The sequence below is a fragment of the Mizuhopecten yessoensis genome, unplaced genomic scaffold (assembly GCF_002113885.1).
Source record: "Mizuhopecten yessoensis strain PY_sf001 unplaced genomic scaffold, ASM211388v2 scaffold523, whole genome shotgun sequence".
In the NCBI taxonomy this organism is placed as follows: domain Eukaryota; kingdom Metazoa; phylum Mollusca; class Bivalvia; order Pectinida; family Pectinidae; genus Mizuhopecten; species Mizuhopecten yessoensis.
This window is the reverse complement of record NW_018403589.1, coordinates 96030-168118: the sequence shown is the minus strand read 5'-3', so window position 1 is coordinate 168118 and position 72089 is coordinate 96030. Positions and strand designations below refer to the sequence as shown.

General features: G+C 35.4%; 2 protein-coding genes and 1 long non-coding RNA gene across 6 annotated transcripts; 1 reads left to right on the top strand and 2 right to left on the bottom strand.

Moving 5' to 3' along the window:
* The first annotated feature begins 12455 nt into the window (after positions 1-12455).
* LOC110449996 (glycine-rich cell wall structural protein 1-like) lies at positions 12456-28398 on the top strand. Its single transcript, XM_021497196.1, has 3 exons — positions 12456-12747; positions 27382-27763; positions 28127-28398. The coding sequence occupies exons 1-2, from the start codon at positions 12522-12524 to the stop codon at positions 27738-27740; spliced, it is 585 nt and encodes a 194-aa protein (XP_021352871.1). The 5' UTR covers positions 12456-12521; the 3' UTR covers positions 27741-27763; positions 28127-28398.
* A 6568-nt stretch (positions 28399-34966) lies between these two features.
* On the bottom strand, positions 34967-70194 carry LOC110450166 (aromatic-L-amino-acid decarboxylase-like). Of its 4 annotated transcripts, none has more exons than XM_021497479.1 (15): positions 70062-70194; positions 51290-51503; positions 48958-49071; positions 48149-48200; positions 47066-47130; positions 44829-44963; positions 40902-41012; positions 40017-40049; positions 39661-39822; positions 39212-39279; positions 38828-38898; positions 36951-36970; positions 36505-36603; positions 35962-36063; positions 34967-35681 (listed from the first exon to the last, which is right to left on the bottom strand). In XM_021497479.1, exons 2-15 carry the CDS (start codon positions 51488-51490, stop codon positions 35172-35174), a joined length of 1743 nt encoding a protein of 580 aa, XP_021353154.1. In that variant the 5' UTR covers positions 51491-51503; positions 70062-70194; the 3' UTR covers positions 34967-35171. The 4 variants fall into 4 exon arrangements, with proteins under 4 accessions (XP_021353154.1, XP_021353144.1, XP_021353126.1 ...); XM_021497469.1 differs by lacking the exon at positions 70062-70194 and adding an exon at positions 65581-65793; XM_021497451.1 differs by lacking the exon at positions 70062-70194 and adding an exon at positions 57617-57692.
* On the bottom strand, positions 41645-44803 carry LOC110450181. The gene is made up of 3 exons (XR_002462942.1): positions 44129-44803; positions 42554-44091; positions 41645-42465 (listed from the first exon to the last, which is right to left on the bottom strand). It is a non-coding gene; the product is annotated as an uncharacterized LOC110450181 (long non-coding RNA).
* Positions 70195-72089: the final 1895 nt, after the last annotated feature.

The window sequence follows — 72089 nt, the reverse complement described above, 5'->3', positions numbered from 1 at the left end:
TACACAATTACGACCTTTACCATTTTTATGTATTTATTGTGCTTTAATTTTATCTCAGCGTTCCTCTTGGTATACTAGTACTCATTTTGTTAATTTGTCCACGATGTTGCGGCCCTATATGGAGGCAAGGTAGTCTGGTGGTAGGACGCCAAGCTTTGACTGAATGGTTGCGGTTTCGAGTCACGGCACTGTGTTGTTTCTTTGAGCAAGATACTTTACTCTGCTTGTTCCAGCCTACTCAGTTGTAAATGAGTACGTGGCTGGGCAGTTCTAGAATTGTAAAATGCTAGCTGTGAGCGCCAACATGGCAGCACCGTGCGGGTGTATGCTCCCCAGGGAGTTGAGAACGACATTGGCTGGTTGCGAAGTCCCTATCACCACGGATAATATTTTGTGAACCGCTTTGAGAGACCTACGAACTGGGTTGTGATAAAGCGGTATATGAGAACCTCGAATTATTATTATCATTATCACCCCTGTAGGTGGGGGATAGGGAAAAGAATACACCTGCTGTTACCCGCTGTATGTATCGTAGGAGGCGACTAATGAGTTAACCCCGTGCAGAATTGGGGATATGTTTTGGTGTTCTCTATTTGGGGACACAAAATTGTAGTTGTATATCCGTGTTTAACATTCAGCATTTAGGGTAATGGCAAAAACTGGTTCACCCGTTGTCAGTATAATGTGACCGGACGGAATGCTGTGCTGAGTGTCTTCGGCTTGGTATTTCAGTGAGATAGCACTATAAAGTCGGCATCAGATCCGCGCTATCACACAAGGAAGCAGGCACACCAACATACCATGTATCCTGCATACACACAGGCAAGCACGCATACACTTCACACATGGATACACGTCATTAAATGACATTAGCTGTTAATAGGACGTTAAACAAAATTAAACCAAACCAAACTAAATTATTATCAGTATATGATCATGTTATCCTATTACCAATATTTAGTACTCTCAGATAAAGAGTGTCAGGCATATGATTAGAAAATGATTGCTGTTTGATTTCATTTGTTAGCCAATGTGTAGATTTAACAGCATTTTATGTGTATGTGTGTTTGTCTTTCATTAAAATTGGTATAATAACCACTTGAAAGGTAATGATGTCAAAAACTTATGACATTTTTAAAGTTGCTACCGCATTTCATCGAATATTTTCGAGAAGAATATGACTTATGTATGACTTTGTTACGCAAGCAGTTCTGGAACGAAAGGGTTGACTTATTTGAGATATGTTTTTATACTATTTTGTATATGTAAAAAGTGTTCCGAAGTATATGTAGGAATGAACAACATGTAAAAAGTGTTCCGAAGTATATGTAGGAATGAACAGCATGTAAAAAGTGTCCCGGAGTATATTTAGGAATGAACAACATGTAAAAAATGTTCCGAAGTATATATAGGAATGAACAGCATGTAAAAAGTGTACCGGAGTATATGTAGGAATGAACAGCATGTAAAAAGTGTTCCGAAGTATATGTAGGAATGCCGCAAAAGGGAAGTATTCCTATAAAACCCAATATTTGTTCAAATCTACAGCATTGGTCTTATTCATTCTGAAACTAGCGTTTCATGAAACCATTGTCAGAATAAGTTCAAAGTACAAGGTAATGTCCGATCTCTGGGACTGATAGATCACCAGTACATTCCAACACCTGCTGTATAAGATCTATTTACAAAATTGAAGAAAGAGCAGATAGCTGTATAAGATCTATTTACAAAATTGAAGAAAGAGCAGATAGCTGTATAAGATCTATTTACAAAATTAAAGAAAGAACAGATGCGTGTATCTAAATTCATGACATGATATAAAGGGATATGAAAATGTTTTTATATTGATGTATCCCTAACGGTTCTACCTATAATAATATCACAACCGAGGTAAAAATAAGAAAACAGATACAAGTGATTATTGAAGCCTTTTTATTAAACCAGTTTTTGTTGATGAGACTCTCGATATACATCCGCATATCCGTAACATTTACTATTTAACATATTACACATTTCAGGCAATGCGTGAGTACTTTACAAAACATTTTTGATCAGTTGCCATTTTTTTACACAAGAACAGTGATATTTTAAACAAAAGTTATCCCTAATTCATAGTTAACGTTGTCGTTGATACATACTTACCAATCTGCTTCCATTTGTGATTATTTAGGGAAAATTTAGAGTCAACAAAACATCTGAGGAAATAGACATGTTTAGCAAACAAAACAAATATAGGAAATAGATGTTGCGCAAAAAAACCACCAACAAACCCACCAAACAAAATCTGAGGAAATAGAAAATGTTAAGCCAACAAAAGATCTGTGGAAGTACATTTAAACATATTTATGAAAAAATAAAGTTATAATATGAATTATAAATATTATAATAACATTAATCGCATGTATATAGGAATACATGCGATTAATGTTAATGGCTTTAATTCCGATTAGGATACAGTTATGCCTGTGATATAGACTTCACATCCCATAACGGTTTATCTAAACACATACTTGTATGCTATAAATAACCCACCTGTCACGCATTGTCCGTGGATGTCAACTATGTCCTCAAAGACTGCTTATAATGGATATCTTGACCGTAAACAAATACTGGACTGACACACCAGTTAACTATCCAGCGCGAAGACCATTGGCTGACAACTATACAAATGGCAAGCGTCACCTTTGAAGTCCACCTGAGGTCCGACATGCAGCTCTGGGTGTGTAACGGGCATGTTTACTTAGCATGCTTACAATGCTATTGCTAATGGAAATTTACTACAAAAGTTAATGTCGGTGAATTCTTTGTTGGTGATAAATGTTGACAGGAGAAAGTACATCAGCATGTATTCTATACATTTTGTACTTATTTTCTCTTCTCTTGATTTTATATACACATACAATGTAGCTTCCTGACAAAGTCAGTTTATTCTTTGGTATTAAGATCGCTTCTTACAGAATTTTTCTGTATTATTTTAGCACAGTGTCATGCACCATTGCGGATTTTTAAAGCACCACTCTAAACCTTATTTTTCTGGCACTATCTTTTTCACTAGTCCTCGTCCTATTACAAATTGGTGCCGTTGACTCTCCCCGTTCAAGGTAGAAGACCCTTGGCGGGGAGTCAAAGAACCTGTTTTGGTGTTTGAAAAAAAAGGGAGAATAGTGTAAAAGATGTGGATTAATTAGGTTGCCTTACAAGCGTCAGATGTAGGGAATTTCTCTTTAGCTCAGCGGTAGATCATCGGTCTCGAGAGTCAAGGGGTCGTGGGTTCGAGCCCGAGCGACGGCACTATCTTTATCACTATGCCTCGTCCTGTTACACGAGTTTTGAAATTCGTAAGATCAGGGTATTTTACGTACCTACGCTTCCGTATCATCAGTAGTTTAGGTCAAGTTAAAATTACATAGTCTTGGCCCTTAGTATCAGCGATGAGTCCTAGAAGAATAGACACAGATGACTACACCTTTAAAATATGGTAATAGATACAGTTTGCCAACAACGAATGACACTGCATCATACAGCTGGTACGTCCTTTTGGGACTCATCGGTGATGCTGGGGCTAAAAAAGATGGAAGTCCCAATTGATTAAACTACTTTTGAAACAGAAGGGCGTGTGCATATAACACTTTCAATATATGAATTTCAAACTTTTGTAAATATTGATTAATTTCAAATCAAATAATCTGTAAAGTGTTATTTCATGACCTGTGCCTCAACTCAAAAGATATAACATGTGGTCAGCAAGGTGAACAGCAAACCCCGGGGACTACAAATCACCAGCAGGGTCTACAACCTTGTATATTGAAAGACGAACGTAAACCACACACATGTGGCTGTACCTTTAAACATTGGTAATAGGTACGGGACGAACGACGAAACAGCTGTATGATACAGTGTAGTTACGTTTTGGCATACTGTACCTATAACTGATTTGTATAAGTGAATCATACGTTTTTGTCTTACGTTCAAACTTCAAAGGAATTCGGGGCTGACATGATACTAACGGATATGAGCAGTCAAGGAAATTAAAAGATATACAGAACGTGTTATTTCTGCAGAAATTCTAATACCATAATTGACAGAAATCGTGTTTTAAACAATGGTAGGTAATAGGAGCAGAACGATACCTCAGTTAAACAATGGTAGGTAATAGGACAGGGACGATACCTCAGTTAAACAATGGTAGGTAATAGGACAGGGACGATACCTCAGTTAAACAATGGTAGTTAATAGGACAGGGACGATACCTCAGTTAAACTAATGCTCTAAAGGGCCTGCAGTTGAATACTACTTGTACTATCGTTCCGAACTCTGTTACTATTTAAATATTTTAAAGTTCTATCAATAATGTTACAGAATTTAGAACAATATACTATTGTACATACTACTCGACACTACAGTAGCTGTAGTAGAGTCTTTAATCCACATTGTGCCTTACAATATTGATTAAAATTGATAACATAAATACGAAGTAATGATTCGTATATATAAATTATTAGTACGTCGATGCAGAGATCCTAAACTACTATTGAAACAGAGGGCAGGTGTTTAAAACCTTTTAATTTATGAATTTAACATTTTGACGAGTACTGATTTGTGAACAAAGTGACCATTCTTACTTCACAATACTGTTAAATTTGTCCATTAATATACTTAAGATTAAATCCGTGAGTAATGTTTTCCAAAACAAGCTGTGGGAAAACAGCAGTTTGAGGTGTACTTGAATTGTTCAGGAGGAAGAACAAGTTTAAAGTGTGTCAAATATTGATGAACATACATGTTCATCTTAGGGAACTTCTCGTGCAAGTTGTCACTGAAGTACCTGTCGATGCTAAACGTTTGTACGTAGCAGTAGGATAGAAACATTAGGGATGTCGTCATACAACGCTTTAACAAATAGTCAGCTCTGGTATGGTGCTGATGTAGAAAATAAAGATTTGAGAATGTTGGATTTGAAGTGTGGTAAAGAATTCGTAAGTTTGCATTACCACAAATAAAACTTCATCGTAGTATAAGTAGATTTGCTTTATTGTACATAATACAGACAAGATTCACAGTTAAACAATGACATTGAACCATGAAATATACCATGAAGAAGAAAAGAGTCACTGTGATAAGCCGTGAAATGTGTTGTCAAAAAAAAAATGAAATAAAATTTCAACCGTTGCATGATATATTTGTGCAATGTAATGCTTGTTATGATTTCAAACATTTCAAAATTAGACCTCTCCGTAATAACAATTACGAAAATAACAAAATCCATTTATTGTTAATGACCATGACAAAGCATGGCGACGTTGACAAATGTAATAATGCAAGATATATGTCTGGTCATGCCTTTATTTGTGGACTATACAAAAACAACAACAAACATGGAAAAATAGAAACTTTAATAATAATAAATCATTATACACAACATTTGATATAGCGCCCTATCTAGCTAGAATAAGCCTCTCTCAAACGCTTTACAGTACATAGATATTCAATTTATACAATCAATAACATAAGCATATAAATTAATCAATACAATTTTGATGAAGTCAAACTATACAGAACACAACACAGTAATATGATACAAAATAAAGTAATACAATGCAAACACAGTAATACAATAAAATTATAGTAATTTAATGCATAATAATAATGAATTACAATACTATGTACACCACCAAATAATTACAACACAGTAATTACATACCTTCGTAAACAATGCGGAAGGCAAAAAGTAGGAACCATGGATACACCAAAACAAGGAAATGACGCAACGACCTTCAACTAAAACCCGGAAGCAAACCCTGGCGCACACTCTGTGGAATCCATCATGGTGTCCCCTGTCAAACCCCAGACAGTGTGTCAATTACTCACACTACGAGACACGGCTTACATGTATTACATGACATAGGTAGGAATCAGGTCATGATGTCTGCCGTGGAGTGGCTGAATTATAGGCCAAAGGTGTTCCGCAGGAAAGCACGTTCAAAGTAGTATATTGGCTAGCAGGACCCATCTATCAAGGACATTCCTGATACAAGTCTAGAAAAATCCATCAGATACAAAGAGTCAATGAAACCGTGTTTGAATTCGAAATCAGTAAAACTAGGGCAACATATGAACAAAGAAAGGATGTGCACGGTGACCTTGAAATTCGACCGAGGTTGCGCAATGGAGGATAACTCATTAGATAACAAACTTAAGAGATATGATTTTTAATGACAGCCCGCAAAGACTAAAACAAGAGCTCAAACTTTCAAGTTTTTTATTGAGATCCTTGAACAATCAGGTAAATAAGACCAGATGTTCCGGAATAATAAACGTGTTCTTCTTCATCAATAACATCGACCATATACACCTATGTCAAATACATTAACGTCTTCACAGTTGCCATAGAATGCAAGTAGAAGTCTAGAATTACCTGACGAAGCGGAGGCTTGTAATTGTGTTACATATCAAACAGTTAACAGTCATTTATGTCACACCAATGTTTTAAGGCATGTTTAAGTAATGCAATCGTGAACAAAAACAAGGGAATTCCGAAGTATAATTCTAACTCGATAAAACTAGGATAATCTATGAACAAAAGGGTTTCTCGAAGACAATTCAAAATTTAAAAGGTGAAAAAGACCAAGCGTTCCGGAAGAACAAGAGTCTTTTACTTCATTGACGATACCACGTATTTAATCGATGTCGAACTTAAGTGTCATCAATTTCTCAAAGAGACAGAACTGGAGTAGAGAAGAGGCAAAAAGACAAGTGGCACACAACGCAAACAATTAAACATGTAAGTCATAGTAATTTATTTCTGAACAGGATTGGATATCGACCAATGAGGTAGATTTTAAAAAAGGAACAACAAACGACAAATATCTGGAACTGCATTAATGTGATTCATGAAAAGGTAACCCTAATGAGCTTTATATAAGGATGCATTAAATACATTTGAAATCCATAATTACATATAAATCTCCTTACGTTGATTCCAATCAAAAGGTATACTATCGTGTAAAATACAAAAGTGTTGTAGTCTATATTTTTTTCAGTCTAAATTAAGTCTAAATATCATACTGACGTTTCAAAAGCGTTGTCGAACAACATAGGTTTCAAAGTTAATGTACATTGTTTAAACAAATGCAATAATGACAACAACAAAAAATAAGAGAAATAAAATATTTAAGTTATATTGATCTGGCTTATCAGGATTTCCATACAGCAGTAGATTTAAATTATTCCCAGGAGGAACATTAAAACATTGTAATCATTCAAGAGATTGGGGCTCAGTTAAAAAGTTATAAACATATTTATATATACACCTTTCCATCATTTTACCTATGCTAGACAATAGAGAGATAGGACGGCAATTTCCGAGAACAGATGGATCATCTTTTATGTGCACGGGAGTAACATTAGCCCTCTTCGGGACGGGAACGTACAAGTAGTAAGAGAGTGGATGAATAAAGTTTGAAGTAGATAACTGAGAACTTCTGCTGCTTCTTTGATTAGACGAGGGTTTATGAGGACAGGACCAACAGTTGTTTGCAGTCAAGAGAATGTATTACGTCAAGAACATCTTGTCGAGATATGACAATGTCAGAAAGAGTATGATTATGGTATTTGTGTAGATCAGGAGATTCAACATCAGTGTCGTTAATATTAAAATGTGAGCTGAAGAAAGTGTTAAAGGCATTGGCTTTGTCGAAGTCGTCTTGTATAAAGTTACCGTTATCGGAAATAGGAGGAATATATATTTTTTTACTTGAGTTAATCATAAGACGATAAACAATCTTCCACCATTCTTTGCTACTGGTATTAGTATGGTTAAGCTTTGCATATAATTTGTTAAAATAATCACGTTAAGATTTACGAATGGCATTTATACACATGTTACGAGCTTTCCTGAAATTCGACCAGTCGTAAGCATGCTGTGACTGTTTGGCTTTGCGATGTATATACTTACGTTTACGAATCAATTTTCTAATTGCACTATTCATCCAAGCAGCATCATTCGCTCTTATAACGATATCTTTATTAGGTATGCACTCATTTGCTATTGTAAGTAAACAACGTGTAAATTGCTCTGTACTTTTGTCTGTCATTAATGTCGTAAGTGTTGTCCCAATCAACGTTAGAAAGTCTGCCACGATATTCGTCGTAGTTGCCTAGGTCATATAGCCATAACTTACGTTTACAATTGAATTTTAGGGGTTTTGAAATGTTAAGAGTGCCATACACGGGACAATGGTATCTAATAGGCTGATAGAGGATTTTTTTTTACCGACATGACACATGTTTACTAAAGAAGTATTACTTGCGCAAATTATATCTAAGAGGGAGGTAGACGATTCAGTGAAGAAAGTAGGACTGGCAGCGCTATGGGTAAGATTTAAAGTAGATAGTAAATTAAGTAGGTGTAGACAGTGATTAGTATCACTTAGTAAATTTGCATTGAAGTCTATAGTTAAAATTATATTAGATATTCCGGTGCTGAAAGCAAGATCTATAGAATGGGCAATGTGATCCTAGAACGAAACTGGTGCATCGGGGGCCTCTAGAAAGACCCTATGTGGATCTTCTAGAAACATTTAGCTGCAACCATACACACTCGACTGAGGGTAACTCTAGGTCGGGTCGACGTTTAGAGGAAATTTCATTGCTTACATATACTGACACTCCTCCTCCTTGCCTATTGGGTCTGTAGTAACAATAAGGGGATGCAAAAGCAGGAAAGTCTAAATCAGAAGTTATCTCGTCGGGACTAAGTCACGTTTTGGTAAAGGACATGATAGTTGTATGATGTAGTTCACTGAAAAGAATATCATTTTTGTTTTGTTTCAAACTTTGGACATTCAGGTGCACAAAAAAGAATAGTTGGCGTCATTGAATAAAGTTGTAAAAATTAGAAGAACATGATGAAACCGAGGAAAGATCTGATTCAGACTCACTTGGCACAGGGTTACTCTAAACATCACCAGAGAGAGCAAACATCTAATTATTGACACAGTGATACATACCGTGGTAGAGAAGGATACAACACTCTTTACTTCATTAGGTACATTCATATCAATAACATGTGTTTGCAACTTAATTGGAGTAAGTAGGAAATTTACCAATAGCGGTAATACATATATTATAAATAGCACAAATAAGATACAAATAAGATGTCTACAAGCATAGCTCCAGACATGCATGTATGGTTACAAAATATAGAATAATAACGATTGTAAAAAGGCCTATCCGGATACAATACAAATTAGAGCAGATCGGCATTTAAGTTACAGAGGATAATCTTTGGAGAAACATGAGAAACTTCATCCGGATAAGGTGCATAGTGAACCATTTCGTACTAAGACCAACAGAGTTTTGAGTAGGAGAGTATAATGCAGTGTAGTATTTGAGGAAAAGTATATTTATAATAAGGTGAAAGTTGTGAAGGGAAAGGATCATGCTAAAAATGAAAAGTAAAGTAGTCAAAAGGTTGGAGAGCATGATGAACAAAAGATGGATCAGAAGGATAGAAAATGCACTTGGCATGAGAAAATGGAGTAGTACGATAGGAAAATATATACATACATCCATACATACATGAATCTAGAATAAGGACATATATAGCAGTATAATAAAAAAGAAATGTTTACCTCAATATAATAAGGTTTAAAAATAGATAGATTCACACAAAAGTAAAGACGTGTCAAGAGAGTTAATTAATTTCTACCCCAAACGAGATCTGCGAAACAGGACATCATTTTAACCCATAAGCTAGTCAGTGTTATTGCAATTATAGAGGAGCGTTGACAGAAAATGAAGCCAAGTGACCCGAAATGGATGGATGGGCAATAGCAGTGAATGTTCAGAGCAGTGTCGCGGCAGGACATAAGTAAATTGAAAATAAAAACGAACTGTTTCTCAGATCTCCCTTGGGACATACATACATACATACATACATACACATGCATACATACATACATACATACATACATACATACATACATACATACATACATACATACATACTTACATACATACATACATACATACATAATTTTTACATACATACATACATACATAGTATACATAACGTAAATACATCAACATGGTAACGGACGAATCACTGGTGTTAAGTACTGTAGCTGTAAGTACAATGAATCAGAATAACACGTTTTTGTTTCTAATCGTATTTCATAGCTATTAAAGTCATTTCATAACTCATAGCAACACAATCACTGCATGAAGATAATATATGACTGTAGTATAAATGGAAACTGTAATGTAGCGATGTACACTGTGTACTGTGTGTACTGCAGATCAGAAGGGCCTACTCGCTACATTGATATAACATTTTTCCTGTCATAGTCATTTATACAGCCCAGTACCATGAGCAATAGTGTATCCGACTCTGACATAGACCATATTGCCAAAGATGTTCGCATTAATCAAATGTGCATATCATGGCCGAATGCAGTGAGGTCTCGTTCCGTTTTTATAAGATAGACGCGCTCATTTCGATCTTTAACCAATATTGTTCCGTTGGTAGTCCAAGTCTGTGAGGCAAGGCCATTTTTTCACAGCCTGTCGAGCGAGATAGGCGAGTTGACTGCGGAGCTGTGTAAGATGTAAGGTTTTCATTTTTTCTAAAGTTTTTGGCAGAAACCGAGCGAAGACGTATGATGATTTGTCGTGGCTTGGATTGGTTGGGACGGGGTTTCCCTACATATTTATCCCACATGCGGCAGCAGCCTGGAGCACGGTATCAGTAGTGTTTTCTCGATCATTTCCAGGGAAACCTGACAATCTTACTAATGATCGCCGGCCATATTGCTCAGCGTCGTCAATTTGGTGTCTGAGTTTTTCTTTTTCAGATTCAAGGGAGTTGACACGATCAGTCAAAGGAGCAATTTGATTTTGGACGATAACGTTTATGTCTTCCATTATCAAGCTGCGAACAGCTTTGGCAATACGGTCTATATCAGAGTCGGATATACTATTGCTCATGGTACTGGGCTGTATAAATTGCTGATGGACAACCCCCTGTGACAACAGTGCGTTCATCAGCAGTTGCTGCTGAAGCTGGTTAGGGATGGGCGTTTGGTTAGCAATGACTTGTTGACCACTAGCACAAGGTGTCGTCATAGTTGGAACAAATTACATGTTTGGAATACAAGTGACAAGGGTGATGAACTGATGTCACTATCACAAAGAAAATCGGTCGATTTTGCCCGTTTAATGTCTCGTGTTAATGATGGGGATGGGGTTAAGGTGGTCGGGATATCGGAGCGATACCGTTTACTGTATCGTTCTGGAGTGGAGGTATATGGCCCGTACATGTATACATGTACACCGATTATACGCATGGATGATCACAGGTACACAAAGGCTTTGAAGTTAACATCAAATATATGAGTGTTTATGAGAGTTATATAATAGCATCAGTGCAACGATAGTTTGAACTTATCTTTCAGTATATACTCCAATCTTTATACGTCCTCCGTCATCAATCTATACAGGGTTTTTTCACATTCTTATCAGAGCTGAGTGAAGGCCGTCCATACTCAATCAGTGGAGGCAATTCTCCTTTCGCGTGTAAATTAATTATTATTCGTGCAGTATTGTTTTCGTGCTCTTCCATATTTTTTTAGTTCAGTATTTTCTTTGGACTCATCTTTATGTTTATTCGTGCAGTATTATTTTCGTGTTCACATTGATAATTATTCATGCATTTTGTAGTGCGATCTTGTATACAATTATACGTGCAGTGTTATTATCGCGCATTTTTTTTTATATCTATTCGTGCAGTATATTTGTCGCGTTCACAAGGATACTTCTTCGTGAAATATTATTTTCGCACTACTCTGGATATTTTTCGTGCAGTATTGTTATCGCGCTCAAAGGGAGATTTAATTACTCGCGCAGCGGTATTGTCGCGTTCACGTGTATAATACACTAGTTGCGTCATATCATTATCACATATTCACGTGTAAATAATAATGGAATAAAAGATCATTACCAATTAATACATTGTATTAACACGAACAAATACAATGTTGCAAATAGAGAGTGAGATAGTTATCGGAGAAATGAATGTGCAATCTAATAATTGTACCGGTAACATGATGAATATTATCAACTTAAATATGATCACTAGAATTTAGAATATCTTTGTAGGCACGCTGTTAAAACCTGCTGTAAATTTGGCTTAATTGTTTGGTAAGTCAGCCTACTTATTTATCTTTCTTTAACAAGACACCATTACTTTGTTGATGAGACAATAATAGTAAACCTTAACAGTCCTATTCTCTGCGACCTACATTCCAGAACTGACATTTCCAGTTTGTCATATTAATTATTTTGTCTGGAATAACGTTAAAATCCCGTGCTCTTCCTCCAATGGGAAGCAGGCCAGGCGCACGGCTACCTGTAATAGGACGTGCTGCATATGTAGGTATATAAGTTGTTTGGACATTGTGTATATCGCAGACCCACAAAAAACTATAGAGAACAGGTAGACAGTGTGTTACCATAGAACTAAGATGATGTCCTCTTCTGTTGCCGCTGTGACCTGTCTCTGTTTCGCTTTTCTGTTCGGAGTCTGCCAAGGATTTTTCTTCGGGGATCTGTTCGGAATGGGCGGAGGAATGGGAGGGGGAATGGGTGGAGGAATGGGAGGGGGAATGGGAGGAGGAATGGGAGGGGGAATGGGAGGAGGAATGTTCGGTATGATGGCTATGGGAGGTGACAATTACAACACCATGATGGGTAAGTAATACTTACATATTTGTGCATTTTATTCATTTGATGCAAAAAGTGTTTTATAATTATATTCTTACTAATACGTATTGAAGACGTTGCCTTTTTTACAGTTCCGTGTATCGTGCCATTGCTCATTTTTCTTATAAAAATCCCGCTTAGATATGATATGAATAAAACGACAGACTTCGATATGTTCCACAATGTTTATCGTTTCGTTGGTTAATTAAACTTTAAGATTGGGAATGATCACCGGAAAGAATCGAAAACAAACAGCAAGGAAATCAATATAAATTGAAAATAAACAAGGGCGTCTTCAATTATAGCGTACGAAGAAAATGACGCATGGATTTTTTGGTTTCGTAGGCGTTCAAATGGAAATATTTGCATAATTGAAATTAATCGATTAGAATCCAAATTCAGCGGTATATGCTATCGGAACTATGACTTAAAAAGAGTGAAACCATGATTGATGGACTTTTTGAGTTTTATTAAGTTTTATTAAGATGTATTTTGGGATAACTTTTAATATGAGAATAATGTTGTCTACATTGTAAGCTAAGCTCACTGACTATTTACTTATGTTTTCTCTTTTTATAAATAAATTCCATCTTGTCCTTGTGAAATAAATATTCTATTTTTTCCTTTTGTTATGGCCTGTGGTATATGTTGCTATTTTAGTAAATAAAATTCAGAAAAATAGAAAAAAAATGGTTAACGTTCTTTAAAGTGAGTCTCTTACCATTACAGTGAGGTTTTGTTTACTTTACTCCAGAAAGACAGATTAATATAATGAAAATAAGAAAAGAAAAGCTAACGAACAGAAAACTGAGGTAGTCGTGTTCGTGTTCGTGATAGACATTGACAGAAATATCACCAGTGATAATTGTTAATTGGCCAATTCTTATCTCCCACTCATTTGTGTGTAGTCAAAGGTTTGGTTTGGATATAGAATCAAAAATAAATAAGAAAATGCATTAGTAAATAATTGTCTATTTTATTGTAGTAAGCACGACGTTTATAGTATAAGTATTTGTGGACTTCAGTAGGACAGGCCGATTAATTATTCATGAGGAAAGAATAGCTAACGAACGTAAAATTGAAATGTTTAAATTTGTATAGATCCTGTTATAAAGTACTTCTGTAAGTTATGTATTTGAGATAAATGCATCGCCAATAAATGAGAATGAAAATTAAAAGACTGAACAATTCTTATCACGCTTTCACAGTTTAAACAGACAAGGGATTTACTAGGTAAAGCTGGAGAGTCAGGATTATCCTTTCTTTAGAATGTATAAATCGGCCTACATTTAATGTTGCCGTATCAAGGAATTTACCATTAATCCAGTAAAAGATATGTAGCATTTTCTTAACTGCAACCATTAACCTATGTATAGCCAGTCAGCATTATATTTTATCCTCAATCAAAATAAGTTTTCATTTAAATAGAACCATCAACCTACATGTATGTATAGCCAGTCAGCATTATATTTTATCCTCAAACAAAATAAGTTTTCATTTAAATAGAACCATCAACCTACATGTATGTATAGCCAGTCAGCATTATATTTTATCCTCAAACAAAATAAGTTTTCATTTAAATAGAACCATCAACCTATGTATAGCCAGTCAGCATTATATTTTATCATCAATCAAAATTAGTCAAACAATCATCAAAATAAGTTTTCATTTAAATAGAACCATCAACCTATTTATAGCCAGTCACCATTATATTTTATCATCAATCAAAATTAGACAAACAATCATCAAAATAAGTTTTCATTTAAATAGAACCATCAACCTATTTATAGCCAGTCAGCATTATATTTTATCCTCAATCAAAATAAGTTTTCATTTAAATAGAACCATCAACCTATTAATAGCCAGTCAGCATTATATTTTATCCTCAATAGATAAGCGAAACAATTATCAAAATCAGTTTTCATTTAAATAGAACTATCAACCTATGTATAGCCAGTCATCATTATATTTTATCCTCAATAGATGAGTCAAACAATCATCAAAATAAGTTTTCATTTAAATAGAACCATCAACCTATTTATAGCCAGTCAGCATTATATTTTATCCTCAATCAAAATAAGTTTTCATTTAAATAGAACCATCAACCTATTAATAGCCAGTCAGCATTATATTTTATCCTCAATAGATAAGCGAAACAATTATCAAAATCAGTTTTCATTTAAATAGAACTATCAACCTATGTATAGCCAGTCATCATTATATTTTATCCTCAATAGATGAGTCAAACAATCATCAAAATAAGTTTTCATTTAAATAGAACCATCAACCTATTTATAGCCAGTCAGCATTATATTTTATCCTCAATCAAAATAAGTTTTCATTTAAATAGAACCATCAACCTATTTATAGCCAGTCAGCATTATATTTTATCCTCAATCAAAATAAGTTTTCATTTAAATAGAACCATCAACCTATTTATAGCCAGTCAGCATTATATTTTATCCTCAATCAAAATAAGTTTCATTTAAATAGAACCATCAACCTATTTATAGCCAGTCACCATTATATTTTATCCTCAATCAAAATTAGTTTTCATTTAAATAGAACCATCAACCTATTTATAGCCAGTCAGCATTATATTTTATCCTCAATAGATAAGCGAAACAATTATCAAAATCAGTTTTCATTTAAATAGAACCAGCAACCTATGTATAGCCAGTCATCATTATATTTTATCCTCAATCAAAATAAGTTTTCATTTAAATAGAACCATCAACCTATTTATAGCCAGTCAGCATTATATTTTATCCTCAATCAAAATAAGTTTCATTTAAATAGAACCATCAACCTATTTATAGCCAGTCACCATTATATTTTATCCTCAATTAAAATAAGTTTTCATTTAAATAGAACCATCAACCTATTTATTGCCAGTCAGCATTATATTTTATCCTCGATCAAATTAAGTTTTCATTTAAATAGAACCGTCAACCTATTTATAGCCAGTCAGCATTATATTTTATCCTCAATAGATAAGCGAAACAATCATCAAAATAAGTTTTCATTTACATAGAACCATCAACCTATGTATAGCCAGTCAGCACATATTTTATCCTCAATAGATAAGCGAAACAATCATCAAAATAAGTTTTCATTTAAATAGAACCATCAACCTACATGTATGTATAGCCAGTCAGCATTATATTTTATCCTCAATAAATAAGCCAAACAATCATCAAATTAAGTTTTCATTTAAATAGAACCATCAACCTATTTATAGCCAGTCAGCATTATATTTTATCATCAATAAATAAGCCAAACAATCATCAAAATACGTTTTCATTGATACATTAAACGTTTTGGCTGCTACTTAAATTAGTATTCACGTTAACCGTGCCCGAACACATTACAACTTAAAAGATACGGCTCACAAATTTATACCGTAGTGTTGAATACACTTCCGAAAGAAGCATTCTCACTCTATCTCTCCTCTTACACTTACTGTTACCAGTATGGCCAAGCAAACACTGGGTTACAACCGATGGTACCATTACCCTTTCAGTTTCATCAAATAAAATCATTTTTTACTTCCAAGGTATTTGTAAGCTTACAAAAAAACATTTATTCTGTCTTGTAATGCAAGGGAAATACAGCGATTTGTGCTTCTAAATGTTAAATGGAATTTTTCCATAAACATACCAGGGCTATTTTGCTCCCGGGTTGGAAATATCCTTCCCCAAACCGTCTTTTTGCGTGAAAGTGCCTTCGATACGTTACTATTGTGCTGACTGAATCATCTTAACTGTTAAATACTCAAACGACTTCCTCACTGAAATCATACAAGGTATTCCAAATCAACAATTTATACAATTTTTGCCTCTCATAATATCTCCTGTCAAAGTAAGGAAATTAGGTAGATCTAAGAGCATGGTCATTTATCATAGTATGTAGTAAAACTTCTCATTTGGAAAATTCAAGATATGACGACGACCGTAATGTTTCTTCCATGTAGAACATCCTGGTTGAGCAACTATCACCCGAAAACCAATACACAAAGATTCTCAATACTTAAAACAGGCCCTGGAAAGCAAAACAGCTGTGACACTATGTACGTAGGGGATACTATAATGTTACTACAGAGAAAAGGAAAATTAATTCACGTTAGTGAAACAAAAGTCATCGCATATGTCAAATAACTCGGTTGTAAGGGACCTTTTTCATTCATTTGGTAACTGTTAAGATATGACACTGACGCAGAGGAGTCAATGGTTTTCGTACATTTCTGAGGAGAGAGCATGTCTTTAGGGATTAAGAAGTTAAAGCAGGCTAAAACATACATACGTAAACGGCAGGTCACCGTTGAATACAAGTTTATGATAAAGGATACCAACAAGTTAAACAATGTTATTACCATTATCAATACTGAGAAATATGTCCTTTTCAAAAGAAATATTTAAAAAAAAAACATGTTGTCATTTAGTTTACAGAAATGTAGCTGTTTGACATTTGAATGATAAAAAGAAAAGAAAACTGCAGTGGTAGAACTCGAGACCTTTATATTACAGATTCTACACTTTACCAATGCTGTTATACAGGAATTATACAAGAACAGCACTGAAATTAGTGTCCTATTTATGGGTTGTAAAGCATATGAATAATTTGATAGGTAAAGGAACTCTAAACCAGAAAAACTCCCTTTGCTTCGTTTTCTATATAGAAGGGAGAATACTCCAAGTCAAATATACCCTGCGTGGAACTCTTCTTCGCGATAACTGGTGCAATGGTACCCTTTACCTTAAGGTTATATTTTATACATTTATACATTTATCATAGAAATAAACAAGTTGAAGGTAGCCAGTAGCTTAAAAATATATTTTCGTCTAAATTAATGCTGTACAATCCGTCTACTTCAAGTCCTTCCAAATAAGATAATTAACATTCTCGTGATATGACGTGTTTTGTAGACATAGACAAAGTAAGGTACTTAAAAAAGATAAGGAGTTACTTACTCATGTCTGTCGTGAAAGGGCATCATCATTATAAAGTCATATCACTTGATTTATCAAATACCTGGTATTTTTTACTATACTCATACAAGCAGGCTTCAGCCATGTAATACAAGATCCTGTATTTCAAATGTGTTTCAACATCAACAGATGATGCATTACCCCCAGCCAGGACTACCCTTTGGCTTGTTTTTATTGGTTGTTATTCACAGAGTCAATCGATGAATTGAAACAAGACCTAATTTCCTTACTTTGACAGGAGATATTATAAGAGGAGCCACATGTGGTTACTTAAAAAATACCCATCCGGAGTTTTTGGCAGTTGATTCTAAGAATCTAATCATACCCTGATTCTCCTTGTTGACAAGTAGAATTGCTAAATCTATACAGCGTTCCCGTGTGTTGACAGTGTGAACTATTTAGCCCTTGCGGTGGACGTTCTTTTATGTTTCCCACTTTTTGCTGAGGTAGTGTTATAGTCTGCCTACTTTACTGAATAGTCCTTGTTGATAATATGCATTACTCGATGTCACTTGTATACACCTAAATCTGTCGATGACCTTGTGTTATGTCATACTCTCCCAATGACGCGGTTTACAATGTTAAATTTTCCCTATAATCTTTCTATTCAACGCATATGTTATTTTAAATCTCAGCTAGTTGACAACAACGAGGGTATAAATGAAACACGTCATATATCTGCTAAAGGAACACTATAATGGAAGAATATCATTGTTAATATCATGGGTCTGCTTTCATAAATCGTTCGATCGCGTTCATTTCCTTACTAATATCAGACAATACCTTTTACTTTTCCCTGGTACTTATCCTAAACTTGTAGCCGCTCTCAATGTTCGCTTTATTACCGTCAGGCGAATGGGAAGCTTGATGTTCAGCAGGATAACGGATTTAAACACGAGGTTTACATGCCTAAATGCTGTTACTGGTCGTACTATCAGTCCCTACGTGGTGCCTGACCACGGTCAATGATAACTGAACTTTTAAAATGTAAATTTGGTCCAAGATTTGTCTGACAGGGTTATCATTCATGTCTTGTCGTATTTCACAAGAAGGTCTACCGCCTTAAACAGACGCATTCAACTTCATCAATAACGCGATATAAACAAGCCTTGAAAGATTATCTCGTTAGTTTGTGGAGATATGCATGTAAATAATTATGATTGTTGATATACGAAAACAGATCAAAGTTTTGATTTCATCCAACTTAAAGAAAAACAGAAAATAAAGTATTGAATTATTTGTATAACTACTGTTATGGAAACTCAACTGTCAACTACTCAGTCACAAAAATAGTTGACAGTTGAGTTTCCATAACAGGTAGTTCTCACTATCATTTTATTGGGAGAATATGTATTGGTGTCCTCATTAAATATTCGTATTTCTCAAGATTAATGGAATATAACACAGCTGTGTGATCCAGACAAAGAAAACTCAAACAAATGACAAAATTGTTGAAGTCTAGTGGTCGATAAGCTTCCGCGACCGTGTTTACCTTAACAGTTTTATCACGTGGGTTGAGATATCTCAGTCTAAAACACATGGGGTGCCTGATTGATTTCTCCCGTACTCTCCTATCACCAAATGTATTGAAATGGTGAACCCCACACAACGCGCCATTGTAAAGGACACATGCAATATGTGACGAACCCTGGTTAGACTGTTTAAGGTTGAGGACCCGATGGTGACATTTTTAGAATAATAGCGCGTGCTACCTGTCGTTCTCTAGGTGTTTAAGGTGACTGCACCCTTTCGCAATTAGCAAGCAGAATTCAATGAAATTTTCACATAATGGTTATGTCAATATGCAGAGATGATTTTATGAAAATCTAAGCATTCCGATAAACTGGGGATTTTTTTGTAAAAAGTACCGAAAATACGACAAGAAAAACATGTGTATTGCGAAGTGTGGGAAGTCCTTAAGAAGACGTTCTCTTTTAAAACCAAAAATGTATCTGTGAAATGAGGCAGAAATACGGTCAATGATCTGTGACACTTGTATTTATGTTTTATGTACTATCAGATTTGAGTATAATATCACATCACAATAATTGGACTTGCCATATCATTATTTTAATGTGTTTATGATGAATGTATTGAAAAATATGTTTATTTTTTGAAATAAAAAATTCAATGGAAAGCAAAATAATGGTACCATATACTGGAAGATACAAAAATAAATAACGTTACTATTACGCAAGATTAGTATGTTGTTTTCTACTAAAGCTGTCACTGTCCTCTATATAACAATATATTTTCAGTGTTAGTTATTTTATGACGCACGAATAGTGACTATCTTGATGGGTCTCGTTTGACGAAACATGTCAAGAATTACTTTAATGACAAGAATAAATGACAAAAACATATGTTTGAAGATCTGTATGTTAAGGCGAGATTTTCAATGCCTAGTTATGTTAGTTTTCTAAAACAAGCAACTATTTCGTTATGTCGAAGTGATATCTTTTTTAAAAATAAATTACGTACGCGATCCTACGGAATAACTGTAATTAGACCATTATTAATGGAAATTATTCCTGCTTTTTTTTTTTTTTTAAAGATTGTTGTAATTGAAAAAAATCCGTCATCCACTCGTTAAGCTGACAAATCTAACAAAGACTTCACACATTGTTGTATACATATTGTTGTATATGCAGTGCAGTTCTTGAAAGGCGTTTCTAATTGCACGAATACGACAGCTAATAAACTAATCCAGTACTGCGCACTGTAGGCTACTGATGATATAACCTGTCCCACTAGTATTGGTGATTAATTGTACATCTCTTCCACACCGTCCACACTGACTTGTTTATGATGGATCATCGTTTGACCGGTGTCATTCGACTGGTTTCGTGGTCAGTTGAGCTGAAACCCTATTTTCCAAACCGCCTCGACACACAGTTGTCAGATGAATAACACTGTCGACTCAAGTTTGATGTTCTTATCATGCACGAAATGCCTGAATTCTTACCTGGTGTATTAATCTGGAGGTCACTCGGAGGTAATGACAGAGGTCGAGTGTTGTGATGCAGAAATACTCTCCAACTAAACACTTCAGACAGTGGCCGTATTTTCTCTTTTACGCGGAAGTGCAAATATTGTTTGAAATCTAGTTGTTGTACAAATGTGTTTTTGAACTATTTAGTAGTTGTGCCAGACTGTAGTTCTACTATAGTTCCTATGTTTGCCTTTCTGCATCGACTAACTAGCTGTCATTTAACATGTGCTCTCGAATCTAGTGATTGTTTATCGAACCCCGGTCTGGCCGTGCATTTTTCCTCTCCTATTACATTTGGCGCCCAGCAAAATATACCCACATAAGGTGGTATAGGGTATCGTGTGTCTTCGAGGTCGAAGACATTGTTAAAGGAGGGAGGAATGTAGCGGAACTGGACTGGGTCGATCGTCGGCGACCAGATAGCTCAATTCGTAGAGCATCCGTCTAGAGTTCGTAGGGTCCCGGATTCGAACAGGAGTACCAGATTGTCTGTTTTATTTATTATCGTCAACTAATTTACTGTTATGTATAAGTCTAAGTAAAGCAAACTATATTTACATTATATGCAATAGTGTATCTATATATTAAATATTATATTACTATTCTCTACATAAATCTGCAATATGGTTTAAATGAGGATTTATTTATTCTTTCATTTATCCAACAGAATGAGATATTAAACCTATTAGGGTGGTCGGGTGATGCAGTGGATAGCACACTCGCCTTGCACCAAGGCGACCGGGGTTCGTTTCCCCGGTCGGACGTGAAAAAGTATAGGGTCACCTGCCCGACCATGTGGGTTTTCTCCGGGTACACCAGCTTCCTCCCACATTAAGACCCTACGCGCGCTTCCATCTGGGCCAACAAGAGTGATTAATATAAGTTGAAATATTTTGTTTCATAATGGTTGTAAAATAAATAATGGCTATATTATATAAGACATTGAACACAAACAGACTTTTTAATTACTCATTGTCTTTAACACATGTTTGAACAGTTTCACTTTGGATATTAATTACAATTTTGGTCAATGGAGACCCCAGTCATTTCATTGAAGTGTATGTAACGTGCTACTGCCTAGTCTCTTCTGTTCATTTCATAAACTAGAGAAATCAACCAATCCTTAAATAATGAACGTATTTGAAACTGAGTTACTTTAATGAATTTAAACAGTTTCGAAACTTAAAAGTCTTCCTTTTTTCAATTTGTTAGGAACTTGAACAGTGTAAAAACAAGACGAAAAGAGTTGACCATTCCTTCCGGCACAGGTGACCGCGCTTCTGTTTTCTAATAAATCATATGCTTTGTCAACTCTACACGACCTAATGCACTGCTGCGCTTCTAGGGAAAAGGTGTGGACCTCAAGAGGTAGTCAAGGGGCACTTGACCACACCGTTAACAAGCTGTTATCTAACTCACTTTGAAATTAAGTTATATATCACTTAAATAAAATAAATAAATATATAAAAATAAAAACATTCGTTATTTTTTGAAGATAAATAAAACATGTAAAAAAATAATAACTTAAAACACGTTATTTTTAACTTACGTGTTTACGCTAATTGTTTTTATATTTACTTTGTTGTCTTGGCCCCAAAGAACAGTCCATCAATTTAAGCGTATGCTATTGTGTCAGATTAACTAAATGATTTATAAAGATGACCACACATCGCGTGGACTATTTAAGGAGAGGCATCAGCTCGGTGGTCAGTAGACGGCGTACTTCCACTGTAACATCCAGCCTCACTGAAGCCCTGATCATGATGAATGCGTTCCGACTTATTTCTCTCTGCAGTTTGGCAGTTTTAGTATCACCATGTCTGGGATTTTTCGATATGTATGATTTTTACGATGCATTCCAAGGTAGGCGATATAAGTGTTGGTGTCGTAATACTTACATGATTTTATAATGATTTACATAGTTTTATCTGGGATTTAACATCGATTTAGCAATCGTGTTGAAATGCCAGAATGTCAACAAAATGACAAAAGAAATGTTTATCTTATCTGCAATTGTGTACTGACGAAACTTCAGAACCATAAAAATATCAATAGTATAAACTGTTGGCTCTGTATAACAGCCTTTGACGTCATTAGGCCTCTACCTTTACTGGTAATGTCTGTACTGATTTGCCTTAACTCCTGAAGTGTTTGAAAATCACTTGAACATGGTATAATTTCTTAAACATATATACAACAACATGGTCGATGTGAGTTTCCTGCAGCTTTTATCGTTCTGTATGAATGTTTCAATCGCGCCTTAGGTTGAAATGTCAATTTGAAGTTATCTTTTGTGAAATAGTTGTTTATCTGTGTATAATTTGTCCAATGCATATGTGGTTCGATTCCCCGTTCGGGCTTGTAAAGATATATGGTCACGTGCCCGCCCATGTGGAATTTATCCGGGTACTCCGGTGTCCTCCCAAAGTAAAACCCCCGCGCGCTAACATCCGGGCCACTACGAGTGATCAGTATAAGACGTAAGACATGTTTTATTATGGTAGCAAAATAAATAAAGTTCATATTTAATTTAAAAATCAAATAAAAACTCACCTCGAAATAATACGAAAGTCGAACACAACAGAAACTGTTATTTATCATGTTTATCTAACTTAATATTGAAATTGTGAAAGAACACGAGCTTTATAAGTTATCACAAGGAGGAAACAGGGCGCGTCATTGGTGCGTCATACAGTCATGTCATTTTTGCATGTTATATAATAAGGGATGCTATCTTATATTGAAATATTATATGGTGTTGCTATTACATTAGTTATAACCAAATTAGAACTGGTACAACGCTCCCTTTGTAGAAGCAAAATCTGTTCCTATCAAAATATTGGCACATTTCTTATAGAAGCTATCGAATCAAACTGTAACATAGTCATCCTGTGGTAAAGCGGCTTCTGTGTGAAATAAACGACACTTCCCAAAATAAAAAATGCAACTTCACTTTATTTAACAATAATTTAATCTTGCTTGTAACAAGCATTTTCATTGGCTTAATTTTTTATGTTATCAGCCCATAACATAAAAAATGACGTCGCCGTTTGTAACGACGCTTTTGATTGGCTGATACAGCAGCGCAATAATTTCTAAGAGAAAAGAGTCTATCAATAAAAGTGGATTTCCACAGGAAAAGTGTATAGTAGATTAAATTATAAGGATTAACATGAATATATTTTTCATGTTATGGAACTATAACACAAAAAAACGGAGTGTACTCTCATCATAAACCGTTTCGCGGTTTATTTAGAGTACACTCCGTTTTTTTGTGTTATATCTCCATAACATGAAAAATATATTCAAGTTAATCCTTAATTACTTAAATTGATAACCTGTTATATTTCATAATTGTTTCACTTTCTCATAGCAAGAAAAACAAAATGTTGATATAATGACCCACCGATTCATTTTTCGAAGGTTCCTTCCATCCGGTCTCCTTTTTTTCAAGTCAGAGTTGGACAGTCGGTCTTAAAAGGATGCGATACGTGTTATTCGTTCTTTGTGTATAATGTAAAACTTTGTAATTACTTCATTTTCTTTTTTCTAAACAATCTTTTTATATGTCTCCCTTCATCGATATATCGTTTATTACACCAAACTTTGGTGAACAGCGACGTTTGTTTGTGGTAGTATAACGAGAGTTTGTGTACTGTGTTCAAGAAAAACAAGAAAGTGATAAAATTTTATTTTGTTTCGTGATATAAACAGTATATTTTTGAACACGGTAACATCAATGAACCCGGTAACATCAGTGAACCGGTAACATCAGTGAACCGGTAACATCGGGGAACCCGGTAACATCAGTGAACCCGGTAACATCAGTGAACTGGTAACATCAGTGAACCGGTAACATCAGTGAGCCCGGTAACATCAGTGAACCCGGTAACATCATTGACCCTGGTAACATCAGTGAACCGGTAACATCAGTGAACCCGGTAACATCATAGAACCCGGTAACATCATTGAACCCGGTAACATCAGTGAACCGGTAACATCAGTGAACCCGGTAACATCATTGAACCTGGTAACATCAGTGAACCGGTAACATCAGTGAACCGGTAACATCGGTGAACCCGGTAACATCAGTGAACCCGGTAACATCATTGCACCCGGTAACATCAGTGAACCCGGTAACATCTTTGCACCCGGTAACATCAGTGAACCCGGTAACATAATTGAACCCGGTAACATCATTTAACCCGGTAACATCAGGGAACCGGTAACATCAGTGAACCCGGTAACATCATAGAACCCGGTAACATCATTGAACCCGGTAACATCAGCGAACCGGGAACATCAGTGAACCGGGAACATAAGTGAACCCGATAACATCAGTGAACCGGTAACATCCGTAAACCCGGTAACATCAGTGAACCGGTAACACCAGTGAACCCGGTAACATCAGGGACCCGGTAACATCATTGCACCCGGTAACATCAGTGAACCCGGTAACACCAGTGAACCGGTAACATCATTGCACCCGGTAACATCAGTGAACCCGGTAACATCATTGAACATGGTAACATCAGTGAACCGGTAACATCAGCGAACCCGGTAACATCAGTGAACCGGTAACATTAGTGAACCGATACCATTAGTGAGCCGGTAACATTAGTGAACCCGGTAACATCATTGAACCTGGTAACATCAGTCAACCGGTAACATCAGTGAACCCGGTAACATAATTGAACCCGGTAACATCAGTGAACCGGTAACACCAGTGAACCCGGTAACATCAGGGACCCGGTAACATCATTGCACCCGGTAACATCAGTGAACCCGGTAACATCAGGGAACTCGTTAACATCAGTGAACCGGTAACATCATTGAACCCGGTAACATTAGTGAACCGATACCAATAGTGAACCCGGTAACATCAGTGAACCCGGTAACACCAGTGAACCGGTAACATCATTGCACCCGGTAACATCAGTGAACCCGGTAACATCAGTGAACCGGTAACATAAGTGAACCCGATAACATCAGTGAACCGGTAACATCCGTGAACCCGGTAACATCAGTGAACCGGTAACATCCGTGAACCCGGTAACATCATTGAACCCGGTAACATCAGCGAACCGGTAACATCAGTGAACCGGTAACATAAGTGAACCCGATAACATCAGTGAACCGGTAACATCATTGAACCCGGTAACATCAGTGAACTCGGTAACATCAGTGAACCGGTAACATCAGTGAACCCGGTAACATTAGTGAACCGATACCATTAGTGAACCGGTAACATCAGTGAACCCGGTAACATCATTGAACCTGGTAACATCAGTGAACCGGTAACATCAGTGAACCGATAACATTAGTGAACCGGTAACATCAGTGAACCCGGTAACATCAGTGAACCCGGTAACATCAGTGAACCGGTAACATCAGTGAAAACAACCTGTATATGCTATAGATAATAACACGATTTGTCTTTAGAGGTAGCGCTAAGCAATGTCTTCTAAGGTAACCAAAGTAATAGTGTTCCACAGCGGGTGACTATTATTCAGCACTTATGTCTGTGACATTGATATATTTCTTCTGACAAGATACATATATATAAAATCAATCAACAGACTAAAAGGTCGCTCGTGATAGACATTGATATGTTGTCGCGTGAAAAAGGAATGCTAGTGGTTCCCATCCCAATTTGTCATGTTGTACAAATTTTGTCATTAAATCGAGCTAAAATAGAACCCTACTTTAAACAAATGCTGAAGCTTCCAGCTATGATATTTAAAGAAATACTACAAAACAGGTAGCAGTTATAGACATTTGTACGTTTAGCATAGCCACAAATATTAAATCATACGACTCAAATACTGAAGAAACCATCGAAGGTAATGTAAAACCGTCTATTGTTAATGTAGATGTGATTTACTCTATTGTCGTGCAAATTTGATAAACTTAGTAATTGACATTTAAATCCGAGAAACCAATAAAGGCCGTGCTATTTCGGATAAATCATTAAAGATCAAGAAAATTGTAAACTATAATGGGCCTTGCAAATTTGATAATGCAAATTTCCTAAACCATTTAATGTCGTATAAAGATTGGAATGGTCTCCAAACTGACGTTAATTTCATGTTATATCATGACGGCATAAACACAAGCTATGAATATGTAAAATAAAACTTATCGCTGGTAGCCACAGGAAGTCCTAATTGGCACCGTCCTTTTCAGACCACGTAACTAGGAATACGCTAACATATTTTGAGCAATGCTGGGATCTGCAACAAGTTTACAGATGCGCCATGTGAAATAATTCCTTCAATCGGATTTGAGAATTGGCAATGGGCGTATCAAAAAGAGAATTATATAGCTAATAAACGAATGCCTCTACAACATATAATAGTAGAGAAAACGCGTATTCTATTGTCTTTTAATTGCTTGATTGACTGAGAGCGACACCTGTAATGACCACTTTGTGACGGATGTCCTGTACTTTAGAATGTTTGTGTAATATTTGTTTTGGAGTAAACTGGTGAAGAGACGATCGGGAAATCAAATCCTGGCGAAATATGTTCTAAGGCGAACGAAGTGTTCGCGAAAATGTTTTAAACGTGAAAACCCTTCAAAAAAGTCTGTAGTTTACCAATTAACAAATAGGTTGTATATTTTACTTTTATATAATTACAGAGCAAAGATATGGATGCCAAACCGAAGGAGGACATTGTTTAAATATGTACCCTCCCCCAGCACCTGCAGGGGGCGCTGCTGCAGCTGAGCAAGGGGAAGTGGAAATGGAAGGTGGAGCACCAACTGCTCAACCTCAGGCAGCTCATGGCCGTGGTCATGGCCATGGGGCACCTAGAAAGCATGGAGCCGCTGCAGGCCGTGCTGGAGCTCCTCGGACCCCTCCCCCCGCCACTCCGGCACCGCCCCGAAGGATGGTAGCCAATCCTATGCAGTTTATCCGTCAGAACTGTATGAATTTCGAATTTGATTACATGAGCTGTGGCAGACAAGGCGGAGTATGCTGTTACCAGGCACCTTAATCATCTCATTTCATTCACCACAGGTGCGTTTTGAAATGTTGACCTTCCTTTTACCGCGGATAAAATTCTATAAAACTTCTATTTTCTGAAGTGAATTGCTCAGTTGATGTATTTTGTTTGGAAAACTGACTATATACTTGATCAATTCTAACTACAATTAATCTCTATATTTTTGTTTATCTCTACATCGATTGATACATAGTTATGAAGTATAACACAACAATATACCAGTTGAAGTGACATAAGAATTATAGTTTATATTTGTAGTTTCGATTTAAGTTCATGATTACGATACACTTTATGTTCCACAACTTCTCTGCTAAAGCTTCACCTTTAATAACTTAACCAATACTGATATATTTAAGTTCTGTGTTTCGTATTTTCAGTTTCATTCTAGCAGTTGACTGAATACTCATTCGGGACACTTCGGGACACCTCGGGACACCTCTACTGCGATCCTGCCAACATTGGTTTTATGTTGTAATATAAACCGGATGACACAAACTGTGCAAACACGTGACTGACTCCATGGTATCCATGGTATCGCCAAACATAATGGTGCAAACGATGTATGGGTGGCCTATTGTATTCTAAATATTATTGAGTGTGGAATAATTATCATGTTTATATTTAATGTAAAAGTTAAATATTCATTAAACTACGTTTTGTTTTTTCTTTTAGCTATGTAACATACGATTTGTTTGATTATACGCTAATTTAACACATACAAAAACATACAAATTTACTAGGACAAACATATACACACACATAACATACAAAAACATACACATTTACCAGGACAAACATATACACACATATAACATACAAAAACATACACATTTATCAGGACAAACATATACACATACATAAACATACAAAAACATACACATTTACCAGGACAAAAATATGAACACATATAAACATACAAAACATGCACATTTACCAGGACAAAGATATACACACACATAAACATACAAAAACAAACACATTTACCAGGACAAACATATATACACACATACACATACAAAAACATACACATTTACCAGGACAAACATATACACACACACAAACACGCATAAACCATTAATTCATCATATTTCCTACTTTTGCAATGGGCTCAATTCGAACCATTGAACCAAATATGCAGGTTACTATTAATACTTTTGTAATTTAAATCAAAATGCCAAAGGTTCGCTGGAGTAAACATGATGAAAAATGTATACAGATAAAGGACATGGCAAAAGTTACCGCCCCTCCACATACATATTTACTCCTACTCAAATTAAGTACTGATATGATGTAAATAAGGTTAACATCCAAAGGGCAAGGAATTTGCATGTAAACAGACAACCTTGAACAACCCTTTATTCTAAACAACTTTTAATTCTAAAAACAATAGTAACAACATTCAGACATACTACTGACAATGAATTATTCATGTACACATACTACATCAACAATTATATTCCATAATATTCAATTTAGTTAATTTATTAAATGATCACGGTGTGAAAACAATGAATAAATCAGTATCTGTACTTAATGTTATATCACCCATTATGACGTCAGAATATTGACCATATACATAAAGTCATGTCCTTAAATAATGGTACTGTGACATCATAAAAACAGATAATAGATATGAAACCAAACAGCAACATGATGCTTTGACCATAGTCAGTGAAAATGTATATACTTAAATTCTTAGTAATGAGACAAAATGGGATGTTAAAGTTGTTTCTACTTTCAGACAGTTCAAATTCATAATAACAAATTAGCTAATCTAAAACATATATTACACTCTACATAATATAGATTAAATTCATCATATAAAAGTTTGATTATCATCAAAAGAATATAAGCTAATTGAAAACATCTATTGCAGTCTACGTACCATTAATAAACTACAGTTCTTAAAAGTTAATTTTGAAATATCCGCAATGGTTTGACGGAGCACTTTGCGTCTGTAAACAATATACTCACCATATGTATCGATAAAAAAAAATTGGTGAGACGGGTTGGCATTGATTAAAAAATTATATCCTCACTGAATGGAACACAGAAGGTTCATGCGCTGCTTTTTGCTAATTGAAAAACCTAATATCTTACCCATAACTGAAGGAGTGAGTTTGGTTTGCTCTTTGTATCATAAAGTTAAAAATCCATGAACGCACAAAATCCTGCACCGAACTGAAATTTTCTGTTTATAATTCTGTTCCATTTCTTAAAAACCAAACCAAATACACAAACGAGTTACTAAGCATGGTTTCCTTTTTTTTACGTTTCTATGTGTTAATAAAAGCGAAGCAATACTAAAACGCACTGTGTATGTGTGCTTTGATTAATTTAATCTCATCATGTGTTAAAGTTGAAGAGTGCAATATAAAATCAATCAAAAATATCCTAACCATTGGAATGAGGAGCTAGGTTTTTTCATTATTGTTTGTTTTCATACCAGTTCATGAACATTTCTTCCATCATTTATGAAACAAATGCTACCAAATTCTCGCGAAATATTCCCATCTGCTTTACTACGAAGTAGCGTTAAATATCGATCTCAAAGTTATAAAACGTATACAAATTATTCTGAAAAGAAGATACATGACCTTCTTGTATAGAAATATATATAATAAGCTGAAAGTTTCTACACATAAGTAACATGTGCAGAGGATAAGTTTGTTTGTTATTGACGAAAGTTGCATACACAAAATGTGTAATCAGCGCCGGTAATATTTACTGGCCTTAACAAAGATCCACCACTGACATGGAAATATAGTACAGACACTATTTAACAGTATTATCGTTTATCAGACTATTTGAAAAATACAGTATCAACATAAAAAACTACGAATACAACAGTATTCTTCACGAAAACGATTAAAATAATAATATTATATTCTAACATTTCGCATTGAAATATGTATTCATATCATTTAGAATAATTTATATTAGTTCATCACGAATCAGTACTTGTTTACAACCGGGTTTCATTACAAATACCAAACCAAACTGATACATATTTATCATGAATGCCCTATAGTCATTCTAAGTGAATTATAGAAATGCCATATACTGCAAACAGAATTTCCTATTCAACTCATAAACAAGATACAGTTTCGGTAACGAGGAAATTGTGCGCTATGCCCTTCCAACAAATAAAGTTTTACAAGATTACAAATTACTGTCCCAATCAATGAAGTTATTTATTTTACAAGATTTAACAATACCGTTTCCAATCAATAAAGTTAATTTTCGTGAAGAATTTATGAAAGTAAATGTCTTCCATCTTAGTGTTAGTTCTATGGAGGGGAAGGGCACGAGAAAGATAATGATGACATGAGAATGCAGTATTGTTTTGCGAGAACGCAATAATATATAAATTGAAGCGTGACACAGGTATCAGCAGCATCACCTGTAACTGAGTATGAGACACGCTGTAGATTAATGCTCCAATTAAAAGTTTTTATTAAACAAAATAAAATGTTTTAATGGCGCGGAGAATCAATCTATTTCTATAAAGATGCTATGACTATGGGTGACTGATATAAGACCGGTCAACTCACATAACTGTATATGCTTTAAACGATAATTCTTATTAGATAAATATCATATCACAGTTGACTATATGTGTCATAAATATAATAATAGTAATTTGGATAAATAACAAATATTTGGAGGTAAATATATGAAAGGTGTGGAAGTTAGTGCTTAATAACGTATTCAAGAACATTATATAGGAGTGTCTGAACATAAGGTTATGTAGATTGATTCATATACAATTTGTTGTTGTTTTAGATGCCCTAGCGAAATATTACCTTTTCTTTACTTATCCAGGTCTATATCTCTATTATAATGAAGATCATTGTGATAAGTGTTATTGCAAAATTTAAAAATGTAGTGGAAAATCGCTTGAAAGGAAGAATGAACATAAACAGCCCACAGCACATATATGAAATTATGACGAAAACAATTCATATGAAATATTTGACTTTTTACCTTAAATTAATTGAATTTCATTGGCGGACTTTCTCATCACCGATTCGCCTATACATTTATGCTATGCAACTACTCAAGATCTCTTACATTCTTAATGATATTTCTTCATACATTTAATAAGGTATCTAACATATGTGAGATCTTAAGTATGCTATATTACAAATTTATATGATGTATTATTATTCATATACTTTATAAGTGAATCAAGCATACAATACATAAAATATATACTGATATTATGTATTTCATCTCCATAAGATATCATCTTTTATAATAATATGAAGATAGTGAAAACAATTGTGAAAGAACTGATCTTACTCAACTTTCCTCGAAAACAGATGAACATTTGAAGGAATTTCATAGTCAAAAAGTTCTATTAAAGCTCTCAAAACATATTTTGGGATTGAACACAAGACATTTAAGAATTCAACTTAGAGGCAATAAACAATTATAGGCATACAGCTATCACCTCAGTGTTGTTCTTCAACATAAAATACTATGATAACTTTTATCAACACACTTAAGTCTCAACCCCAAAAAACAACAACATCACCTAGATAAGTAAATGCACTTAACAACAGAAACATGCATTCAGGATAACACATGGAACAAACGGTAAATTTTTCATCACATGTGAATATTCTTGTTTAAAGGCCATTATCGAGGTGCACACCAACTAAAACTGCACGAAACCTACTTATTATATGTTTTTGAAGCGAACATGTTTTGTGAATATGACTTAGGAAGTAGATATCAAGCATCAAAAATCACTTGTTGGTAACTGCATTCATAAACATCGAAACGATGCATGTATTAGTCGTGGGAAGATATGGGTACTCTGTAACTGTCGTGTATTGATTACAACTTAGTATATATATAATAATGCTGAGAATATATGGCGTGTTGTGCATTGTTCACCTCAAATGATTACTAAATATATCTGGTAGGCTAGACTAAAATTGACGGTACACTTATAATTTGAAATACTTTATTCAAATAAAACAAGCTCTGAATATGTACGGTGGTAAACAAATATTAAATTCAAGACATTTTTTATTTTATGTTTAGCCAGATACCCATATCGTGCCCTAATTTACGAATTCATGAACAAATGAATAAAACAAATTACCAAAGCAAAAAATTTCAAAATAGTTTAGGTTAGAATAGGTGTCTGTTCGAAATATTATCGTGTCATTCGGAAGTTCGCAAAAGCTTGAAAATATTAATATTCACATGTGATATAACTTACCAATGGTGCCTTGTGAAAGCATGAATGCTATTAACTGTATTGACGCGCATCAACGTATCTCCGGGAACACGCACTCAAAATCAATGACAACGCTGAAAATATGAACGAAATCAATTAACATTTGAATTTCAAATGAATGTATATCTATGCAGTCATTGGCTAAGGTTTTTTTCTGTCTCGAACACAAAACTTATACCCTTTTGACACGTTTCTGTCTAGATGTGTCCTGAGGACTCGGGTCACAATTCAAAAACATCTTTACATAATACTGAACACTCATTTTGATGTCACACCCAGTAACAATGATCAGGTAGAAAACAAGTCTATTTTAAAGAAACATAAATACAGTACAGGCATGAAATAAATAAATAATTAAAACGTAAAACACAAAATGTTCAAGTTCGGCAAATAATCCAATTATTGTGTGATATATATTATGGAAACCACACCGACGTTTTCACTACAATATCATTCTTCTTCCTAAGTATCTAAATAGAGAATCTTTCCCACAAAAAAACGTCATATTTGTCATCATACCAGGGGAAACAATATTCTAGTTCCTAAATATCAACACGGAGTAGAACCAGATATTGAGAATATATGTAAATGCTATGTGTATATGTATGCACGTAACACCATTGGGTTCCCAAGCAATGTCATTTCGTTCCGAAGCAATGTCATTTCGTTCCGAAGCAATGTCATTTCGTTCCGAAGCAATTTCATACCGTTTCAAAACAATATCATTTCGATCCAAAACAATGTCATTTCGTTCCAAAACAATATCATTTTGTTCCAAAACAATATCATTTCGTTCCGAAGCAATATCATTTCGTTCCGAAGCATTATCATTTCGTTCCAAAACAATATCATTTCGTTCCGAAGCAATATCATTTCGTTCCAAAACAATATCATTTCGTTCCGAAGCAATGTCATTTCGTTTCAAAACAATATCATTTCGTTCGGAAGCAATATCATTTCGTTCCGAAGCAATGTCATTTCGTTCCCAGGCAATTTTATTTCGTTCCGAAGCAATATCATTTCGTTCCAAAACAATATCATTTCGTTCTAAAACAATATCATTTCGTTCCGAAGCAATTTCATACCGTTTCAAAACAATATCATTTCGATCAAAAACAATGTCATTTCGTTCCAAAACAATATCATTTTGTTCCAAAACAATATCATTTCGTTCCGAAGCAATATCATTTCGTTCCGAAGCATTATCATATCGTTCCAAAACAATATCATTTCGTTCCGAAGCAATATCATTTCGTTCCAAAACAATATCATTTCGTTCCAAAACAATATCATTTCGTGCCGAAGCAATGTCATTTCGTTCCGAAGCAATGTCATTTCGTTCCCAGGCAATTTTATTTCGTTCCGAAGCAATTTCATTTCGTTCCAAAGCAATATCATTTCGTTTCAAAACAATATCATTTCATTCCAAAACAATGTCATTTCGTTCCGAAGCAATGTAATTTCGTTCCCAGGCAATATCATTGCATTCCAAAGCCATATAAACCGTTTCCATAATATAAGAAAAATCCCCTTTCTTTTCCAAGCCACTGTTCAATAGGAATCTTTTGAAAGAAGCTGTTGGGATCAAGATATGTTGTGACTTGTTTTATGATATACGGTATCAAATTAATTCACGTCTTTTGGTGTCGACAAAGCCAAAGAGCCCATCAACTGTACTTTGACAGGCCTATTGTGATTTCTAACCACGATAAAATGAATTGCTCTCTTTCATGAAACATATATAAATCTCGTTAACAGGTGGGCGATATGTTATTTCTATGAACTAATGATTTTCTATCCAAGGAATATGTCTTAACTCTAAAGATTTCAAATATATTGCACATTTTAGCTCCTGCAGATTCCAATGAGTTCCGTTGACCTGTAGTTGAATTTGACGACTTTCCCCGTGTCATAGTTACAACATCTATAATTCATATATATATATATATATATATATATATATATATGTATGTTTAACTATGCTCTCAGGAACACTATTTATTTTGAAATTAATATTAAATAGTGCACAAGACTATTTCAACGTAAGGTCATAAAACAGAAAGTCAGAGATCTGTCCGACATAGATTACCAAACTATATTAATCCAGTGTCCATGAACAGCAACTTCAAGAAAGCATTCTCATTGACTAGTGGTGATCGGCATTACAATCAAAAATTAAATATAGGTTCATCGAACGAGAGTGGATTCCGTTTACTACATGACTCGCTCATGTATCTTCGTCGACCTTCCCGTGAGAATCCCCTGGCCTTCGGGTCGTAACACTTCGGGTCGGATATCATCCTCTGGAAAGTGCTCCTTCGGAACATCACACTTCTCATCCTGGTGCTAGACTCGTCGAAAATGATATCATTGTCAAACTCCATGAAGGCGTTATCTCCTTCTTCGTCCTCCTCTGACGTCTCCTCCGATCTCTCCTCCTCGTCTGACTCAGATGTCCGATATTCACTTACCGACTTTTCTACTGACGGTCTGGCTAAGAGAGTCGACGCTATTGCCGAAATAGCTTTCCAAGCAAATTCTATGTCGTTCTCGTTAGCGTTTTCGGCACAAAGAGCGAAGCGAATGACGTAGTTCTTGTTGATCAAGGCCGGTACCATGTGCAGCTGTCCCGATTCATTGATTAGTCTATTTAACTTCTTCGTAAGTGAGTTTGGTCCCTTGAAACACAAAACAAATTCATAGCATGATAATCATAATATAGCAGCAATTTACAATCCATACATACTATATTATTACATCATCATCACTCGTACGAGAGGAAAGGTGAGATAATGATTTTTAGCCAAATCGCGTTTTAAATTAAAAAAAGTCGATGATACCAAAAGCAAACTTGAAGATCCTTTTTATCCATTGAGTGAAAACTAAGGGAAAAGTGAAAATGAAAAAGTCATGAACCCCCGTTTAAAATGAAGTCAACAGAAACATATAACGCTTTACCTTTAGTCGGAAGCACACAAGTCCCATATTGACAGGAGCGGATACTTCAAATCTGGCGTCATTCTTCACGTATGTTTCAAACAATTGCGCTAGTTTGATGTGCTGAAAAAATATAATGAATTTATTATATTGTTTTCAAAAAGTGAATGTTAATGTTTCATGTATTTCGAGTGTACCTGACTATTCTGGCCCCATTCGCACTAACGTTCATTCACTGAATAGCAACGAAAGAGTAATTGGAGTTATGGAAAAATCTTAAACTTTTCATTACTTTAGCAATGCGTTTCTATAAAATGCCTTAGACTAGGAATTTTCTTTCAGTTAAGGAACGCTTATGAACTTGAGCCACGTTGATAAAACAATTACATTAATCTCAAATATTAATAATTTAAACTACTTATTTGGCAAACACAATATTATTTTATACACATGCTGTTTCAATAGATAAAGAAATATAGTCGAAACCATTCTATATGTAAAAAACTGTGTTAAATTACGCAAGATAAACTGAATAACAAAACTCATTTATCTTACAGAACCTACCTTCCTTATATAAGCCTGAAGACCAGTCACACCGTACGATCGGATCACAAACCAAAGCTTTAGAGCTCTAAACCGCCTACTTAACGGGATCCCCCAATGCTGAAAGATAAACAAATAGCTATAACAATCAACATTGCAATACTTTAACCTGATGTCTCAATTATGGAAGGAAAACAAAATATAACGAATTCCCCGTTATTGAAAAAAACTAAATAGCTATATCTATCTGCATAACAATATTTTGTGTTAAAAGATTTTACAATGATGTTAGGTAACCAAATGGCTATTCCAATCTCTTTTACAATATTTCAATCCGTTATAATATTTTAAAACGAAAGTAACCTTCCTATTCTGAGTTTGTTTTTAGAAATTGTCTTTGAAGGTTACTAAGATAATATATGTTTATGGTAAGAAACAAGTTTGTAGTATAGAGGTATTATACATACCCGGAGATCGATAGTTTGATCTGAAATTTGAAAAACACCATAATGATTTTAATCACTAAACAATAAAAGTGCAAATATTTGCAAACACACACACACACACACACACAAAACACACCAAACAAACAAACTATCTATAAACAGGTCACATTTAAGAGACTTAGTGAGTATATGTCTGGTTCCTCTTGCGAAAATAAACAAGAGGCCCAATGGGCTGCATCGCTCACCTGGAATAAATATCACACTTGTAACCTTAAAAGTGTTCTAAAATAAAGCTACAGGCAAATTAAGTCATTATGTTGAACAAATTTTATAGCCTTTCATCACAGGATGCAACTTGCAAAGTATCAACATCCTAGGACCCATGGTTATTCAGAAGAGGTCGTTTAAAGATTTTAAACAAATTTGACCCCTGTGACCTTGAATATAAGTCAAAGTCATTCACTTTAACAAACATAGTAGTCCTTGATCCCAGCATGCTACTGACTAAATATCAACATCCTGAGCCTTTTGGTTATTCAGAACAAGTTGTTTAAATATTTTGAGCATATTTGCTCCTTGTGACCTTGAATATGATTCGAGGTCATCCATTTAAACAAACTTGGTAGCCCTTGATCCTAGTATGCTACTGACTAAATATCATCACCCTGGGCATTTTGGTTATTCAGAAGAAGTTGTTTAATGTTTTTCACATATTTGACCCCTGTGACCTTGAATATAGGTGAAGGTTATTCATTTGAACAAACTTGATAGCCCTTTATCCCAGCATGCTACTGGCCAAATATCATCACCCTGTGCATGTTGGTTATTCAGAAGAAGTTGTTTAAATTTTTTAACATATTTGACCCCTGTGACCTTGAATATGGGTGAAGGTCATTCAGTTGAACAAACTTTGTAGCCCTTCATCTCAGCATGCTACTGGCCAAATATCATCACCCTGTGCGTTTCGGTTATTCAGAAGAAGTTGTTTAATGTTTTTCACAAATTTGACCCCTGTGACCTTGAATATTGGTGAAGGTCATTCATTTGAACAAACTTGATAGCCCTTTATCCCAGCATGCTACTGGCCAAATATCATCACCCTGGGCATTTTGGTTATTCAGAAGAAGTTGTTTAAAGTTATTCTAAGACAATTGACCCTTGTGACCTTGAATATAATTGAAGGTCATTCATTTGAACAAACTTGGTAGCCCGTCACCCAAGCATGCTACTGGCCAAATATCATCTCCCTGGGCAGTTTGGTTATCGAGAAGAAGATGTTTAAAGTGTTTAACATATTTGACCCCAGTGACCTTGAAAATGGGTGAAGGTCATTAATTTTAACAAACTTTGTAGTCCTTCATCCCAGTTTGCTTCTGGCCAAATATCATCACCCTAGGCCTTTTGGTTATTAAGAAGAAGTCGTTTAAAGTAAAATATTGAAGCCGGACGACGGACGGACGGACGGACGGACGGACGGACGGACGGACGCCGCGCCACGGCATAAGCTCACTTGGCACTTCGTGCCAGGTGAGCTAAAAATCGATTATGCGGCATAATTTTAGCAGATTATATAGCATGCAAATATGAATAATACCTCTATGTCTGTTTAAAAAATGCTATATTAATTACCATGAGACTTTATTACTGATAAAATAAATATGTCATGGCATTGTGACGCCGCATCGAAGAAAAAAAAATACAGGAAATTAAAAGGCCGCCTCAACGTCGTCAGTTTGATTTCAAGTATTTCAAATGTTTTTGTTTTGCAAGAAAAAACGACCCCGTATTCGTTTTCATTCGAACTATATAAAAAGAGCCTAGACGCTTTACCATTAGCTCTCGCTCACGAAAACATCTAGGGGCCAGACTTGTTCTAAAACGAAACATATTGATCATACCTTCATGTTTGTGTTGTAGATACAGAGGATCCACCGTCATTGATGACGTCAGCATCAGTCTATCCCTAACCCTGCAATGTTAAGTTGGCATGGATACAATGTAATACGGAAACATGAGGTCTGTAGTACAAAACTCGATAAAGAGGAGACAACTCTTATCGACTTCAGTTCTCCCCTTTTTTCAGCCAGAATACTTTGTTTGATCTAGTCTACATATAAAGGTTAATAAAACAAATGAGTTACTGAAGTTGCAATTTAAGTTGAAACGTAAAATTTTGATTTATGATCAATATATTATAGTATAATATAAAACTTCATAATAACATATGATACTGCATTATATAATATGACATAATTGCCGGTCATTCATTGACAAATATTTACCACAATAGAGAACAGTCAAAGTTCACCAGCATCCATTTATTTGGATTACAACTAAAAGATGTTAAATTCTGAAACAAACAAAAAGCGTCATAATAATTTATTTGTCATTTTCAGTCATTGGATTTAAAAACAAAAATATATATCACAAATTAAGAAATATTCAGTGCATAAACATATATGTTCATTAATACAGTTAAATCCCAATTTCATTATTAAAACTAGCACGTTAATTGTTTTATTGCTAACGACAAACAATATAACGATTATAATACTAATAACATAACAATATCCATTCAACGTATGCATGATCGACGCTGCTTTCCTTCGATTTAATATAAAAAACTGATCACATTAAAAACATCCATGAAAATAGTTATTTTGATAATAAACAAATCCCCAAATTGTAATTATTAGCATTATTATTATAGTGTTATATGCGGTTTGCGCACCTCTGCCCCTTTGATAAGATGCTGGAACTCTGGACAGATGAGGGCATTCCCTGCATACGCTGCATCCACGTGCAGCCAGATGTTCTCTCGGACACACACCTCCCCTAGCTCGGCTATATTGTCAAATGAACAGCACGCAGTGGTCCCTAGGGTGGCGCATACCTATAAGGAACAGACATGGCCTTGTTGTAAAACACACGTGACGCAATAATGATTTCGTCAATTATGAATACAAGATAAACAAATCTGTTATTTGTTTATAGTTATGAATGCAGACGAAAATAATAATTTTCGCGACATTCGATGACTATTCAGTCTATATAGTATTATCAATAGAGTGAGTTAAGAAGACTTACATAAAATGGAATGAATCCTAGTTTTTTATCCTCCTGTAAAATAAGACAAAATAATCAGCCATCATGTAAACAAGCTATATATTGTTTTGCGTTAATTGAAGTTTGCTTGAAGTGCTAATAAAATGAACATGGTGTTGTATTACCAGGGCCGCTTTCGTTTATCGCGATATAAAGCGGTCATTTATGAAATAAGATCTGACCTAGTAATGTGAAACTGCATGCTTTCAGACGAGTCTTAAAAGAACCTTGCAAGGCCTATATATACCCAAAAATGTTACTTTTGAAAAATGGCAATTCGGTTGTTTCGTATAAACGAACAGGCTCAAATCTTACTGAATGCGCTAGCATTCTCAAAATAGATTGTACATGATTAACACAATAAGTTTATGTTTGTTATACAAGGTGTAAAGATTCAAAATCAGCACCATTACTCGTGTCAATAAACATTATCAATATAATTTTTATGAGAAACTTTTTCACGCATTTTTTTTTTTGATGGGTTTACCGCAAACATGCTTAAAATTATGACAAATTCTACATTAGTATAAATATCGATGACAGAAAATATAAGCTATCCTCTTAATGATCACGACCACACACGACATTTGTCTATGTACATTATGTTTACTTTCTCTCTGGGATTGCTTTTAGAGACAGGTTTGATTGTGCCAGTGATTTGCTGTTTTCAAAATTTAACAATATAAGTATAGTGCAATGTTAAAATATTATAATGCAATTTACAGTGAAACTCGTCTAAATCTCAATATAATTTTAAAAGGCAGGATGGTATTTAAAAATGAGTATTACTGGCGACGTGGAGCGTATAAATGATATAGGAAAACAATAATAGACAGGTGGGTTACTGACTCACAGGGGTTACCTTACCTGTATTGCCGCCTCCAGAACATTGCCTCTCAATGACAAGTTATCGTCGACATCAAGTTGTCTAAGGTGTACAAACCCCAGCATCCCGGCCTTCTCCACACAGGAATGCGACTACAATGTACAGTTAGCATCGTGTGACGTTAAAAATTATTTCTTATACTAATTTAAGTTATCACAATGAAGACATGTTTCATGCCTGTGATAATAATTACTTTATATATTATGTGCTTGCACAGTTATAGTTTAAGCATTCAAGTTTCTTCCCTTCATATGGTAAACGGTCGTTGTGATAAATTTTTAACTATAGAGTTATCCCCCCTTATTGGTCTCGTCTTGGAATGGTGGAAAATCGCCGAAGCGAAAAGCCACACAAAAAGACGTTTGTCAAAGAAATATGGCTTTGTAGCACAAGTTTGATTTGTTGTAATGGTGTTTACGTCATATTTAACAGTTTGCAGTTGGTATGCATGTCGATGATGATCGATTGGCTCCGATAATGTTTTTTTGGACCGTTCTGTTTATGTTTGGAAATAATGGCGCTAAGCAGTACCATGCGTTTTATCAAATTATGCCTACCTACGTCCTCATTATTGAATTGATTTTAATTACTATGCGTTGCAAAGAGTCGTGCTTGTTCGGTTTATTTCATTCTGTCAGCTTTTTTATCGTCTCGCCTGCTCCCAAATACCTCGCATGAAGGTGAGGGAGGGAGGGAGGGGGGGGGGGGGGNAACAGTAGTTGCTTTGATCCGTGCACTCTCTTCTCCAATTCTTTTGAGCACGTCAGTTGGTATATTTGAGGCAATCACAAATCTACTGTTAAAAGTAGCAACAGCAGATTATCTATACCTATTCTAAAAAAGCACAGATGGTTCGTATTAATACATCAAATATTCAGAGATGTATACAATAAGACCTAGTAAGCCAGAGGTCTCGGGTTCGACTCCTAGCGGAGGCATTGAAAAGATAATGACCTCTGTTATATTGTATTTATATCGTAGATATGGAATTTGAATTAATACGAGGCTTTGTGGTGATAGCTATTAAACGACTTAAACAAATGAGTTTCATTTTTTATTTATTTTCAAAGTGCATTCAGATCAAAAGGTCACAATGGAAGGGGTTGTTTTCATATGTAACTTTTTAAAACTACTTAAGCGAAGCAACATTCCTTGAAAATTGATGCTGCTTACTTCAGTGAATATCCTCTTCACAAAGCTAATGATAAAGTACTGGTACAATACTTTGGTTTTGTTCTGTTTCAAGCCATATCATCATCTAATGTGATTAAAAGACGTATTTCCATGTTTGTAACGTAATCTTGCAAGTGTGTAGGTGTCCTTGAGGCTGGGTATGTGGAAGTACTTGCCTCCTTGTGATAGCCAATGCCGACATCATACTGTTACCTCGCTGAATGCCATCCAACACAGTAATCTACCAGGGGACATTATACTGTTACCTCGCTGAAAGCCATCCAACACAGTAATCTACCAGGGGACATTATATTGTTACCTCGCTGAAAGCCATCCAACACAGTAATCTACCTGGGGACATTATACTGTTACCTCGCTGAAAGCCATACAACACAGTAATCTACCCGGGGACATTATACTGTTACCTCACTGAAAGCCATCCAACACAGTTATCTGTTACCTCGCTGAAAGCCATCCAACACAGTAATCTACCAGGGGACATTATATTGTTACCTCGCTGAAAGCCATCAAACACAGTAATCTACCCGGGGACATTATATTGTTACCTCGCTGAAAGCCATCCAACACAGTAATCTACCCGGGGACATTATACTGTTACCTCGCTGAAAGCCATCCAACACAGTAATCTACCCGGGGACATTATACTGTTACCTCGCTGAAAGCCATCCAACACAGTAATCTACCCGGGGACATTATACTGTTACCTCGCTGAAAGCCATCCAACACAGTAATCTACCCGGGGACATTATACTGTTACCTCGCTGAAAGCCATCCAACACAGTAATCTACCCGGGGACATTATACTGTTACCTCGCTGAAAGCCATCCAACACAGTAATCTACCCGGGGACATTATACTGTTACCTCGCTGAAAGCCATCCAACACAGTAATCTACCCGGGGACATTATACTGTTACCTCGCTGAAAGCCATCCAACACAGTAATCTACCCGGGGACATTATACTGTTACCTCGCTGAAAGCCATCCAACACAGTAATCTACCCGGGGACATTATACTGTTACCTCGCTGAAAGCCATCCAACACAGTAATCTACCCGGGGACATTATACTGTTACCTCGCTGAAAGCCATCCAACACAGTAATCTACCCGGGGACGTTATACTGTTACCTCGCTGAAAGCCATCCAACACAGTAATCTACCCGGGGACATTATACTGTTACCTCGCTGAAAGCCATCCAATACAGTAATCTACCCGGGGACGTTATACTGATACCTTGCTGAAAGCCATCCAACACAGTTATCTACCCGGGGACATTATACTGTTACCTCGCTGAAAGCCATCCAACACAGTAATCTACCCGGGGGACGTTATACTGATACCTCACTGAAAGCCATCCAACACAGTAATCTACCCGGGGACATTATACTGTTACCTCGCTGAAAGCCATCCAACACAGTAATCTACCCGGGGACATTATACTGTTACCTCGCTGAAAGCCATCCAACACAGTAATCTACCCGGGGACATTATACTGTTACCTCGCTGAAAGCCATCCAACACAGTAATCTACCCGGGGACATTATACTGTTACCTCGCTGAAAGCCATCCAACACAGTAATCTACCCGGGGACATTATACTGTTACCTCGCTGAAAGCCATCCAACACAGTAATCTACCCGGGGACATTATACTGTTACCTCGCTGAAAGCCATCCAACACAGTAATCTACCCGGGGACATTATACTGTTACCTCGCTGAAAGCCATCCAACACAGTAATCTACCCGGGGACATTATACTGTTACCTCGCTGAAAGCCATCCAACACAGTAATCTACCCGGGGACATTATACTGTTACCTCGCTGAAAGCCATCCAACACAGTAATCTACCCGGGGACGTTATACTGTTACCTCGCTGAAAGCCATCCAACACAGTAATCTACCCGGGGACATTATACTGTTACCTCGCTGAAAGCCATCCAACACAGTAATCTTCCCGGGGACATTATACTGTTACCTCGCTGAAAGCCATCCAACACAGTAATTACTGTTACCTCACTGAAAGCCATCCAACACAGTAATCTACCCGGGGACATTATACTGTTACTTCGCTGAAAGCCATCCAACACAGTAATCTACCGGGGACGTTATACTGATAACGGATATGTGCTATAATTATAATATAGAATTTAAAATAATCATATCGAACTTTTCCTTTTTGCATCGAATAGCATTTAGAAATCTTGTTAAAGGTAAGCGTTTTTAACACACAACTTTTATGAAATATGACTTTTTTATATGCGTTTTGTATGTAGCTACCATACTTCTTTCACATTTTGTAAACGTGTTGAAAAGACACTTATTTAAGAAAGGTTTTATTGTCTACTACACGTATGAACAATAATACCTTGGTTGTGTGATATTTAGAAGTAAAGATCAAACTCGTAGTGTGATATGATTGGCGAAACATTCACAGTTTCAGGAAAGAGTCACATCTTCTAATTATATCTTAATTAGGAGCTCTCTTTTGGTCAGACAAATCGAATTGGATTTTTTTTTAAAGTTAACTGCAATTAAAACATAAAGGGAAATGGAAATAAGGAATATTGATAGTTGACAATGTACTAAAGTAAACCCAATTTCCAATGCACTTGTTATTTCTATCTTATTAAAATAATTGTTCAATTTTGATTGTTCACTACAAAACGTATATAAGAAAATAATGTATCGATAGAGTAACCTAGATATACGTACAAGTTTGGAGCAGTACGCCACCAGCTTGGGTAGATTGGTGGCGTTCCGGAACAGTGGAGACATGCTCTCTCTTTCCTGTAGAGCGTGGTGTCTGGCCGCGAGTAACGTCACTAAAATACACTCGCTGGCCGACCCCTGAAAATAACCAGTCGTTCGTAAAATAAACCGCATCACTGCCGCGTCACTGCCGAGTGTCTCGTTTCTCCCTAAAGGTATACACCAGTCCCGGATATCAAGAATATCATAACCCATCACCTGTATCATCTGTGAAATAAATTCAAGTCCCCACCCTCCCTTGGGATTTCATTTAGATCTTTATCTATTTTACGAGAATCACAAAAAGTCTATTGGCTACTTGTTGGTCTGATATAAAGGTGAATACTACAAACACATACAAAGGTAAATAAGAATATACTGGCGAAAATTATAGTTATTTATATACCCTGTGAAATGGGTAATAAGTATTGTTGATATTTTTTGACTTGCTAGGACAGTGCTAAAGTTTACTGGTAACAGTTGGCGGTGAACTATAGGGGCTGTAACGCGCATTCAAACTTGTTTACAGGAGTGCTGTGTTATGCTCGGTTGGTAAATTAAGTGTAGGTGAATGAGCGATGTAACGCTCACTTACACATTAGTCTTAAACTGAGTCTTTGAACGGATGCATGGACACCAGATTGGCACGTTACATCATAACGTTAATACACTTAATCCCTCCCTTACTGTACCAGATACCCTTCACATCCAGCGTCTCTGATAAGGATAGTATCAGAACCCAAGTGCACCTGCACTTGTTGATGAGGGTGTGATGGTGGTGTGAATAAAAAGATTGTAAATGATAACGCGAGAGAAATGCATGTGTTCAAAGGCATAAATCAGCAGGTCAGAATTCTATAAAAGTAACGTGTTTTTTTTAGTTCGGCTTGTAAAAGATATGAAGTATAAATTTAATACCCAGGTCGAAATTTTAAACTGCAAAATAGAGAAGCAAGATATGAGACCAATACGTTCAATATACAGATGAAACAATGTTGTTATAAAACAAGACTAATATACAATATTTAGAATGAAACATTTCTGATGAAGTTTAGTAAACACTCGATAACCAGTCTTCTTACCCAGACAAGCTAACACATCTAGTCTGAGTATTCCAGTTCATCCAGATAGCACTAATCTATTCATTCCACTGCATTGCCCAGTTCATCCAGCAAGCACTAATCTGATTATCCTATAACCCAACCTCGTTTATCTATCCACCTTTCATCTGATTATCCCACTTCACTGCCAAAATCATCCAACCGCCTCTAAATTGATAATCCCATTTCCCTGCCAAGTTCATTTAGCAACAACTTATCTGACTATCCCAATTCCCTACCCAGTACATCCAGCCACCACTAATCTCATTATCCCACTACCCTGCTCAATTCATCCAGCCACCACTAATTTGATTACCCTACTTCCCTGCCTAAACCATCCAGCCGGCTCTAAATTGAAAATTCCAATTTCCTGCCCAGTTCATTATCCTACTACCCTGCCTAAACCATCCAGCCGCCTGTGTATTGATAATCCCACTTCTCTGCCAAGTTTATTTAGCAACCACTTATCTGACTATCCCAATTCCCTACCCAGTACATCCAGCCAACGCTAATGTGATAATCCTACTTTCATTTATCGGAGTATCCTACTTCCCTGCTCAATTCATCCAGCCACCACTAATCTCATTATCCCACTACCCTGCTCAATTCATCCAGCCGCCACTAATTTGATTACCCTACTTCCCTGCCTAAACCATCCAGCCGGCTCTAAATTGATAATCCCACTTCTCTGCCAAGTTCATTTAGCAAACACTTATCTGACTATCCCAATTCCCTACCCAGTTCTTCCAGCCACCGCTAGTTCGAAAATCCTATTACCCAGCCTCGTTAATCCAGCAACCAGTTATCTGATTACCTCACTACCCAGCTCTGATAATCACTTATATGTATCAGATTTCTGCACGTTCCATTCTCATTAGTCCTGGTATTATTAATTTGATTATCTAAGTATTTAGACCCGTTATCAAGCCCTCACTAATCAGATAAACCCAGTTCCCAGGTTCGATAATTCCAGCCACCACATCTCTTTGCTTTGAGCGAAAGAGGTTAGATTATCATGGTAATAATTCGAAAATATAAAATGTGAAGCTGATTTAATTAAATGTCATTAACCTACCTGTATGTTCAATGTCATTAACCTACCTGTATAACACCTCCACCTTTACCTGACCCGTGGAGGAAAAATTTCGGTAGACCCATCATTTTGCCTGTTAAAGAAATAGCTTAATTCCAATTATTCATCAAACATACGGAACATTTTCACTTGTGTGTTAATTTCTTTTGTTTGAGGATTAGGTCGTCGCCATGTGTGGAAGCAATGTGTAGAATACAATGATAGGAGATGTGTGGTATTTGTAGAATATTTTGGCATTGATGTTAACCATATCCTGATTTATCCTCTCCATCAAGTAAACTACATTTAGTGTATTATAGGGTTTAGAAACAAGATGCATTCTCATTATCAAAGTACAGACGAAACATGCCAGACTGGTATTCACTATATCTCTATAATATATGTTCTTTCTATAACATTGAGGTGGGGTTAGCTACGATTCATGTTTGTTCTCATAAATTGTGGTTTAAACATTATATCTAAATTATAAATAGATGTTCTCAGTATCTTACATCTCAACCATCTTGGCCTCAAGCTACAATGACAATATAGTATTGATTTCAACATACATGTTGCACAAAGTGTCCGGTCCACAACAAATAGGATTACTTGAGTTTTTGACTTATATTAGGCCGTGAATTTAGTCAAAGATATTCTACCATTATTGAGGTCAAATGGTAAGCTGTGCTGGAATAGAAATGCTTCCACTTTCCCGATTTTATTGAAGATATAAATCTGACATCCTTTGGTTATTAAGTGTTATAGAAGTATCCTTTGAGATTAGACACGAAGCTGTTCAAGCGCTTTACAACAAATCAATCATAACCAATAACCATTTACCTTGAATTTATTCTATAAAATAAATATTTTCTCTTCGGTTTAATTATTGTACAGGCTTAAGTTGATGATCAATTTACCGAGACATTAACGCAAACTTTAAAATGCCATTATTCAAAATATTTAAAATTTATAAATATTTCTGATTTACCTGTTGTCAGGAGATCAACTTATATATACATACAATGCCATCTCTAATACTGGGTGAAAGTTATAATTTTTTGCTTAAATAGGACAATTGTGACGTAATATTCATTAAGTGTGAGGAGCCTTACCTAGCCAGTCCATCGTGATGGCTTCCAGCTCCGTACATGCAGGGCTTGAAGCCTGGAATTCGAACAAAACCAGTTATTATGAAAAACTTCTAATCAAACCATTCACGCGAATACAATTTTCCGAGACTTCAAACATGTTTAGAGAGGACTTTAGTTTAACGTAATACGTAATCATTATGCAAATGTGGTAGTACCACACACATATTTTTATCTTGAGTGATCAATATCGCGCACATGTTCGGCAGAATACATTCATTAAGAGTGTGTTTAGTGCATACGTTGGTGTGTAATTCCGCGCAATATAAACACGAGCTACCTGTGACATCAGATGATGACTTACGTTTAGTACTCCTATTATTGCTCTTTATGTATGTTATATTGCTGGCAAAATGTTATCCGTGTTAATCTGCAATTTGTTCAGAAATGAATGGCAGACAAAACGATGTCGAAAACCGGAAAAATGATAGCACGTCATCATACCGCTAAGATGTTCGGAGTTTGTTCTTTTTTGAATTCAGTATTTGGTCAATGGGTTTTTTCCAGTCTGAAAGGAGTTTTGCGAATGTGCTTTACAGAGCCTTGCACACCATTAATAAGAAGATATTTTAATTTCATAAATATGTATTATTGTGGGGATCACTTAAGGATATTGGATGTAAGTCCTTTTTCTTTTGGTATACGTATGCACTAAATATGCATTATGCATTTATCGATGCACTCATCGATTGCTTTGTAAAACAAATTGACTATACGTACAACTAGGTCTTCATTGTTTGTTTATGGCATAACGATAGCACCAACAAGCTTACCCATGAAAAGCCAATACACCCTATAGCATCTGACAACATATCCCCGAGGATGGACGGGTAGGAGTTACCGGACGGGAAATAAGCGTGGAAATGTGGATGCTGCCAGTGGGTTATCTGAAATAATTCATAAATAATAATAAGACAGTGCCTATTATATGTAAATAATAAGATAGTGTTTTAGTAAGATCAGTAAAATTAAGTACGTTCTAGTTGTGTATGTATTATACAAAGTATAGTATCAGATCAGTTAGTGACGTTGTACATGTGGCAAATAGTCATGTAATATGCAATGACGTCATATAACGAACTTTTACCGTGACATGGGCTATAATTACGTCGTAATTAAGTAGTGACATCGATTAATGCCGTGTTGACGTGTGATATTTGATGACGTCATACAGTGACGTTGTAAATTGACGTGATATATATTTATGTAGTTTATGATGATATCACATAGTGATACGTTATAATGTCACGTGATGTGTAGTTACGTAACCATTCCCATTTCTCTGTGATGCGGACCAGCAAGGATGAGTTGATATGACTGAAGATATATTTGTCGTTGACGTCTTTCCTGTTATTTGGGACAATCTACATTTTACATTGACCTTGTGTATGAACGCTGTAGTGTATTGTTTGTTTGGTTTTACACACAATATTTGCCACAACATCATCAACATTTGTGACCATCTGTCGATGTGTGTTAATGATGTGTGTTTTAGAGCTTTTGACATCAGGTTAGAGTAAATATTACGGCATTATTTAAACGTTTGAATGACATTAATTCTTGTGTGATGACACCATCAATATGTGTGGGTGACAACTGACTTTGCGTGTTGACGATTTGTGTGTAATCGTTTCTAGTTTTCCCCAGACATCAGACTGGAGTAAAAAAACACAGCGTTGTTTTCATTTATGAGTGGCATTTGTTTCTAGAGTTTAGGATAAATTGGGTGTGGTTGTTTTCTCCTTTTCTAGTTTCCATGCCTCAGACTGCAGTTAATACCCCTAAGCCGTCAACATGTTTTAATGACATCTGGCTTTGTGTGAACACGGCGAAGTGTGTACCTTTTCTGACATCAGACTGAAGTAATTGGCACAGCATCTTTTAAGTGTTTGAATGAAATCTGTTCTTTTGTGTGCGCTGAAGATTTACTTTTATTAGCTTATCAGATATACGGGTAGAGAGCTGACACAACATCAATAAGGATGTTTGTGTTACTATCATTTCATCTTGGTGACGTAAATCAGTGTTTTTAGCTTTAGTAATTTTGCTGATGTGCAAGTCTTATTCAGAGTCCAATATATTAAATACTTCATTATGGTATGGATATGTGTAAGTGGGAAGGCATGACTACCCCGATCAATGGTCGAACAGTTCTTGTATTATTTAATAACATTTCATCATTCCTTTTATTGCAAATGAATTTGTAAAGCTCCGTCCTGTCCTCTGGGCATTCTAAAGGACTGACTCGATATTAATTTCATTCATTACTGTTTTCTATTAATGAATATGGTAACATGAAACAAGACACGGGGTACTTAATCGTGTGACCATTGTGAGATGGATAACGATCATTTTCGCAGTAGTAAATTTCAGTCCAGAGATTGAGGATTTATGCTACCTTATTACAAAGTAAATCTTGAAGGAATTTTATTCTGTAATCTTATAAGTAGGATAAATTAAATTGAGGATATATGTTATTATGGCATCAATTTTTAAGACAACCACATTGTTAAATATATTTCATATTCGATGACTAGTGCATCATACTGAGGATATATTTTATCATGTTATCGACATAGCAATACGTATTATATCAGCGGTAAATTAGATCGGATATATTTATCTTATGAAATAAATCTTTAAAATATATCAATACTATATATTATATGTGTATTGAAGTAATTTGAAGACACATACAATGTTATATATATCATATTAGTGGTAATGTAATGTAAGATCTCCACACTGTTATTAATTAATATAAATGAGTGTTAAATCAATGGTAAAACATCCGGACTGTAATTAATTGATGTTTATTAATGGTTAAGATATGTACAAGGTTATACATGCTATAGCAGTGGTTTAATTGATGGTAAATGGATCCTAATTGGCACTGGTATAAATATGAGGGTTTATTGATGGTAAATTAATCGACTTTAGGATATTGATACGAGTGCTATTTGATTGGTAACACGGAGGTTATTCTAAATATAAAATGTTGTTAATTATATAATTAATGTCCTGTATGAAGCAGATTCCCTATTCCCCTTATTTCCCGATGAGAAGAGTGTGGTATAACTGATATAGAGTTCAACTGCAGCTCACCCCGGGCATGATGGTTCTCTCTACGTCCTTCATGATCTCGTCGAAGCCCTCGCTCATTTCCGGTGCTGTATCCGGAAGTAGTTGTTTTAGATATCCAGGTTCAACTTCCGGTATGACCCTGCGGTTGTGTATGTTCTCCATGTAATCAGCTATGTAATCTACCATCTCCTTCCCCTTTTTTCGGAATTCACACGAATCCATTTTTTTCAGGTTTCTAAAATCATTAAGAATTTCATATTAGTATCAATAATTAAAAGTGTTGCTTTTTATAACATCAATATTAGAGAAAACAAAAATCTTCTGGTGGGAAGTTCGCAAACATCAGTAATTGTACAGTCGTCAGCTATATAACACACGTATGTTTATTGCTTCGTATTAAAGTACAATATAGGAGCGATCATGATTTACTACCTTCCATATCAGAAATGAAATGTGAATAACTAATGAAAAAAGGGGAAAAAGGGACTGTGGATACAAAATCTTGATTTCACAACGCAAGCCTATCAGGTGCATTAAACAACGTTTTTATTAATACAAAGTAGTGTACACTCACAGCCGCTGGATGAATAAACTCTTACCGTCCCACCGAGCATGACACTGTATATATAACATATTCTATGATTCAAAGAAAAATTGCAAAAATTCTTTTTCGCTAGGACATAGGGTAGGTACATTATAGTTAATACAATGTAGTTACCTGCTACAGGGGAACACCACAATTATAACCCATACGAAGCATGAAATTTATGTTTGTATGAGAATGAAGATGTTATTACGTGCTTGTTTTTCCGATTTCTTCTTTTTCAAACAAGTTGTAAATTTAATAGTTCTATTGACAGACTTGTAAACGTAATACAGCCTCCAACCTATTTGCATGTATACAGTTCCCTCAATGGGTCACACAAAAAAGACCACAAAACAAAACCACGAAAACAAATATGGTTTTTCCAACAACATAGATAGTTTGCCAACAAAAATATCTGAACCTACCTACGACGTGACACGAAACACGAGTATTGTTTTCAAGACTTGATGCATATAGTTTATGGCTGAATTACAATATTACTTACACGTGTATTAATTCATCACTTGCTTGTCACTTCCGATAATTTATCCTCGACAAAGCGTAATATCGCCCTTGGTTAAATATTCCACGTTTACATATACACAGTATATTTTGAAAACATGCGTTTGTATTTGTTTACATTTTCCTTGTTTACGTTCACCCCGTTTTTTTAGACAAATGTAAAACACACAAACGACAGAACAGCTCGAATGGGAACAAATTGTAATTGATCTTGCATTTCCGAAACATTAAAGCTATACCTTTGCAATTAAAACAAAAACAAATATTTAATTGATTATTTTTTCTCAAGACCAACAAATTCCATTTTCCAGTGTGTTTAAACATGGTAGGATTAAATACTGAGACGTAAACCGTCATTAATAGTACCATTCACAGGTAGATACCTGATTACTACTACTACTCCGGAGTTATGAGTACCATTCACAGTTAGAAACCTAATTACTACTTCTACTCCGGAGTTATAAGTATCATTCACAGTTAGATACCTAATTACTACTTCTACTCCGGAGTTATGAGTACCATTCACAGTTAGATACCTGATTAATATTTCTACTCCGGAGTTATAAGTACCATTCACAGTTAGATATCTAATTACTACTTCTACTCCAGAGTTATGAGTACCATTCACAGTTAGATACCTAATTACTACTTCTACTCCGGAGTTATGAGTATCATTCACAGGTAGATACTAATTACTACTTCTACTCCGGAGTTATAAGTACCATTCACAGGTAAATACCTAATTACTATTTCTACTCCGGAGGTATGAGTATCATTCACAGGTAGATACCTAATTACTACTTCTACTTCGGAGTTATAAGTACCATTCACAGGTAGATACTAATTACTACTTCTACTCCGGAGTTATGAGTACCATTCACAGGTAAATACCTAATTACTATTTCTACTTCGGAGTTATGAGTACCATTCACAGGTAAATACCTAATTACTACTTCTACTTTGGAGTTATAAGTACCATTCACAGGTAGATACTAATTACTACTTCTACTCCGGAGTTATGAGTACCATTCACAGTTAGATACCTAATTACTATTTCTACTCCGGAGTTATGAGTACCATTCACAGGTAAATACCTAATTACTATTTCTACTTCGGAGTTATGAGTACCATTCACAGGTAAATACCTAATTACTACTTCTACTCCGGAGTTATGAGTATCATTCACAGGTAGATACCTAATAACTACTTCTACTCCGGAGTTATGAGTAACATTCACAGTTAGATACCTAATTACTATTTCTACTCCGGAGTTATAAGTACCATTCACAGTTAGATACCTAATTACTACTTCTACTCCGGAGTTATGAGTATCATTCACAGGTAGATACCTAATTACTATTTCTACTCCGGAGTAATGAGTACCATTCACAGTTAGATACCTAATTACTACTTCTACTCCGGAGTTATGTGTACCATTCACATGTAGATACCTAATGACTACTTCTACTCCGTAGTAATGAGATACTACTTTTACCGATACATAATAGCAACCTCTACTCCAGAGCTAGGATAAACCCTATACGTCTCTCCTAATGCTACGCTATTGATACAAAATATTTCCTTCAAACCTCAACTTATAAGATATCTGACAGCTATTTCTACTCCGGAGGAAGGGACTACCTGATAGATACTCCTAATCCGGAGGAATGTTATGATACCTTATAGCTATTTCTACTCCGGAGGAAGGGACTACCTGACAGATACTCCTATTCCGGAGTAGTGTTATGATACCTTATAGCTATTTCTACTCCGGAGGAAGGGCTACCTGATAGATACTCCTATTCCGTTGGAAAGTTATGATACCTTATAGCTATTTCTACTCCGGAGGAATGGCTACCTGATAGATACTCCTATTCCGTTGGAAAGTTATGATACCTTATAGCTATTTCTTCTTCGGAGGAAGGGCTACCTGATAGATACTCCTATTCCGGAGGAGTGTTGTGATACCTTATAGCTATTTCTACTCCGGAGGAAGGGACTACCTGATAGATACTCCTATTCCGGAGGAGTGTTATGATACCTTATAGCTATTTCTACTCCGGAGGAAGGGGCTACCTGATAGATACTCCTAATCCGGAGGAGTGTTATATGATACCTTATAGCCATTTCTACTCCGAAGGAAGGGACTACCTGATAGATACTCCTAATCCGGAGGAATGTTATGATACCTTATAGCTATTTCTACTCCGGAGGAAGGGCTACCTGATAGATACTCCTATTCCGGAGGAGTGTTATGATACCTTATAGCTATTTCTACTCCGGAGGAAGGGACTACCTGATAGATACTCCTAATCCGGAGGAATGTTATGATACCTTATAGCTATTTCTACTCCGGAGGAAGGGACTACCTGATAGATACTGCTATTCCGGAGGATTGTTATGATACCTTATAGCTATTTCTACTCCGGAGGAAGGGCTACCTGATAGATGCTCCTATTCCGGAGGAGTGTTATGATACCTTATAGCTATTTCTACTCCGGAGGAAGGGCTACCTGATAGATACTCCTATTCCGGAGGAGTGTTATGATACCTTATAGCTATTTCTACTCGGGAGGAAGGGACTACCTGATAGATACTGCTATTCCGGAGGAGTGTTATGATACCTTATAGCTATTTCTACTCCGGAGGAAGGGACTACCTGATAGATACTCTTCAAAGCTATTAATTAGTTATACATTAAAATGATTGAACCACACCAAAAGAATCATCATATACAACAAGTGTATCGCCATGGCTGACTCACTTAGTCATAAGACTGATTTGATATAATGTTATTATTGTATTTTTATTATTTATCACTTAACTATTAATTTATTTTAACTTTGTCCGTCATGCACGTTATTTAAAGGCAAATTATGAACGGTAGAGTAAGAGAAGATAGCTTTCACGTGAAATTCTCATCTTTTCTTTCATCTTCGTCCAAAGAACAATACATATCATATAATAATTTCCAGTTGGATACATTGTATATTCTTAGGAATATGCAAGAACACCGATATGTGTTTACGTTTGCAAGCAACAGGACAGTGGCGTATTTCAATAAATCATAAATAATAGTGAATAAATATATTTAGACATCTATGGTTCTCAATTTCAGTAAGATATATTTACTTGTGAACATGAATGAGAAGCACACACACGTCAATACACAACATCAAAATCCAATATCAAAGTTGATACCATAAAAAACATCAGAAAATGCGGAAACACCAAAACAAAACGAAAGACATCATAAACATTCTTCTCACTCAAAGTCTGAGGGAAATCCGGGTGTCGTATATCTATACCATATAGATGGCATCCGATTTATTATCTTTCTGCAAATTCGGGAAAACGTCACCAAACGATCTGAGACATACACGAACTTTAAGATGTCTTTAAGTATAACAGACATTGACCTCTTTAGAAGCAACCAGGCCATGATGGCAACAGTAGTTCTCCTTGCGTAGATTAAAGCTTTCCAGGTAGGAAACCCCGGGTATGTACACTGTTTACTTGTTAAGATGACAAAGTTTCCAGAGACTTCTGATACATCAAAAGAGTCCTGAATTGCTGAAGCGACTGCGTTATATTAATTTCAAAAACAAGTTCGGATAAATATTACGACTGAGAAAACTTAATGATCGTGAAATTAATGACGTCATATTTGTCACAGAGTTTCGTTATAATTTAACCATTAATGTCATGCTGCAAAACAACTTCTCCATTATACTAAGCTAGTGAAAGAGTTAAGTAGTAAATACTTACCCTTATACAGAACCTCTTTCTATATATACAAATATATTTCCAAGTGTAAAGCAGAGAAACACTTAACATAAGCCACACCTGTCTGTGAGTACAGAAGGTAACTTGTAAACGTCCCTATAAAGCCGTGTGGAGTGTTAAGTGTCGATGTTATGTTGTTATATATGCAGACACAGCCCGATCGTATAATTACGGTAAATGTGTGATCACCTTGACCCTCAAATATCCAATAAAATTTAACCGGAAGTGACAGCCACTAAACTACCGAACACACGCACGGATATAAGTAGTATCAGCTGTTAAAGGTGTAACAGGATTCGCCACTCACAGGAAGTTATCACTTTCCACAGTTAAAACACAGACAGAGGATTGGCGAGTTAAGTTTGATGTAAAATAGACAATAAATATATTGTTCCAAATCACCAATTTACACTAGATACGATCTGAGGTTGGTGTGTCGAAAACGAACTTGACTTGGAGTTTGTAATATATAAAATTGGTAAACAGCTACAGGTCAACTACAGCAAACCGATAATGGAATGTTAATTAAAAGCTCAAACGTCACACTTGGCTGGTTAAGTTACTATCGCGAGCCAGAAATTGGGCGATTTAGTAAAGTTTCGGTCATCCGCCAATACAGAGTTAAAGAGAACCTGTTTTAATATCAAATATTTGTCGGCCGCTGTCCGGAAAATCACAGTGGGAAAAAAAATATGAAAATAATTCATTGTTATATGATGTCCTTTTTAACCTGATATCAGGATCACCAAGCGTTGTAATAGGAAGGAGAATGTATCTGATCCGGGATTCAAAGCATAGATAGCTTAGGCACAATCTAACGCAAAATTTCTATATGTTAAAGATATTGTTATTTAAGGCAAAAACTGTATCCGATTCTAAACGATCCAACAAAATTACATTAAAAAATATTTGTAAATTTTCAGATATTCTTCAAAAATCGAATTTGTGTTTTCTATTAATGAATTGCTTAAGCTGATTTAGTTTTGAACAAATAGGTCAAATATCCCATACAGGTGTGCTGCCTCACTGAATGCAGGGCACCTAGGTTATATCAGTCATCAGACACAAACAGCATTATAAAAGCTTTTAAATATGTATAGCTACAATCACAAAGTCTAGCTAATTGGTCCCATCTGGTAGTCACTACTCCGATATCACTTTTAACAGATAGTTAAGGTAAATAGTTTTAACAAAAACGCTTTAATATGTATGTATATTACATTCTAATTAAATTCAAATGTATTAAAGGAAATATCAGATACCACACGTCTCATCAAATTTTCATTTTAAAAACGTTTCTGCATAAATCACGTTCATGATCCTAATTGAGCTTTACAATATAACATTTGTTTAACAGGACAGCGCAAGACATCATCAAATCATTCATAAACAATTCCAGGAATTGTTCTTGCAATATGATTGTCACACTAAGAAAGGTGTAGATGAATACTCACGTCACAGTCGTGGTAGCTACCCGTAACAACTGTCTGTCAGGCCACCCTACCCTCCTTATATAGCGAGGCTGTAGGCGTTAATCTCTTCTCGACATGTGTAGTAGTGTATTGTGTTGTATGACATTTATTTTAAAAAGGACGATCGTGATTGCTTTCATCATTCAGTAGATGACGTAATTGGTGTTTCCTTCCTATCATATATGTCATTGTTAAAAAAGAAACAAATAGAATGATAAATTGTATATAAAAATTTAATTCGAACTCAAAAACTGTCATCGTTGTGTTGAATTTTGTTTTTAATAAGTATACCCGTGTACGATATGGGGAAAAAATAAATACATCTTACCGGCTTATGAAGCGGTTAGGTTGTAAAACACGTTAACGTAATATAACAAAAGTATAGTTAAAGAGACATACAGTAAAACCAATATTTCATGTATTTCCGTGGTGTCCCTTTAACGACTTACAGTGATTTTATATCAAAATGAGAACATAAACAAGCAGCAAACAAATAAATTCATAAGTAAATAAATAAATTCAATAGTTAATAAATGCATTTGGTAACAGTATATTAGTTCTGCTTCAGTCATTAGCAAAGAACTTTATATATTGTTAAAGGTTTAGATATGCCTGTATAACAATGCATTAGTAAAGGAGAGGTTGTAATGGTATATGAACCCATTACCAGTGCATTGTTAACAGGACTGGAAATGTGTTTGTGTCTCTGGTTTTCAATATAATGTACACTATCTAAATACAAGTCTGGTTCAGAAAATTCAGTGACACAGAAAACTAATCACTACTCAATAAACACGTGTACCCTAAATATTTACACGCACATTTTGCGCTAAATACAAATAACTTCCTGTGAATAATCGTGTACTTGTAGTCTAGTTATTGCTAATAAATCTGCGGTAAAGATAATTTTGTCTCACTTATCTGAGGGTACCCCGCTGCAGACTCGAGGGTGATTTTATCTCACTTATCTGAGGGTACCCCGCTGCAGACTCGGGGGTGATTTTATCTCACTTATCTGAGGGTACCCCCTGCAGACTCGGGGGTGATTTTATCCCTTACTCCTACGAATGGGCCATGGAAGAGACCTAAATGATCTGCTTTCCCACGCGAACACTTAAGATCATTTTTGTTTCCTATTTTCCTGTCTTCGTTCTACCCTTTTCTCCCGGCGGTGACTCCCTGGGCACCCGTCCTTTTATGACCGGAGGACATTAACCCCCAAACAAACGAACACCTGAAAGCCTCGGGTAGATCTTTTCGGGGTGTTCTCGTTTCCCCCACTTTTTATATAACAAAGGAAAACGTTGATTTAGGAAGACAATGGCAAACCAATTATGGTCTGTTTCATACTTACCCCACAGGTCACTTACCTGTGTGAAAGTTACCTGTGTGACTTGTAGCTTTGTTGGGTAAAAATAAGGTTTTAATACTTTTTTGGGCTTCAAATATTTTTATATATAGTCGATATATTTTTATACTTATACATATGTAGAATTTACAGTCAAATATTTACATTACACTTTTAAACAGATAATATAGACTAAAACAGCACTACATAACAGTTCACAATATATTACAATTTTAAAATACATTACCAATATTCACATATTAAGAATAGTAAAGTTTAGTAATAGCAATCTCAAATTGGCCCCCCTCAAATGTATATCATATCTCCAATTTAAAGTTCAAGTTAAACAGCCAAGAGGCAGACATTTTTGTTGTTATCTATCCCAAATGTAAGAGATGTTATCTTTAGTTGATACTTATATATCATGTATTGTGAATTACGGGTGTGAAGTAGGGGGTTATAGTCCTGCACCGCAGATTGAAAATATACATTTATTATTTTTGAAAACCGTATTGGGTGTCAGGAAAACAGTAAATAATGGCATGGTGTATTTTGAACTTGGCCGTTACCCTTTGCATATACAGCGTAGGATTGCCATTGTAAAGTACTGGCTGCAAATATTAAAGACTAATTACTGTATTTTGAGGGCCTGTTACGATGAACTTTTAGAGCTTTATAACAGGAAACCAAATTGTAAAGCAATTGGGTTTATCATCTGAGACGTGATTTGTGTACGTTGGGTTTTGGAGATGTGTGGTTGGCACAATGTGTACCAAATGAGAAATCTTTTTTATTATTATATATACAACGCATAAAGGATAGCTTTATTCAGGAAATGAGAAACATATTCGAGACATCTTCAAAATGTTTGTTGTATAAATACATTGTTGACCGTTTTGATCTACAATGGTATTTTACAAAACCGCTATTTAGAAAAAATAAATGTATTCTTGCGAAATATAGATTGCAAGCACATAACCTTAATATAGAGACAGGTAGATATAATGCAGTTCCTCGAAACCAGAGATTGTGTACTTTATGTGATCTTGGAGATGTCGAGAATGAGTTTCATTTTATTCTTATTTGTCCTGTATTTTTAGAATTAAGAGTATTGTATATCAAGCCATATTATCGTATTCGTCCTTCTATGTTTAAATTAATAGAGCTACTGTCTAGCAAAATTTTTAAACTTAATAGAAATTTAAGTAAGCACTTGATTCAGGCAACTGTTAAGAGAAGTCGTATATTATGAAATATAAGCTGTATCAAGGTCTTGCTATAAACGTTTTGTTACTGTATAATGCGATTGAGATATATGTCTTTTACTTCACATTGAGTTATTATCTCATTTCATTATATAATATATAGTACTCGTTCTACCTTCATGTTGAGGTTGTATGATTGACTTTGAAGCTTTGTTATTTCCTAGAATTTTCTTAAGATTAAGGCTTTATTTGTATTATTTCATAAACAACTAAATTATGCTACTAAATTATGCTTCATAAGAGTCCGCTAAGTTACCTTAGGAAAACCTTAAAGTTTTCCCAAACTTATGTCAATTTCATAATTTGTAAATATTATGTATGGAATTGAATCTATTGCATATGTTCTCGGCCAGTGTACAAGATATTTGTAAAGTATTTATCTATATGTATATTTCTGTACGCCAAATGCAATGTGCATTTGGTAATAAATTGAATTGAATTGAATTCAATTAGCATAGGCCGTGATCACTTTTAGCTCACATGGATGGAAATGATAGCTTGTATAATTATAGATGTTCAATGATTTTATGATAGTTATAAGATACTTATAACATCTAGGAATTTTGATTAATTAACTGATTAATTAGCTTTTAACACCACACTCTTAGTCACACATTACATTCTTACATTTTGTACAAGGTAATGTAGGCATCTTATTAAATGTTACAATAATAAAGATTATTTAATATATAGTTATATTAATATTTCTAAAGTACTAGGAAATGATATAACACATTTCATCTTATCATCTTATCAGCAGCACAAGGACTACAAAATGGATATATTTAATACTGAATATATATATTTATATATATGATTAATATTTAAATAATTTTAACATTTATTATTACAAATTTGAAAAACTTATATAATGTGTTATTTAATTAAATATGATAAAACACCACCTTAGATAGAAGGGTTAACCACAGGTAACAACACAGGTAAACACAGGTAAAAGCACAGGTAAATACTGCCCATACAACTTAGAAACAGATTATAATCCTTTTAACAACATTATTCCCCCCATGTTATTTTAAAAAGTGGGGGAAACGAGAACAAGCCATCTTTTATCTTTTCCATGTAAAACAATAGTCATGTAGGGGTGTAGGCTATCTCTATTTTCTACACAGTGGTCCGTATTTGGTCTTCATATTGGCGACAATTCAATAACGTCGCCTTTCATAATATAGTTATGGTATATAATAGGAGGAAGGTTGGCGTATACATCGGTATTCGACAAGTTGTTTATTAACGCTGTGTTCCAAATGACTTTCCGTAGTTTATAGCCTCATCACTTGAACATCTAGTTGCTATGTATTGGTTATATTAGAGTGTATACTATACTGAAGATGCCATGATGTATACACTTCTATCGTGGTACTCCAATAAATTTACCCAAAACGTTTAACTTGTGATAGTTATGTGTTCCTTTTAGTTTTACCTGGGATTCTTTACTTAGTTTGGTTCTGTTTTGTACTCCAATGATTTTTCTTTGTACTAACAAGTTGATAAATGTAGTAATTGTTTACTGCATCGAGTTTATCTTGTACTAATGTTTTGTTCAGCATTACTATGTGTTAGTGCCCCAGGGAGTTCACCACGTACATACCGCTTTACTCGGTCTGTGTGTGAGGCCCGATTTACCAAGTAGTAACCAATCTAACAACTCATCAAGTATAGTTCTTGAAGACAACATTTCATTTAACAACAAAAAAATAACAAAAAAATGGATGTCTGGTTAAGTTCATCTCAAACAAAATATTTGAACTGTAATGACGTCATCAATAAAGAATAAATGTTTACTATTGTACCCAGGCACCCGGAGTTGGTTAGTTTAATGGCGAGATCGCACACGACAGTACGAAGAGTGACGGAGTCAGGGGGACAAGCGGAAGTAAATTGTCATCAATAATCTGGTCCTTCATTAAATCTGATTGGTTCATGAACCAGACAGGGCACCCGGATATGAGACTGGGTTAGATTCCTTTGTTGATAAATTTGCATGCGTCAATATTTAGCAGAAATTTCAGTATTTAACACGCGTAATCGCATAATCGTGTACGTCATTGGTAATATGAATAAAAAAAACCTGGCATATTCATTGTTATTGTGAAAATAAATGAAAACTAATATCTGTCACTCGGCAGTGCTCAGATGCTCACTGTTTATGTATAAAAATGAATGAAATCTTAAATCCATCATCCGGTAGTGCTCTCATATATTCACTGTTTGTGCATAAATAGTGTTGTATTGACTTTTACATAGACTTGTCAAATATTTTGGGCTATATTCCTTTTTCATCTTGTTTTCTCAATGGAAACTAAATGATTTCCATTTAGATATGATTTTTTTTTAGTTTCAATAAGGATAAGTAATAATATCAACTAAATTTCGGTAATTTATGATATATCATTGCCAACGGTTTAAAAATCCCTCTCTGCTATATAGTCTCGTTCCAAATAAGACTGTCACGATCTTCAGCGGAGGGGAACCAATGTATTTCATTATCATTGTCAAGATGCAGGGATAAAATGTGATTTAGTTGGAATATTGAGTTTTTAAGCTCATTATATTTACATTATCGTTATCTTATGCAAAGTTCTAATTGGACGTATTTCCACGACTGTGTGCGTTTTGTTCAATGGGAATGGAGTACTACAATGGAAATAACTGACAGCCGCTGTCACGGACTATTTCCGTTATTTTGCTTCCGAGACTTGGCTAGCCAACACGCTGTATAACCGGATCAACCATACTATAGAAACGTATTCGAGTAGTGCGAGTTCGAGGCGGGTGTTCATTGTACATATCAATATGTACCAGTCCAGTTTCTACCAAGAGTTTTCCTTTCTTACACTCACTAACAAAACCAGATCAGCAGTTCTTTGCGATTTTGATTATATAATCGCTTACGCTCATCACGAAACCAGCATATGCTAACAACATTGTTTAATCTGTATGGCGTACGTAAATACTAGTCCATATTTCATAATGATGCAAACAAAAATAAACCTATCGCATTTGTTTTGAAAGTTGCCCTTCGGTGACATATTTGAAGAATTAAAGTGTTAATCACTAGATTATGTGAAACAAATTAGCGAAGGCTGAAATAAATTTTCAAAACTTTGCCAAGATTTTTGGCATTTAGTTTTTTACAATTGAGTGTGTGTGTGTGTGTGTGTGTGTAAGTGTGTCAGGAACGACAACTCTTGGTTAAGACTGGCAGCAGTTGTCATACGACTGGGTGGACAGAACATTATCCGTCTGCATTTACTGAGATATACAAAACTAATTTCACTGATTTCTAATTACAATCTACCTCGAATACAGAAAGCGTTATCATTCCGAAACATCAAAGAAGTATACAGAAAGATATGGAGAGACCGACTGTCTTTTACAATTTGAAAATTATCTTACTCGACTTAGATAAACATGAAAACAAACCATCACTCATCGGTACACCTTTTTTCCCACATGTTCAGATATTATTTCTAGAAAACCTTATGTTTTTCTTTGGAATGCATTATTCCCGTGTCCGACAGGGAACACAATTGCATTGAACTATGACGTCACACTAAAAGATAAAGATGAAAAGCATTGTTACCTACGAGATAATAAGAAGATTGACCAATGAAATAACGTCCATTGTGTTACCAACTAGTAGGTAACCAAAAATGATTACCAACTCCTAGCAGGTGTATCCAATGAGTCGAGAGTGAGGAACCTATAGTGGTTGTGGGAGTGAGGAAACCTATAATTGTTGTGGGAATGAGGAAACCTATAATTGTTGTGGGAGTGAGGAAACCTATAGTGGCTGTTGGAGTGAGGAAATCTGTAGTGGTTGTGGGAGTGAGGAAATCTGTAGTGGTTGTGGGAGTGAGAAAACCTGTAGTGGTTGTGGGAGAAATATATAAATGTATATAACCCGTCGATCATAGCGAATGTATTGTTTTTCATATCCTGTCTAGCGTAAAAATAGTGTTCATTAATATTGAAAAAGATGAAGTGAAAGTGCAATTACATATATCAAAGTCGGTGTATCTGTGTGAAGGTATCATTTGCCATTTCCTCTCAAAGGTTACCATTTCTAATCAGAATTGTCCTACACACTCTACTTGATTATGTACTTATAACATTTTCAGGGCAGACGGACGATTTTGTTCTATCATTAATATTATATCGACAGAATATCAAATGACGTATCAGGCATGATTTGAAAAATGATATTATGATTATAAGCAAACAAATAAAAAGCAATAGTCAATTTACCTTCTCACCACTACTTGGAAAATGACAAAATAATGGAAACGAGCAAACATACTACTAAACGCGAATATAATAACACGGTGTGTCAATGTTTTCCACTTCTTCACTTAAACTTGGAGAGGATTTTAGTGACCGTTGTCACGTTCAACATGAAGTTGCAATATCTAAATCACCTCATTTAACGTCAAGGTACAACAATTGGTACAATTTTGACAGTCTTTCAGGGATACTTAAAACTCCAGATCTTGTATCTGAAACTTTGCTTGATATTTGACAAAGACTACCCTTGTATCTGAAACTTTGCTTGATATTTGACAAAGACTACCCTTGTATCTGAAACTTTGCTTGATATTTGACAAAGACTACCCTTGTATCTGAAACTTTGCTTGATATTTGACAAAGACTACCCTTGTATCTGAAACTTTGCTTGATATTTGACAAAGACTACCAATGGTCGTTCATTTTCAGCAAAAAATTTGATTGTAAGTAATTGGTGCACCGTATAACAGGCTATGCAACTTGTGTTTTTTTTTCTACTAGTTGATGTGCCGATTGCAACAGTATAGATTGCTTTTATAAATACTATACTGAACTACAATTGTATATAAACACTTTTATATTATCCGGTTATAAGGACATGAGAAATCACCATTTAAACATGCATATAAATAACCCCTTTACAACTATCCAAAATATCATCGACGCACGTCGTTTTTCCTAGTTTCGCACATGTTTACATTGATGTCATCTTGTACTCTTAAGATGTCGCTCAAACCCGAACTATTTATGATACATATATCTATTGTGATACAATCAGAGGATAATACACGGATTTAATTTTAAAAGACTATTCGAACCATTTTCTGACTGTGTAGTTTCTTGATGACTTTGTTTACAGTTTCTAAATAATGATGTAAACAGGCACGTATACATAATACGGCATTGTAATGGTTAGATAAAACCCTACGCGCAGGCAATCCGTGAGATATATAAAACTGAGGCATACAGAACGCCAGAGGAAAATTATGTAAATGGTAACAAAAACAAGTGACATCTCAATTACGTACCTGGAGCTCCAAGCACCTGTCGATAATTGCTCTTTCCTCTCAAATTTGACTCAGAAATGTTCTCTCACACACTTTACTGAATAACATACTCCATAAACGCTGTGACGTCAGGCTTATATCAACAGCATGTCTGCCAACCTCCTGGCTACATAAGGACTTACTGACCTATATACGATGAACTACTCATGATTCGATTAAAACAATGTTAGGATGGTAAAGCATTCTGGGAAGTTACGCTCACATGTAACAATACAATCTCATACTGCAACAAATATATATAGTCAACTGCTTTTTGCTCATGTTTTCTTTCATTATGTTTCATTTCCTCTTCCTTCCCTTAAACGTGCATTTTTCCGTACAAAACACGTATTCCTCTGTACAAACGCTTCATTTGACATGTATTAACCCTTTGAACAAGAGAATATGCACTAGTTTCGTTTGTTTTGTGCGGAAATGTATCACCACAAGTATGTGCGTTCTAATTAACAAAACTAAACACATTGGAAGTGGGCTACTGGCTGGCTGCCGTCGTACGTGTCAGCATTGTAGTAGCCCGTTACACTAACTGACCCATGCTGTAAGTTTACCGGATAACAAAATCTACCTCACTCATATGGTGGAATATAACTAATTCTTTATGATATGTTAATGATAAAAAGTCAAAAGGAAACCAGTAAATATCCTATATTTGTATATCTGTATTTATATTTGTACCACACTGGCCAGTTTTAGACAAAAGGGGCTTATAAACAAAATTTCTGTGACGTGAATTTAGCTCAGCGCGGGGAATAAAATATGTTGATTCAACGTTCACTGGAAGTTCTGGAAACTTTCAAACTTTAAATCTGATTGATGCCGCTACAAGACTCAATATCACAAAAAGGCTCATAGTCTGTCTTTCACTTTAACCAGCATATTTGTTAAAAGTAAAATGTTGTAAAATAAAACTATAGCATTTAAATACCCTCACCGAGAAAGCACTTTCTGCCAAGTCGCTTATAATTATATATCAGAAGATAATTAAAATACGTGGAACTTAAATTAATGAACCCACGGCAGGTGCCCTTAATGTCTTGGCTAAATCAATAAAATAATATTTTAGAGATATCATCCATGAACATTTGTCTTCAAGTCAAAAGCAATATCAATAAATTTGAGATTTAAGAGGAAAAATATGAGCATATACCATCAATTAAGCATTGTAAATGTATAGGATATTTAGATATAAAATGATGAAAATCTACTCTGTATCAATAAATATAATAGCTAATATTTTTTGAGATTTTAGAGAAAAAATATTTTCAATACATGAATTATATAAATACAACTGATATTTAGATATTATAATGATGAGCTGTTGTCTTCATTTAATTGTTTTTAACAGAAGAACGTATCACAAACCCGGTAATGGCACCTTTAACATTTTGGTAATAGATACGGTAAGCCATAAATTAATAACACTGTATCTTTCCGCTTTTTTGTCTTTCTTCGACTCATTGGACATGTTAAGGCCTTAAAGTTCGAAATTCAAATTGGTCTAAACTACTGTTAAAACAGAAGGGGAAGTGTGTAAACACACTTAATTTAATGAAATTCAAAATGTGGAGAATTACTGGTTAATTTCAAACATAATATATAGCAGAGTGTGTATATTATTATGAACCATACAATGGCAAACCTCGGGGACTAAGACATCAACTTGGTGGTATAAAATAACATACATGTATATGGAATTAACATTGACTGCTATTTCTCCTTAATATGCAAGTTATAGAAATATTTTTTGGAAACAGTATTGAAGAGGGTAAACGCGAGATTTCCGTGTTAACGACAGCTGTGCCACGTCTGTCTCGTGACTGAACCCGGTATATAATCGACATGCTGATGATATTGTTTTCATAAAGTATTATCATGTGTACTTCCTCTCAAACGCATGTTTGGAGTGATATATATATATCAAAATCAATAAAATGTGGACTTGTCCCGTGAAATTATGCAAAGACAGCATGTGCATTTTTCATTTTCAAATACAATATTAGCTATACTTTACCAGGATATCGAATATGTATTCTTGTCCAACATTAGGTATTAATGCAACGGATATCTACTGCTTAAAATAGAAAATAAACGATAACGTAACAGACGGGATCTGAGCTCAAATGACACTAAAAGTTAACGGAACTGATGAGAATCCAGATCAAAATGGGATAAAACACGGGGGCGACACCTGGTGGCCTGTAAGGATGGGCGTTTCCTTCACAACATTGGAAACTTTTAAGGATACAACAAGCTAAAAGACTCTGCGTAATGGAAGATTGAATTGTGCAATAAATCACTGTGTCCTTTCCGTAACCTTTTATACTAATCTTACTAAAATGATATCGTTATTATCGCAGAGAGGAGTTCCATTCAGAGTTATTTTTACCAGGAGTATCCCCCTTCTAAAATTAAACAACCCAAAAGAGAGAGGAGTTCCATTCAGAGTTATTTTTACCAGGAGTATCCCCTTTCTATAATTAAACAACCCAAAAGAGAGAGGAGTTCCATTCAGAGTTATTTTTACCAGGAGTATCCCCCTTCTAAAATTAAACAACCCAAAAGAGAGAGGAGTTCCATTCAGAGTTATTTTTACCAGGAGTATCCCCTTTCTATAATTAAACAACCCAAAAGAGAGAGGAGTTCCATTCAGAGTTATTTTTACCAGGAGTATCCCCCTTCTAAAATTAAACAACCCAAAAGAGAGAGGAGTTCCATTCAGAGTTATTTTTACCAGGAGTATCCCCTTTCTATAATTAAACAACCCAAAAGAGAGAGGAGTTCCATTCAGAGTTACTTTTTACCTGGAGTGTCCCCTTTCTATAATTAAACAACCCAAAAGAGAGAGGAGTTCCATTCAGAGTTATTTTTACCTGGAGTATCCCCCTTTTATAATAAAACAACCCAGTGAGAACATTGGACACTCATTTCGATGCTTCCCTGCTTGGAAACGTTGGTGAAGTGTAAGCTTTCATAATATCGTATAATGGGTCATTAACGCTGGCTAAAATTTTCGCGTTTTTGACCCACACTTATAGAAATTCAATTATAATTTCGCGATCTAGAGGTGAAGGAACTAAATAATTACGGTATCTGAGTACAGCGACGGGAAACTAGGCATAAAGAGTGTCAAACAGTCCAATCGATAGGCTTTGTTACAGCATATTGAACAAGTTAGTGTAATTTGTTAAACAAATCATCATTGACATTATTAGATGTGTGATCTGACCTATTTTCAAACATCATTACTGTAGATGAATATGAATCGTCACGACCACGAGTGTGCTATTTCATGCCGGCATAACGGTTATAAAGTTAGTATCTCGGCTTATTTTTACGCTTGTCACATTATTCTTCGGATTATATTTTCGTGATCACGTAATTGACCGGCGAAATCTCTACAATATCCTCCCCGCGGATAAATCCTAATATACGGTATCATGATTCCAAGTACGACCCCCGTGGATACAAGTACGACCCCCGCGGATACATCCTGATATACGGTATCATGATTCCGAGTACGACCCCCGCGGATACATCCTGATATACGGTATCATGATTCCGAGTACGACCCCCGCGGATACATCCTGATATACGGTATCATGATTCCGAGTACGACCCCCGCGGATACATCCTGATATACGGTATCATGATTCCGAGTACGACCCCCGCGGATACATCCTGATATACGGTATCATGATTCCGAGTACGACCCCCGCGGATACATCCTGATATACGGTATCATGATTCCGAGTACGACCCCCGCGGATACATCCTGATATACGGTATCATGATTCCGAGTACGACCCCCGCGGATACATCCTGATATACGGTATCATGATTCCGAGTACGACCCCAGCATTTGTTCCATTCAAATTTTTAACACTTTAATTATGTCAAATGCATGGCAACATGTAATATTTCTTAAAACAAAATTAAAAGGTTTTACACGAATATTTCACAATAGTTACAGTAATAATATAGTTTAACTTACCGGTTCCCTTCAACTTGATAAAAAAAATGTTTTAAATTCTGATAATAATTGAGAAAATATTGCGGGAAAATTAAGGAGGCTTAAACGATGATATCCAAAGATGTGTAGTTCAATATTGATAACAGTTCAGTTGATACAACACAACAGGCTCGATATCACTTTACCGTTGTTTGACATTAATCAACTTATTAATTGATACATCAAAGCGCATACGTATATATACCAAACAACTATTACCAATCTTAAATATATATGTATCATATAATTCATGATCAATTACAAGTTCACAAGGATAATTCTCCTCTGGTTTCAGGAATATTAAGACATAATAATGGCAGCCTGAGAAATGATTTTCTGCTAATTGCACTAAAGATATAATACAGCTCGTCTTTGTTAATATAGCAACTAATATTGTAGAAATGAGAAGTTGTACTATAAGTAAGGTACTTACCGTTAGCGTTACTGATGTGTTCGGTCCATCACGTCTGTAGGTCGTTGGTTATATGGTACGGGACATTAAAGGCTAAGAGGAGTGTGGAAGTCGAGAGTCTGAACCAACACTCAACCAGTCGCCATCACCTGAAGACAGAGTGGTATTGTATGTAATTAAGTGGTTATGTCAGTATAATATCTCCACTTCGCTAGCTCGCCATGGAGATCTTTATCAGTGATAAAGATTCCGATTGCAATTATACACGTGTCCAGTCTCCAATAACCTACCATAAAATTTAATGCAGATCGGAAATGTAGCATGAAGAAAAGGCCTGGTATTGACATATTAATTTACCAATCGCCTTTTGTACTATCAATCAACATTTCCCAGGCAATTGGGTATTAAATAAAACTAGAATTGAGTCCCATAAACGAACGCTTGACAACATATGGCGAGTGTCGCGTGCAGGGATTTATGGGTTAAATCAAGCGTAGGTCTCCCCGACAGATGTAAACATTATCGCTCACGGTAATCAACCATGCCGTGTGGGTGTGGAAGAAATCTTCTTCCTTGTTTTTCTCAACTTTTTATGCATTGCATATTTATAACCTAGAGTATTATAATGTATAAAAACGTCTTACAATAGTCGGTAGAACAGTAAGATATTGAACTGTGTAAGTGCTTTGATAAGATTCGCCTTTTTCTGTTTAAGAAAACCATACGTATTCTCATTATTTAAAAAATAAATAAATGTGCACTCCTTTAATTTTAGAACTTCAAATAATTAAAGGGTTTTCACACCTCTTCTCCTGTTTCAAACGTTGTTCAAACCAACAGGGATTTCTACCTTCATTGTCCCTACCATCACCGGTGAGTCCTAGAAGGACGAAACAGCCTTATGATACATTCATTTTTGGCATGCTGTATCAAATGCCAACTTGTATAGGTGCAATCCTACGTGTTTGTTTTCTTCTTATCCAATGATTTTAATTAATATGACTGTCGAGATGAGAAACGTTTAAACATGTATTTGGAACATTTGTTTCTTGAAAGGGGAAAGGCTACCTTGAAGGTGGCGGTCTTGAACCTGTGTTTAAGCGTATCTATAAACACTACTTATACTTTAGTGTCATACTTGAAAGACAGCAGGTTCGTTGAAAGCAAATCCTGCTTTTGTAAATTGGAGGCTGTTCATTGATTAAATCAAATGTTAAAATGACTATGTTCTAGCAGCTGTGCACAACCGTTATATTTTTGAGATACTGGAAGCAGCAATCCACTTCTTATTTCCGGTTTGGTACAGCTAGTTCAATGCCGTGCTGAAAAATAAGACATGACCACTGATGTAAGATTGGTATAATTTCGTATTATGTCTAATTTTATTTAACATTGTTAAGTCGAAGATTGATTTATGTCTACTTTTACGACAACTGTATACTTAATGTATATGTACATTTCATCTTTCTCCATATATAAGTCCTCATTTTGTGCGTATTTACAGTAAAGTTTCAAAGCCATATTGATCTTAATACACTCTATCAATAATATGAATTACACTGCTCACATCTTGAAAGTGTTACACATGTAGGGGAAGTGCTATTTCTGGTGCAACTTCCGGTGTTTGATGATGGTCGAGACTACTTCCTGACTGATAGATATCTTGTTCTGTAGTTCTCACTGTTTTAACGTGGATGTGTGTAATATATTAATCTTTTTTATTATTATTATTTTTGAACACACATTGGAAGGTTTCATAGTTCTTCCTTTAGCCAAGTTTGGTTTTAAAAGACAAGCCCAGAACTGCGGAAACGATTAAGATAATTTTTTACCAGAATTTCCCTGCGCAAAAGGACTTAAATGCTATAAATACGTAAAATAAGGGTTAATATCTAAGAAACAAATCATTAAGCGAGAGGTTTTGACGTAATTTGACACAGATCACCAGTAGTCTAGGTGTACAAACAATGTTTAAACTAAGCATTTGTTCTCATTAGGGGCGTAGCCTAAAAGTGGAAAAGCAGTATAATCATTTTAATTGATTATAGA

Coding starts and splice junctions, on each gene's coding strand:
- LOC110449996 (XM_021497196.1), top strand. CDS start 12,522: ATGATGTCCTCTTCTGTTGCCGCTGTGACCTGTCTCTGTTTCGCTTTT. Junction 12,748..27,381: donor CAATTACAACACCATGATGG/GTAAGTAATACT, acceptor ATATAATTACAG/AGCAAAGATATGGATGCCAA.
- LOC110450166 (XM_021497479.1), bottom strand. CDS start 51,490: ATGGATTCGTGTGAATTCCGAAAAAAGGGGAAGGAGATGGTAGATTAC. Junction 48,201..48,957: donor GGTGTATTGGCTTTTCATGG/GTAAGCTTGTTG, acceptor TTCGAATTCCAG/GCTTCAAGCCCTGCATGTAC. Junction 36,604..36,950: donor ATCAAACTATCGATCTCCGG/GTATGTATAATA, acceptor TTTATCTTTCAG/CATTGGGGGATCCCGTTAAG.